Source organism: Brachyistius frenatus, unplaced genomic scaffold (genome assembly GCF_029030835.1).
Source record: "Brachyistius frenatus isolate BFR_SWC_R1_liver_20210118 unplaced genomic scaffold, ASM2903083v1 Contig_4, whole genome shotgun sequence".
Classification (NCBI taxonomy): Eukaryota; Metazoa; Chordata; class Actinopteri; family Embiotocidae; genus Brachyistius; species Brachyistius frenatus.
This window is the reverse complement of record NW_027210603.1, coordinates 836,997-899,555: the sequence shown is the minus strand read 5'-3', so window position 1 is coordinate 899,555 and position 62,559 is coordinate 836,997. Positions and strand designations below refer to the sequence as shown.

General features: G+C 43.7%; 4 protein-coding genes across 7 annotated transcripts; 2 read left to right on the top strand and 2 right to left on the bottom strand.

Annotated features, from left to right (window-relative positions):
* Window positions 1-2,304: 2,304 nt before the first annotated feature.
* Window positions 2,305-33,596, top strand: LOC138626528 (zinc finger protein 385A-like). Of its 3 annotated transcripts, XM_069708243.1 has the most exons (8): window positions 2,313-2,980; window positions 20,513-20,658; window positions 23,325-23,435; window positions 29,975-30,155; window positions 30,343-30,654; window positions 31,148-31,335; window positions 31,486-31,572; window positions 31,657-33,596. In XM_069708243.1, the coding sequence occupies exons 1-8, from the start codon at window positions 2,968-2,970 to the stop codon at window positions 31,897-31,899; spliced, it is 1,281 nt and encodes a 426-aa protein (XP_069564344.1). In that variant the 5' UTR covers window positions 2,313-2,967; the 3' UTR covers window positions 31,900-33,596. The 3 variants fall into 3 exon arrangements, with proteins under 3 accessions (XP_069564328.1, XP_069564344.1, XP_069564338.1); XM_069708227.1 differs by having other exon boundaries at window positions 2,305-2,980; window positions 31,486-33,596; XM_069708237.1 differs by lacking the exon at window positions 2,313-2,980 and adding an exon at window positions 6,151-8,501 and having other exon boundaries at window positions 31,486-33,596.
* A 1,969-nt stretch (window positions 33,597-35,565) lies between these two features.
* On the top strand, window positions 35,566-37,599 carry gpr84 (G protein-coupled receptor 84). The gene is made up of 2 exons (XM_069708215.1): window positions 35,566-35,744; window positions 36,276-37,599. Exon 2 carries the CDS (start codon window positions 36,277-36,279, stop codon window positions 37,462-37,464), a length of 1,188 nt encoding a protein of 395 aa, XP_069564316.1. The 5' UTR covers window positions 35,566-35,744; window position 36,276; the 3' UTR covers window positions 37,465-37,599.
* Window positions 37,600-40,748: 3,149 nt separating this feature from the next.
* Window positions 40,749-53,778, bottom strand: stat2 (signal transducer and activator of transcription 2). 2 transcript variants are annotated; one of them, XM_069708192.1, is made up of 24 exons: window positions 53,588-53,778; window positions 53,006-53,148; window positions 52,770-52,914; window positions 51,659-51,754; window positions 51,394-51,486; window positions 51,220-51,298; window positions 50,362-50,441; window positions 50,130-50,278; window positions 49,732-49,890; window positions 49,557-49,646; window positions 48,425-48,484; window positions 48,287-48,310; window positions 48,074-48,167; window positions 47,799-47,846; window positions 46,947-47,030; window positions 46,748-46,846; window positions 46,508-46,643; window positions 45,964-46,016; window positions 45,161-45,246; window positions 44,294-44,430; window positions 44,011-44,199; window positions 43,868-43,922; window positions 43,630-43,721; window positions 40,749-41,644 (listed from the first exon to the last, which is right to left on the bottom strand). In XM_069708192.1, the coding sequence occupies exons 2-24, from the start codon at window positions 53,134-53,136 to the stop codon at window positions 41,439-41,441; spliced, it is 2,385 nt and encodes a 794-aa protein (XP_069564293.1). In that variant the 5' UTR covers window positions 53,137-53,148; window positions 53,588-53,778; the 3' UTR covers window positions 40,749-41,438. The 2 variants fall into 2 exon arrangements, with proteins under 2 accessions (XP_069564293.1, XP_069564303.1); XM_069708202.1 differs by having other exon boundaries at window positions 48,287-48,307.
* A 5,063-nt stretch (window positions 53,779-58,841) lies between these two features.
* Window positions 58,842-61,601, bottom strand: apof (apolipoprotein F). The gene is made up of 2 exons (XM_069708180.1): window positions 61,308-61,601; window positions 58,842-60,838 (listed from the first exon to the last, which is right to left on the bottom strand). The coding sequence occupies exon 2, from the start codon at window positions 60,801-60,803 to the stop codon at window positions 59,538-59,540; it is 1,266 nt and encodes a 421-aa protein (XP_069564281.1). The 5' UTR covers window positions 60,804-60,838; window positions 61,308-61,601; the 3' UTR covers window positions 58,842-59,537.
* Window positions 61,602-62,559: the final 958 nt, after the last annotated feature.

Genomic DNA, 62,559 nt, shown 5'->3' with positions numbered 1-62,559 from the left:
TTGTAATGGAGAATTTTAAGGTATAAGTGAAGGCATATTGCTTCTATCAATAACATTTTGTATGTTTTTTATCAACAAGAAAAGAAGATCTGATGGGTGGCAGAGGAATTAAGATAAGTTTTATAAAACTAAAAAGACTCACAAAATAATAGCTTCCTTCTATAAAAAAAAAAACATCTTTTCTTGAGTTATTGTCATCCAGAGAACCTTCTGGTTTTTCCTCTTAGAGTACACTTCAGTATGTGAATGAGTCTCGTACGACCTCTGAGGACAGAAACAAGAATTTAAATGAAGTGTGGAGACGACTGCCAACAACAGAGTGAGAACAGCGAGCCTCGACTGCATCTCTGAGAGCAGCAGATTAGTGACATTAAAACGACTCCGCGACATCGATGAGCCATATATAGATCAGAGGAGGGGAACTACAACGTCCTGCATGACTCTACCGGATGTGATGCTGAGCGTTACTGTAAAGATTTCATGGCAGAGTGTCCACTGATTAACTCATGTTGTGAGAACAAAAAGAAACTTCCTATAAAATAAATCATTAGTATGAAGACGTGTGTGAGGTCAGGGTTGAACAGGCGGGGGTAATGGTGAGTGTAAGTCGATGTAATGTCCTCTGAAGTGATAGAAACATGACTTTGTGTGTGTGTGTGTGTGTGTGTGTGTGTGTGTGTGTGTGTGTGTGTGTGTGTGTGTGTGTGTGTGTGTGTGTGTGTGTGTGTGTGTGTGTGTGTAACTGGATCCTCTGATGAAATGTGCTTACTGCTCCAGTTTGCCGTCCTTCCTCACTGTCCCTTAACCTAACCCCTACATGGCACGTTGTCAGGAGTTGTTGTTGTTGGTGTGTGTGTGTGTGTGTGTGTGTGTGTTTGTGTTTGTGTGTGTTTGTGCATACTTGGTAAATGGGATAATAATTAAATAATCAAGGGGGGATTTGAGTGATTGGAGGTGGGACGCTGCCAATGCTGCTTTTACTGCTCACATTAAAGCCTCTCTGTGTTTTAAAGCAACGTCTCTCTTTTAAACTGGACGTCATTAAACCGTCCGTGTTGCTTTGATCAACTACTTTGAACCACACGTTTATCTCCGTTTATCTCCGTTTATCTCCCGTTTATCTCCCGTTTATCTCCCGTTTATCTCCCGTTTATCTCCGGTGTCCAGCGGAGCGGAGCTGCGGCCGTTTAGCGGAACAGAATTAGCGTGACATTTACTCGACATTGCGCCATGCGTCAGTCTCATCTCCTCCACCCAATACTCCGCTACCTCCTCCAAAATGAACCCCGCAAGCACATTTAGGACATCCGATCTGAATCCACACCTTCGCTGGCAGCCAGGTGGACCCGGCCGGCTCGCACACGGGACTCCCACAGTATCATGTTTGTCAAATGTGTTCATCTCACAGCCGCCCACATTTCAGTTTCATCATCTCAGCGCTTCACTTTGGGAGTTTCACTGGAAGACAAATTGAGCTGAAGGGTGAGTGAGAGGCTGTCAGTGGTTTAGATTTGCAGCGATCAGCGTTTTCATCTGCCAGTTTACACCAACGCAAAGACAGTGGACCGTCTCCACGGCAACGACCGTCCTGCTCCCGTTTTAAATGATGTCTTTTCAGGCTTTTTTGTAGCTGGAAGAAGCGTTTTGGAGTTTTGTTTGTAATTACTACTTTATGCTGTAATACCTTCAGTCGAGCTTCTGTTGACGTCATTTTTTTTTGCCTAAAAATGGTTTGAATTTGCGTTAATTAGATCACATGTTCCTGGAGAGACTCGTCTAAATCCCACTTTTTATCCACTTCAATATGTTTCTGACAGACAAGAAAACTGCAGATAAAATGCAGCAGAAACACTAACAAATAATTAAGGTCTCTTCTTCATGTTACTTTCATTTTGACCTCAATTCATCGATTACATAATTGATGTGTTTCTGGCTTTTAGCAGTTTAAGGACTGGAGGACTGATGAGCCGAGGGACGCGGGACGGAGGTGCTCACCAGCGTCCAGGAGTGTTTGAGCAACGGTTTGATGGTTATTATTTATTATATTCAACATCCATTAAACAGTCACGGACAGAAAGCAGTCGTCCCATTTCAAAGATCAAACACAACAAATACACAACATACCTGCCTGTAAACCATCTGCTTCCTCCACCAATCAGATTTCCCTCTGCTTCTCCATGTCAACATTTCCTTTCAAGTTTCAAGGACTCGCCCGCCACCCTCCTCCTCCTCCTCCTCCTCCTCAACAACACACACACACACACACACACACACACACACACACACACACACACACACACACACACACACACACACACACACACACACACACACACACACACACACACACACACACACTCTAGTCCTGACTTCCTCTGATCTGCCATCGGTCGCTGGGTCTTCTCTGCCCTGCCCCTCCTCTTTCTCCCTCTTCCTCCCTCCCTCCCTCCCTCTCTCTCTCTCTCTCTCTCTCTCTCTCTCTCTCTCTCTCTCTCTCTCTCTCTCTCTCTCTCTGCCTGTATCTCCCTTCCTTCCACAGTTGTCCTCAAATATTAGGTTCCCCGTCCTGAGAAGCAGAATTAGCCTCTGGAAACTCGTGCACTTGTTTCTTTCACTCCCGAGGAGGAGGTGACGGCATGAAGGGCCGCCGAGGAGAAAACACAGAGGGATTACAAGCAGAGGAGGAATAAAGGGAGATGAAGGAGGTGAACATCAAGGTGCTGGCTGTTTGATGCAGCCACGCGGTGGGCATGTGGCTGCCTGCACCGAGCGCTTCCTCCTCCACTGCTGCGGGTTCTCATGTCGCCGAGCGCTACTTCATTCATCTCTCCACGCTAACCTGAGAATATTTATCCGACCCAAAGAGGACGTGTGTTTACGGTACTTTATGCTGGCTGACGAGCCGGACTCTGGACGCTCTACTGGACACGGGATCACTTCAAGCATCGTGAGGAACAGACACCACCGATGTGGAGCTCAGGTAAGATCCCGACCGAGCTCCTTTGATCACCTTAAAAAGAAGTGAGAGGCTGGATGAGCCGGGATCCCCTCATTACTGCAATACTCTGAGCAGAAATAAAGAGCGAGTGACAGAGCTCGACCGGCTTTGAAGGCTTCTCTCGTTGATGAGAGTTCTTCTGCAAACATCAGCACTGAGTGTCAGATGAGACTCAGACCCGGTCTGACCTCCTCAACCTCTCACCTGCACCGTCGGGACGATGCAGGGGAGGAATGGGAGAAGAAGAGAGGGAGAGGAGGAGGAGGAGGAAGGGTGAGCTTCGGCTTCAATAGAGAAGGCATTGTCTGCATATTTCCTCACATTTTTGGCATCGCAGCAGGATAGAAAAGTTCATAAAGCCAGAAACACAGGAGAGAAAAATAATCATCAATATAACCGTAATAGGAGGAAGACATTTTACCTGAAGGCGACATATAGTTGGTTAAAGGGTCCAAAAATGAGAAGAGACTCGACGGATCGCCACAGTCTCCTCTATAAAGACCAACATTTGGATTACTTTAGGTTTCTTTAACAAGGGCAAACTTAACCTTCATATTCATAACCTGAAATGATTCAAAAGGGAAGAAGCAGTTTAATGTAGAGCAACTACAGTTATCTATGATCGAAAAAAGAATCCAAGAATCCATCAGATGTCATAATTAAGTCATGAGCTCTTCATCAGATCAGACAACAAAAAACTGCTTCTTCTGAACGAGTCTCGTGGAAACCTGCCACTTCGACCCAAAGACAAAAAACTGGTGCATTTGACAGAAAACAAAAAGATTGTTGGATTTTCCTGTTAAGCACTCTCATGGTCTCTCAGCTGATTCGACGTGAAGTATGAAACTTCATTCACATGTGCTCGTATATCAGGGCAGATTGTAAATGTATATTTCTTTCCCAATTAGCTTTAAGGTTAAAAAAAAAAAATCTCTTTGCTGATGTAGTTAAAAGCTCTAGAAAATGTGGAACTTTGAATTATTTAAATATATTTATTTATTTGTGATGATTTTAAGCCCAAATATAAATTTCCAACATACAAATTTGGATTAAATAGAGATGTTTTTTCTTCAATGACGTCGTGCAATTTTGAGGATTATACCCAACGTTTGTGATTATACGTAAAGACGTGTTTATGTGTCGGTAGCTGCTGCTCAGCTGTCTTAAACAATATGAGTTTTATCTGAGTGTCCGTTCCTCATCAGCTGTAATGAGCAGCAGAGTCTACGTCTACTGCACACAGGAGACGTGTGTTTGGTCAACCGTGTGTGTGTGTGTGTGTGTGTGTGTGTGTGTGTGTGTGTGTGTGTGTGTGTGTGTGTGTGTGTGTGTGTGTGTGTGTGTGTGTGTGTGTGTGTGTGTGTGTGTGTATTTATGTAGAGCGTACAGTGCTCATTCCTCGTCTTTATCCTCCCAGCACCTGTTTTAACCCCTGCGGTGCAGTAAACAGCCTTCTCCACCGCAGAAACACATCAAATAAATTTACAACCAAACACAGCTTCAGTTAGTGTGTTTGAAACCAAATGATCACACAACACAGTCAACAAACTACTAAAAAAAAACCAACAAAACAAACCTGAATGTTTGTTTCTTTAATCTGTGATTGTCTGAATGTGTTACACATCAAATGAAGGCTTCATTAAACCTTGGCAGGACTCCTCAGGACACACCGCTAACGGTCGAGGCTAAAATTAGAGTTTAACAAGCCTGTCGACACAGTTATGGCCTCCCGGGGCGGCGTGAGGGAATGATAGGATGGTAGAGGTCACATGCACACAATCACAATCACATTCTCACACTCTCTCACACACACACACACACACACACACACACACACACACACACACACACACACACACACACACACACACACACACACACACACACACACACACACACACACACACAGGATGCTACCGACAGTCACTCACTAAACCCTGATCCAAACTTTGATAATTGTACTTTTTGAAAATAAGTTTTAAACCAGAACAAATGTGTGGAAGTTTTCTGATTATTTCCAAGATGACGGATGAATCTTAAATCAGAAGTCGGCAGAAGTCAACAAATCTGACCTTCTAACAAACATGAGAAGCTGAAGATTTCCCTTTTAAAAACAAACACTCATTACAATTCCCGCCTTGCAGTTTTATGCCTCCACCAACCAGTTTAGATCCAAGTCAGTCAAGATAAAACTTTGAAGGAGTTTGTCTAATAAATCTGATACATCACAAAGCTGTTGCCATGACAGCAGATGATGCTTCAAAAATGGATGTTTCTTCATCTTCAACCCAACAACACAGAAGATCTTTACAAGCAGCACAGTTTCAAAGTGGAGACCCGTGATGAGAGTCAGACATTCAGTATCTGACCGGATGGTTTCGGTTTCCCAGTTATGGCTTCAGGATCACAAGAATGGGACAAACATGAGGTCACATGAGGTCACAGCGATATTTGACCGCCACAATTAATGTTTTGTGCCAAATTTAATGAAATTTACTCGAGGTGTTCCCCAGACAACGCACGGATGGACGGCCGGCTGAAGTTGCAGATAAGAATAAGTGAACCAAAGAATCAAAAAGATGAAAGAATCAAAGATTTCTTGCCAAATATGATTTCAAAAATGAACCTTGGCATGAAACTCCTGTTTAATGATTTAAATAAAATCTTTTTGAGTAAAGCTATTGAATACTATAAATAAAATGTTAACGTATGTGCAGTAAAAACCTTGTATCATGTAATAGAGTCATAATTAGGGCGGCACGGTGGTGCAGTGGTTAGCACTGTCGCCTCACAGCTAAAAGGTTCTGAGGTTCGAATCCGGTCCTGGGCCTTTCTGTGCGGAGTTTGCATGTTCTCCCTGTGCTTGCGTGGGTTCTCTCCGGGTTCTCCGGCTTCCTCCCATCATCCAAAAACATGCACCTCAGGTCAGGTTACCTGGCGCCACGCTAGTGGCAGCATGCTGCAGCAGCTCCCCCCTGAGAGCCCCCCTGCTGTAGTGAAGACATTTCCCTTCGGGGATTAATAGGGTACGATAAATAAAAAATAAATAATTATAATAAAATAAATAAATATATTATTTCCCTGACATAAAGTGACAGATAAAAACCAAAATTGCTTATTCATCATACAAAGCTTTATTCTACAAGAGTAGTTGAGACACTGCAGTCAAAACCACAAATGTAAACCACATGGTGGCGCTGCAGGGAAAGTCAGGGGATCATTAAAGTCAGACATCCTCTGGGAAACATGAATATCTGTACAAAAGTTCAAAACCTGGAGCAGCTGGAGTAGTGCATCAACAATCCTAAACTTATTAATCAATTTTACACTTCAAATTAATTCAAATAAGACCAAAAAAATAGTGAAAACATCAGCCTGCATCTTCACAGTCTGCAGCTCTGCTGCATGTTGAATAACCCACAGTTTCCTGCACATTCTCAATAAAGGCCGTTTATTATCTCTGCTGCTGCTCCAACACAAAGCCATGACATTTGCTTCTGCATATATTTGAATAATAAAACCTCAATCTTTTAAAGCCCATAATTAAGTCTACCGTATAATTTATCAACCTTGAAATAACATCTTTGAGTGTTTTTTTTAATTATTATTATTATTTCTGCGAGAAACAGCAAAGTGTTTTCATAAGTGAACAACTTAAAGCCTTACCATAAATCCCCAAGGACACACACACACACACACACACACACACACACACACACACACACACACACACACACACACACACACACACACACACACACACACACACACACACACACGGTTTGTCACACGAGCCCAGTGGTCCGGTTTCATTTTGCCGTGGTGACATCCATTAAAGTCATGCTGTGTCTGACCCTCCGCCCTCAGACAGCCACATTAGCACCTGCTCCATCGGACACAACAATACACCTGCCTGCATTATTCAGGCCGACTCTACTAATGAAGAAACCGTATCTCTCTCTCTCTCTCTCTCTCACACACACACACACACACACACAAACTTAAACACACACAGCATGAACACATTTATTTAGTGTTTTTATTTTGTTAAGTTCAGTAGAAATGGAGAACTTCCTGTTGCGTAGGCAACATTTTTGTGGAAGCAAAGTGAAACAAGACCTCAAATCTATGTTCTGTTTTTCAGAAAATGCTTCTTTGACAGCTGCTGTAAGTACATGAGAAATACAGAAGAGAGACAAAACTGTTAAAGTGTTTTATTTAAAATGAAACTAGTGTGAAAAAAACCCCGGGAATGCCTGGCTTCACTTGAAAACACCACTGGCTGCCTGAAGCCGGAGGTCATGTGACCGTCTGATCTCGTGCGAAAGTGTTTGTCGAAGCCTGAATGTCCGTTACGCATCATCCGTCTTTGACTCTGTTATTCTGGTAAACGTTGCGACGGCGACGTGCTACAGCGAGCTGAGTCAGCACTCTCCGCCTGTCAAACAGCTGCCAGCGTCCTCCTTCATCATCGTGCCGTTTCACCGAATCTTCCACGTTTCCTCACCTCCACACTTTCATCCTCAAGTCAGTCTGCATTAACCTCAATCTCCGCCCTCCTCCCCCTTCTTCCCCCCCACTCTCCCGCCGCGATGCTTCATCGAGTCTCTCAAGCTGTCAGTCTTCGCTGCACCTCTGTGTCTGCTTCTCTCTTCTTCTTTGTTTGTGGCGTGAACTCAGCATTTTTTTAAATACATCCCTGATCTTTGTGAAAACCAACTGACAGACAGGTGGAAGGGGGAGAACAGAGGAAATATGCAGCCTCACCCACGGGGGGGAGGAGGATATTGTCAGGGCAGAGATCAATGTGCCCCGAGACATATTTCAGATGCTGTCGATGAGAAGAGAGAGGCGGAGTACAGAGAGAGACAAGCAGAGACACGGGAGGAGAACAGAGATGGTCAATAGTAAACAGTGGAGAACGAGTGACGGAGAGGAAGGCAGAGCAGAATCGACAGCAGCATTATCACTCTGCCTCCTCATTCAAACACCCCGAGAAAAGGCTCGGCTGCCGACGCTCTCATTGGACCAGCCCGCGGGCCAATCACGGCTCGGGAGCGCAAGGTGCCTTTAGGTTATACCCAACCCCAAAAATGTGAGCGAGAGACGGAGAGCGAGGGGAAGAGAGTCGGTGTAGTGCAGAGGTTCCTCCATCTCTCCGCTGATCCTCCTGCTGGCCTGAATACAGAACAGAGAATACATTACAGCCGTCGTTGCAGCGCGTTGAGTGCTTGTTGTGTTGCGGTCGCTGCTGCTGCTGCGCTTCTCCTGTCGCAACAGCTGGCTGAGATCCGAAGGAGACGCAGCGTCTCCTGTTTGGACGAGGAGGGAAGGAGAGACGACACGAAGAGTGAAGGTTGTGATGCTGGATGTCTTTTCCACGCTGACTTCTGTGAGCCAGAGAGGCGGCTGCTTCAGATCCCAGTCAGCCCAGTAGGAGAGCAGCGAGAGTGGGAACATACGTGGGACGGAGAAGAAGTGGACGGACGCAGGATGATCTTGGGTAAGACCGCATGAGAAGGCTTTTCTCCTCCTCTTTGCTGTTATTGAGCTGATTGATTTGCTTTCTACAAATCCGACCGTCCTCCGTCCAGACCGTCACTCACGTCAGGCTTAAAACTTTTAGTCCAACTTAGATGTATCTGAGAGGATCTGTCTGACCGAAGGGTCGTCTATAGGATGATGTGAGCAGGAACTGTTTGGTTCTGGTTCCTGGAAGAATTTCACTCTCACAGTAATAATCATTTATATATTTAGTATTTGTTATAGTTCGCTCAAAGGGATATGTAGAAAAGATGTTGAAAAAAAAGAAAGAGAAAAGATGGAAAGAACAGGAGTATCCAATAAACAATGTCAACAAACACACACACACACACACACACACACACACACACACACACACACACACACACACACACACACACACACACACACACACACACACACTCCTTAAAACTCATCACAATAATTTAGACTCAGAAAAAAAAGCCAAATTTGTATGAAATATATCCAGAGAATATCTTATTTATTTATTTATTTATTTAAGTAGTCTAACCCGACCCTCGGTTGCCACCTCTTCATTTTAGTCTAACTTTGGTCCATCATGCTATCAGTCGTCTCAGTCGTAAATATGAAACTCAGCACCGACAGGACGAAGACTTGACGTCATTCATCGCTACAAATCCAAATACAACAAGTCGCGCTTCACCAACCGGAATAAGAAATATGAATATGAATAAGATAAGATAAGAACGAATTCAGAGACTTTCTTCAAACTTGGCAAAGACATTCACTTGATAGTGAGGAGGAAATGAGTCGCGTTTGTGGTGCAAAGGTCAAAGGTCAAGGTCACTGTGACCTCAATTCTACACATGCGCGTGAACATGATATCTCGCGAACGCCTGAATGGAATTTCTTCACGTGATGCAGTCGTTCACTCGGCCTCAGATGAACTGATTAGAGTTTGGTGGTCAAATGTCAAAGTTCAAGGTCACCTTGACCTTCATGTCCCTCTCATCCGTCTGTCCCGTTCTCGTCAACGCAATATCTCAAGAACACTTTGAGGGAATTTCTTTAAACCTGGCAAAAACATCACAGGTCAAGGTCATCGTCCTATCACACTGGCCTGTGCTTGTGGGCGCAATATTATAGTAACATCTTGAGGGACTTTCTGAAAATTGATCACAAATGTTAAATTTGACTCAGATGAACTGATACGATTTTGGTGGTCAGAGGTCAAAGGTCACGATAAATTCACATCCCCATATTTCAAGAACAATTTGAGGAAATCTCTACAAATGTAGCACAAACATGCGTGTACATGAACTGCATGTAAACTACAACCTTAACGGAGGCAGAAAACAGGCAGGCGGTAATTTGCAGCACTAAAAGAGGAACAAAGAGGTGAGAGGTTAAACAGCACTATGATTATACAGACCATAAAAATTCAAACGGAGTCCAAAGATTTTTTTTGTTTAAATGAAATAAAATTATGCAACAAAATTAACTTTGACTTGAAAGTAGAGCGATTGTAATTTATATGCATTTACCTGCAAATTAACTTCTAATTATGTTTTGTTTAATTACGCATCTAGTGTAATCAGTTTAATTAGACTGATGTTTAATATTCTGCAGAATAGCACAGATGCTGTTTACTGTCCGGTCCAATAATGTCCTTAACAGCATTTTATTATACGAAGGTGAATTTATTTTTATCCGTGTGACGCCATCGGATGCAGCAGATGTTTTTATCATGTCAGTTTACTGATATTAATGAGTCTAATTTGTTCAACCACGGTGGCACTTGTTCCATGTCAGTGCCCACTGACTAAATATTTGACTACTTTATTTTTGTTTGCGTGCTCTTACCGCTGCTGGAGTCTTCCTGTGATCTGAGTGTGAGCTGGAGCTTGTGGTAATCCTTCTCCCGGTGCGGAGGCTTTAACTCTGCGAGCATTAGACTCTAAACGTACTGACACATGATCACAACAACATGGGCTGATGGGATTTTAGAAACTGTACAAGTTTCCCTGCAGATACAGAAGTAGATCCAGATACTGAAATAGCGTCCATGAAAGGCAACGACAAAGATGGAGGGACGAACACGGAGTTGACCATCTCCAGCACCATCTCCTCTCTGTGGCCCTCCATCCACCACCGCCACCACCTTAGTACAGATCTTATGTCTTTTAATGAAAGGTGGAATTCAAACATGTCGACACAAGCAGCTGCGGAGGCTGAAAGAAATGTGCTAAAGCTGGCTCATCTCCCTCGGTGCAGAGCAGCGTGGAGCACAGTTTAGTAACTCTTGTGTGATTTTTATGATGAATATTTCAGACCCAGAGGCTTTTATTTATTTAAAAGTGAGCCAAGGCTTCCTCTAGTCTGATGCAAAGACCTCACTCAGCACTATATGAAAGTTCACAGCTTGCATCACTGTTCACTCACCCACACAGTGTGTGTGTGTGTGTGTGTGTGTGTGTGTGTGTGTGTGTGTGTGTGTGTGTGTGTGTGTGTGTGTGTGTGTGTGTGTGTGTGTGTGTGTGAGGTGAAATTTCTCCACTCATCATTGTCCTCCTAAAGAACCCCAGGTGCATGTTGAGCCTGATAAACAACATGACCTTTAAATGGAGGCGATGCAATGAAGGATGAAAAGTATTGACATTTAAAATGAAGAAATGTGTCGGTCACTCTGCATGTTTGACAAACTGAAACCCATTTTTATACGTCGAGGAAGCTCGGAAATATTGAGAAACCATGACGGGAGAGGAGCGAGAATCTGGAAGAAAACCGAAAGACTAAATACTTACTGTATATTATATAGAGTCTTGTCACTCAAGAAAAAGCAACGAAGCAAAACAAACAACATTTATCTCACAAAGATCTCAAGCAACCATGTTTCTTGACACTAAAACACAATTATTTACAACATAACATGTTGACCACAGACTGTAAATAAAAGTGGAAGTAACCCTCAGGTCTGAAAAATGGTTCTGATCCAGAAGTGTCTTCAGCTGCAATACCAGCGAGTGCCACTGGAGGTCGGCTCCAAAAAGCCTCCGGCTCCATAGACTCCCATTCAACTTCTCTCATCAAATCCAAAGTGAATCAAATGTGTCCATCAGTTATCTCGGTGTTGTTAGCTAAAGTCACTCCTTCTTCTTAGTTTTCTGGAGGTCCATCTGAAAATAATCCCTCATTCATAAAAAGAATTACCTCTTTAGGGGGGGCGTGTCTTGTTTGATTGACAGGCCTGTGGTGCCGTCAGGTTACAGCTGTCGGTGGGCGGGACGTAGTATCGTCAGGTTTCCAGTCAGATCGGTCAGATCCACCGCTGGCTCCTCCCCCAGCTCATCCAAATATGGTCACTTCCTGCTCCAAAGTAGCAAGATGGTGACGGACAGAATCTGAACTGGAGGCTTCATAACGTTCACAAACCAACCGGTGACGTCTGGGTAAACACCCTGTTTACAACCCAATAAAAACACGAGATGAGTGGTGGTGGGGCTTGTAAGGTGGAACCAGGAAGTTGGTCCCTGCGACCTCCTGTCCAATGAAGATGTGAAGAATTGAAAGCTGCGATTGGTCGGGGGTTCAGAGTAAAGGCCAGGTATCTTGCCCAAATTACAAAAATAATTTAAGATTATATTTTGTCTACTTTGACACACTGACCATCTGGAAATACATCGTGTAGTCCTGCTGATGTGGGTGTCAGATCATAAATTCTCAGATGTTGTTTTGCAAGGTAATGATATATTTGTTATTTAGTTTGGACATCTTGTTGACCATAATTATAAACCTAGAAGGACGTCTGCACCACTTACTGTATGTCGGTCATTCACTGGTTTCAAGGATGCCAAACATGGCAGGAGGGCACGGCCGAGCATAAAGTCACTGTGTTGTTTGTTGTTTATTGTTGTGAAGTTATGCAGACCACAGCTGAGCCACCAGCTCGACTCTTACCCTGTGCAACCCCTGCGTGTCGCTTCAAGACCTTAACCATAGCATGAAACCGCACCCTGCCCTTCAGACTCCAATCAGCTCCCAAAATATCGCCTGTAATTTCAGCCTCTGGAAAATAAAAAAAATAAAAAATGGAGTTCAGCTGCATAATCCTCTTTTCAAATTATGATTTTTTTTTTGTTGCCTTTCTGTGTTCTCTATTGTGTAAAATGATGATCCATCTGGCTGCTGGCCGTCTGATGCCATTGTTGTGCATCTGTGCTTTCTTTTGTGCACTCCTGTGTGTCCTGTGTACTTTACACTCTCGGGTTTCTGCAGCTCTGGATCTACAGTCGTGTCGCTGCACCTCCCAGCAGGTGTGTAAATGCTTTGAAAAAGGAATAATAATGTGGGGCAGGGTCATGTTGACACGGTGGATCCCTTAACGGCCATCGCTGCGCTCTGTGTGGGTTTGTGTGGAGCCGTGTGTTTACCTCTAACTGTGCAACATCATGTCGGTGACATAATGGAATAAACGATCCAACACCTGCTTAAAGAGCTGAAGGCTGAGTGGAGCTGCACAACAGGAAGATGCTCACCAGCCTCTTTATGAAGCAACGCATGTGAACGTGTACACAACTACGCTATGTTTTACGTATGTTATATTATGTTAACTGTAGTGTTGAAGTCAAATCTTTACTGCCAACTATTCTTTATGTGGCTTAAAGGGAAATTCCAGTATTTTCTGAGCAGGGCGTTGACCATCTTAGTTTAGTCTTTGGTCACCAGCTATGCTTTAGATATTTGGGAAACTTGGAGAAAGTGCTGATGATTTGAAGTTAAACTAAACTAACACCCGGATGTTTTTAGACAGAACATGAAGACAAAGTTAGACGTTGCATAATTACATCCAAAGCTAAAGAGAGGAAGAGAGTGGGCGTGAATAGACGAGAAGTTTCTCCGTACTGCCCGAACTGAGCCAAAGACATCATATATCAAACATTATTCGACTTAGTTAATGATAGGGGATCTTTGTCGTCATGGTTACCACAATAAACAGCAGTTAAGGTTACGTGATAAATTAAAAAAACAAGTCAGACTCCATATGGGGGCTTCGTTGCTCTATAACAATGTCACCTTCTGTTCGTCCTATCATCATTTTTATGGCCTGTTTTTGTCACTTTAATGCAAATACAAGTCATTTCGGGGACACTAGCTAAAACCACTAATGCTGGATTTTCCTCTTTGAGGGACAGTCTGCAAATTAAGAAAAAGAAATGTGTGCTTTATGGCTCAACTTCTTAAATGTATGGAACGTAGGATTAAAAGGAAGTAGAATAACCATTTACATGGATGCTAGACTCATATTATACACAGTGAAGACTTTGCTGATTGAGTTGCAGCCATGACAGCAGACAAGCCTTCAAATATGGATGTTGCTGAAGAGAGTATTAGTGTCTATTATTCAGTATCGGATCAAATGTTGAACGTTTCTGATTAATGGTGCTGAACGATGGCCAGAACATCATGATGTCAGAGTGACGTTGACCTTTGGGATATAAATTGTCACCACTTCACTATTTCATCGTATTAGACATTTGTGTGAAAATCTGGACTGAATTCTTAAAGTTGTGATGTCACAGTGACCTTTGACTTCCAAACCTTTAAATCCGAGTGAATATTTGAGCCGAATCTGAAGGAATTCCTTCGAGGTCCTTCTGAGATCTCACAGTCGGGAGACTTCAACGGACGGACGGACGGACGGACGACAACCCAAAAACATGATGAATGTGGCCGCCGTATAAAAAGGAAGGCCTTTAATGAAATACAGAAATGACTAGCGCTCCAGTTGGTGAGGAAGGGAAGCTCGCTAGCATGTGAATATCTGGCACATTAAAAATAACATTAATAACACATAACAGTGAAAACACAGATGGATCCACTCGTCCTGGGACGAGGGTGAAATGTTCATGGAAATATTCTCAGGTCATGAGGTGACAAATTTGCTGAAACGTTGTACGTAGAAAATCAATATTGACCGAGTGGAGGTGGAGGTGACGTGGTGGAGGTGACGTGGTGAAGGTGGAGGTGGAGGTGACGTGGTGGAGGTGGAGGTGGATGTGGGGGTGGGGGTGGGGGTGGAGGTGACGTGGTGGAGGTGACGTGGTGGAGGTGGAGGTGGGGGTGGGGGTGACGTGGTGGAGGTAGAGGTGGAGGTGGAGGTGCACCACACCGATTCCCAGTGGAGCTGACATCGGCTCGGCTCCAGCAGGACGTGGAGTCCGTCCAGGAGGAAGCCGGCAAAATAACACAAAACTGTTCATGTGTTCGACATTTAGCACGTGACAGCTGAAGGTGAACGCTTCGACGCAGCCGCACCGACTCGACCGCTTTCTCCACTTTGACCAGGCGGCCGTGATGTTTTGAACATGCGTGTGCTGAGCATGTTGGTGTCTGGCTGCAGGGACTTCAGTCACCAGCTGGCCTTTTGTTCTGGACATTAACCTGCAGGTTAACGGGCTCTTTACCTCCTCTGGTCACCTTGGACTCACCTCAAAACATGCGGCTCCCCCTCCCCCCTCATCTCCCCTCATCCCCGCTTCCTCCCCCCTTTCCCCTCCTCCCCAATGCCTTCCTTCTCTTTCCACCTCATCTCCCCTCCTCGTCCAGACCTCTTTTCCTCGCTCAATCGACTCGGTCCACTCAACCCGCTGTCATTATTTCTTACCAAGCTCCTCTTTGCCTGTCATTTCCAGTCCCTTGCTAATCAGCGGGTTTTTTTTTTTTTTTTAACCTCTTCAGGACAAAATGTGGGATTATTAGTTGGTCCAAAACAAAAGCGATGTCCTACTGTATCATTGCATAATGATTATATTTTAATGACAGCAGCATTAAAATCTGTAGGGAAAATCAAAACTCTTCATCAATTACAAATACTGCATAAAATGAGAGAGTGGAACGGCAGAAGAAGCAGCTAATCTCAAGAGTGCTGCATAAAAAAAAACTTTAAAAAAAAAACATGCACACATTTGCAGTGAAAGAGGACTTCTGAGAGTTGTCGGGTTTAATCCTGACCGCTGGGGCGCAAAGCATCTATCATTAAAACAAAGTGCAGACAGAAATCAAATGTGTTCTCCTTCCCTCACCGTCCGGGTCACTCAGCCCGCACCGACACAACATTCATCAGCATTGAGCCTCGAAGTTACTCTTTTCAGAGCATCATTCACTCACACTACAAAGGCGTGTGTGTGTGTGTGTGTGTGTGTGTGTGTGTGTGTGTGTGTGTGTGTGTGTGTGTGTGTGTGTGTGTGTGTGTGTGTGTGTGTGTGTGTGTGTGTGTATAGTGTCGTCCGTCCCCTGCTTAGGTTGAAATAGCTGCCTTTGACTTGAGGGTAAGCTGAGCTGCAGTAAATTGGATTTCATGCTCAGTCCTTCACAGTTGCAGCATGCGACACCAAGACAGAGGCGTCTTCCCGCTGCAATCACGGCGAAGTTGGCGCCGTGGTTCCTTAAAGGTTCCCGTCTCCACCACGGTTGCATTGCATCTACGCCACACACGGGAGAGCTGATGCAACAAATAATTTAGAGCTTTTATTTGTGCAGAGGGCTGGTTATAATGTGGCAGCAAATAGCTCAGCATTCCTGCCACTAAACTCCGAACAGGAGTCGTGAATCATAGACGTACTGACGGTGTCACACGCCAGGAGATGTTGGATCACGTCCCTCTCACATTGCTTCATGCACAAAACAACGAACGAAAGGCAGAGCGAAATGCGGTGGAGAGTGTTTTTCTGGTGAGGTGCTTCTCTCTGCTGCAGTGACAGCGGGCGGGTTTTCGTCGGAGGAGCCTCGCTAATCCACCGCAGACGCTCGTTTCAGAGTCATCTGTGCACAGCAGGCCATTTAGATGCAGATGTGGCGCGGCGTGCCGAGCCGGTCCTCTCCAGCGTGGAGCTGCCGGGGCCTGGAACTAAAGCCGGCTGCCGCTCCCTGATTATTTCTGTCTTTTGGCCGGTGGGACCCTGCAGTGTTTCTGCCGCTCATCACTCCTCATTCTGGCAGACAGCGTGTCACACAGCCTCCTGCACCCCCTCTTCCTCCCTGCCGGTCCCGTCGTGGAGCACAAAGATGGAGGCGGGCGGGGAATACAGAGAGGTTCCTGCGACGTCACTGACATTGACATTACCTCTGTGATCATTAAAGCTAAATTGGCTAAATGAATTGCCAATTTGAGAGGCCTTAGTCACAGCACGGCCGAGTGTGCACATGACGGGGTTCGTGAAATCTAAGGACGAGATTCTGTCTCTGGCTGTCTGTGTTTCTGTTTTTTCCCGTCTGCGTCTCTTCATTTCTGTCCAACTACCTCTCTCTCACACAGTCCACAGAAAAATTCAATAAGCCATTACACAGGCATTGATCCTTTTCTCACCCAAACATTTGCATTAGAAAAAAAAAAAAAAAAAAACTGGGGGAGGGGGGGTGCAGCGGGATGACGGCGCTGTCTGCTCATTTCAGTGGAGAGAAGGAGCTGTGGACGGTGGAGCCGGGATTTATGGGGTTTGGCAGCTCTTTAACACTTTAACGCTCCTCAGAATGTGTCCGATCAATGCTCTCCCTCCCCGCGAGGCTGCTGTCGAAGACTCGTAGCGTTCACTTATCTGATGTCATTGTAAATCACTCAGGAGGAGGGTAGGTCAGGGGAGGATTGCTGCCGCACCGAGCAGCTGTGGGGATGCTGCAGAATATGTCGCCCGAAACATCGCGCGGCAACTTTATGTACGTTCGACGTGTCGGCGCTGTAAACAGAGATTTATTACAGGAGACACGCTTTGACCTTTAAGTCGTAACGTAGCGTAAAATGAGCAGCGGGTTTATCAGAAGCATGTCGGGAATACGCTCAACCCGTCCGCACAGCTGAGGCTTCGTTGAGCCGCTAATCGCTTCGTCAGACGCACGTTTAATTGCGTTAAAGACACTTTTCCATCTATTTACACTTTCCAAGAAACAGATGTACCAACAGATGATGGCCAACAGATGTACATGGACAATGAATTTCAGGAAGGTTGAAGGTTTTTTCTGATTGAACAGTGAACTGATCCTTCACACAGGTGTAATTTATGTTCTGTTCTTCTGTCCAAAAAACAATTAAAACAAACAAACACGTGATCGGCATTTGAAGCGGAAATACTGTTTGATATTTGCTGGGAACCCTCGACTTCGGTAAAAACTGATGAGAAACGCGTCTTCGGTTATCATCTGTGAGATGAGGGCCGCTGTTTGTAACATCAAACTTACTTTGTCTGACTGCAAAGCGAGTCATTGATCTGTGGACGGACTTTCTGCTCGGAGCTCCGCTATAAAAAGACTGCAGAGTTGGTGTATGATGTGCCAGCTTCACCTGCAGAGTTAAAGAACTTTTTGATTGGTGTGTTTGTCTTTCAATGGTTCTGCTGTTGTTGCATCCAACGTCAGAGCTCCACGTAGAGGACTGGTAGTAACTAAGCAGAAGGAAGTGACCATATTTGGATGAGCTGGGGGAGGAGCCAGCGGTGGATCTGACCAATCTGATTGGAAACTATGACGATACTAAGTCCCGCCCACCGATAGCTGTAACCTGACTGCACCACAGGCCTGTCAATCAAACAGACACGCCCCCAAAAACAGGTCTTCTTGAATCTTCTTTTCTAATGAATGAGGGATTATTTTCAGATGGACCTCCAGAAAACTAAGAAGAAGGAGTGACTTTAGCTAACAACACCGAGATAACTGATGGACACATTTTATTCACTTTGGATTTGATGAGAGAAGTTGAATGGGAGTCTATGGAGCCGGAGGCTTTTTGGAGACGACCTCTAGTGGCACTTGGTGGTATTGCAGCTGAAGGCACTTCTGCATCGTATTAAAATACGGATTAAATGGCTGTTAGCTTGTGTCAGAACTTCCTCCCCCTTTAATTTGTTTGTTTTAAAGGAATAAAATTTACACCCAAATTTTTCCTGATCATCTGATAAACTTGTTTTTATCTTGCTCATGCTCATTCCCTCACGACATCTGATGTTGAGCGCTCTGTCATTCCTCCATGTTGGTATGCCGGTGTGAACTAAGATGTAACATTATTGCAGGTTTTTCGCTGCGGTTGGATTAGAGAGGCGATAATGGCCGCCACGTGAGCTGAGGGATTCACGGCATGTCCGAAGGACATTTAAACTGTGACCTCCAGGTTCATATCATATTTCTTTCTCCTTCCGTCTGGACACCCCCGACCTGATGCAGCACATGCAAGAGAATGCACACACCAATGACAATATCTACAGCTGAGCTTCAGCTGCCACGAGGACGGAGACTTCCCCCTGCATCTGTTTCTCAGCCTGACAACACATTCTTCACGTCAGTGAAAGGAGCCTCCTCTGCTCACAACCAAAATAGCTGCTTCTTTCCCTCGTTCTGACAAGTGACCAGTTTTTCTTTTCAAATTTAACAAAACTGTTAAGCGGTCATCACAAAGCGGGCAGTAATACAAGAGCGACGACTGCATATAATCTCAGGAGAAAAGATTATACAAATTCTCAGTGCGTAGCCAGATCGGGCCTGAAGCACCCTGCTGGTTTCACACCGGAGAGAAGAATAACTACAGGAAACACAAGTAGAATGGAGAGCAGCGAAAACAGAAAGAGGATGATGAACAAAAACAGCTGGAAGTACCGGTGATGGGGTGAAGAGAGGTACAGAGGAATAAGGGACCATGAAATGGGGATAGAGAGAGAGACAGAGAGAGAGACAGAGAGACAGAGACAGACAGAGAGATAGAGAGAGAGACAGACAGACAGAGACAGAGAGAGAGAGAGAGAGATGGAGAAAAGACGGATATCTGCAGCATCCCAGCTGCGAGGCTTAAGGAGCTTAGCCCTCCTGCCCATCACAGAAGACTCCTCAAGTGCAGACATTCACCACCGCTGAGCTACTACAGAGGGAAAAGTGAGCGAGGGGAGGGGAGGGGAGGTGTGTGTGTGTTGGGGGGGGGGGGCTCAGCACAGCAAAATGACGCAGAGGATGAAGGTCTGGATTTAGAAAACAGGGAGCCGTAGACTTCTCCAAGGAAAAAAAATAAGACGTGTGATATGCAACCTGTTTTAAATCAAATGCGTGTTTTTATGTCGAGCTTGAGGTTAAAGAAACTGTTTTCACCTTCTGGGAAATATGTTTACAGCTGAATGACAGATTAGAAGATTAATACCTCCTTCATATATCAGTCCCTCGAGGAAATCCTGATCATACGATCGCAATAATGGACGCAAATTTAAGCAATCTCCACAATATTTGCAATTTTGATGTCGTCAACAGAAGCTCTGCGCAAAGTATTACGGCATATTAATACAAAATTAGTCTTTCCAAACTAAACTGGCTTTATTAAAAAAAAATTCCCTCCACTTGAAATTTTTCCTGATTTTTTCAATTTACTGCAAAAAAATACAAAAATAACAAATAAATCAACATTTTTGATAACAACAATCACAAAACAAACATCTGTCCTACATACGTCCTTCACTGCTGTATGGTAAATATGATGCTATCACTAGCAGCCAGTTAGCTCAGCTGAACATAAAGAGAGGAAAGAGAAAACCTGGCTCTGTCCAAAGGAAACTAAATCTGCCTACAAACAGCTCCAACACTCATTTATTAACATTATGAAAGCTTTCTTGAATCTGTTAAGAAGTGTAAAAACAAGGCGTGACCTATGGAGGGTTACAGCTTCCTGTCACTTCAGATGTTGTTCAGATGAAATAAAAAAATATAAGATTAGAGAATCTTAGTGAATCTGGTTTTGTTGTGCGTGTTGGTTACCTGTGGACAGAAACAGACCAGCTGAGCGCAGCTTCCTGTTTATTACAGAAATCATCAGAGGGATTTAAACAGGTTTATTCTCAATCATCTCTTGTTTCCATCATGTGTGAGTTTTAAGTTTGTGCTTCAGCCCCAACAACACTTTATTAGACGTATTATTTATAGGGGATTCTGCTCTTTCTTTTTTTTCTCCATTAATCTCTAATTACCCCGTTTGTGCATCCACCACAGGAAGTGTAAACCGACCGGGGCCGGTCCCTGCCTTCCTCCGGAGCCCGCCCGTCATCCCTCCCCCACTGGACATGAAGCCCTTCCTCCAGTTTCCCCTGGAACCTCCTCACCCGGCCGGCATCGGCCTCTTCCACAACTTCAACACGGTGAGCGCTCGCCGTCACACCGTCATGTGTCTGCACACGGCGTCTGGGATTTGTTATCATTTTGTTTCTCCTAACAGGAGACAGAGTCGGTATTCGGCCGTGGCTTTGGCGCGTTGCCTCACGAGCGAGAACGAGTGATAAAGCGAAAACGATTTATACTGTATAATCCAAAATGATAAGCCGACAGCTGTTTGCTTTTCATTCAGCACAGTGGGTTTCAGCATAATTGAGAAAATGCCCATGCGAGAGGTTTACTATGATAAAATGAGTTACAGCTAATCAATTGTATGAGAGGCACACAGGCTGCGTTCTCCACAGTCAGCATTTTCTGTGGCTCCTTCTCATTTCTAGATTGGGTTTCATGTGAAGGTCAACATGGTGGCAAACAGGGATGCACGTGCACCCCCCCCCCCCCGCACACACACACACACACACACACACACACACACACACACACACACACCATCTGCATGCGCTCAGACCAAATGACCCTCCTCCAAGTTTATGATCCATCCTTTTCCATCGAGGACATTGAGTGCGGCCACTAATGTCACAGCACTTTAATTCAAATCACTCTCCGTCTGCAGACACAAGTCTACAACACGGTGTCGGCTGGTGACGGACAGCCGCAGCTCCACGTGAACCGTTATTTAAAACGGGATGATGACGCTCAGCTTCGTCTCTGGAGGCTGCAGAGACTGAAAGGACGGCGCGAAGGGCAAACTGCAACAAGAATCACAGTAATCAAGCGATTACAAACACAGTTATGATCCTGTTTGGGGACCAACTTTTCTGTGGAGTGAGCAGTTCCAGGAGTTATCTAACGATCTCTTATTAGGTCTGTCTCCGGGTTTACTGCTACTTCATTACAACGTCTGCTAGTTTTCCTGCGAGGTGCATGCAGTTCTCAGACCTCACCTCAATACTGAACATAAAAACAATCAAATTTAGTCTCTCATCTTCTTTTATCAAACACAACCTTTCAGTATTTTTCTGTGCATTTTCTTTTTCTTTGTTTCCGTCTCTCGCTCGGTTTATTTTCTTCACTGCCAGTTTCTGCTGCTCTGCATCACGTAGTGTAACGACGCGTCCTTATTGGTTTAAGTGCAGAGCAGGAGCGCTCGTTTTGATGCGGATGATGTCACGAACGAATTTCGAAATGAGATGGTGTAGAGGCATGAATCCAAATCGCGAATTCAACAAGATTAATCGTGCGGCCCTGTAACTGTGTATAATAAAAAGAATATGAACTATACAGAAGTGTGTACATACAGGGTGGCAGAGGGTCAATTACCGGTGCAACAAAAGCTCCTTTGTTTGAGAGGAGAGGGAGTGTGAGAGGAGACAAAGAGAGGACTGATAGGTTAATGAGGTCGTAACAGGAGGGACAGACGAGAACAGGTGGTCAAAGAAAGGCAGCGAAACGCACACATGGATGCGAGAGGAGGGAAATCTGCAACAGAGAGCACAGCGAGACGGAGGTTCTCGTCTTCACCTACCGCAGACACACATCCGTACGAAGATAATAACGACGTCGGACATGCAGCAAAGAAACAAACGCACAAACAGATTTAGAGGCGTTACCGGCCGTCACGTGAAAAACACAAAACCAGAGATAGGTGAGCCGGGAGAGACGAGCAAAAAAACTAAAATTAGGCTAAACTCTATAAATATTTCCAGCGATGGAGTTTTTAGGTTTTCAGACCAATTATACCATTTCCCCGGGTGCCTGCAGCTTCGTAGTGTAAACAGTCTCTCATTTGGCGACGTACGTTCAGTCTGAGCAGGAGATGAGAGGCTGAGTAAAACCGCAGTGTGCTGCTGGCTGTTTAATTAGGGCAACACCCAGCGCTGTGGCTTCTGAACCCGGCCAGCGGGTCACAGAGCTCACACGAGTCCACTGTGGGTTGTCGGCTCACAAACGGAGGTAGTAAAAGTGAGTGACGTGGCATGTTTGTGGGCTCGATCTGGAAATGAAAAGCCGAGTTGTTTATTTTTAAAGTCGCAGGCGAAGGTTTTTAATTTGGCATTTAAAATGAAAGATACCTCTATAACTATGGTTTTCATATTTCATCTTTTGGTTTCCCCATGACTCTGTTTCCACATTCTTTTACATTTATAATGCAAAAAAATCACAAGACTGAATCTTACCCGAAATACATTTTTATCTCTTATCAAAGCTACACAATATATACAATAAAGTATATACCTACCTACCTACCTACACAGATAAATCTTTGTGTCGTGTCATACGAAGATATGAAAAGAGGAAGGTTTTGCCGAACACTGCGACGGAGACATTCTTGGCGATGGGGAGTCTGTAATTAGGCCCCTCTAACCCGAGCATGAATTAAAGCGTTTGAACGGCACCCAAGAACTCCGGCACAGACAGCCGCACCAGCTGCTGCTGAGAAAACATACACCTTCCTGTCCACATCAATCACCTCTTCAATTCACTCTTCTCCACTCCCTTTCTTTTTTTTTTATCTCACAGCTTTCTCTCCCCCACCCCCCCCCCCCCCTTCAGCAGCTCCCCCTGTCAGTCACCTGCACCTTCCTCTCTTATCACTCCGTTGAACCTCTCGACGCTCAGGAGAAACGTCGCCCTCTGAATTCCTCCCGTGTTGCTGAATCTTTGATGTGACCGCTGGGTTGTGTCTCCTCAGATGGACCCGGTCCAGAAGGCGGTGATGACGCACACCTTCGGGCCGCCTCTGGTGAAGACGAAGCGGCCAATCATCTCCTGCAACGTCTGTCAAATACGCTTCAACTCAGAGGTATGAAAGCTCAAACAGCTGAAATCAAAGGTTTGCTTTCGTGGACATTTCTGACTAATTAAACTCTTGCTAAACTCCACACCTCAAACAGAAATTGCATAGCTTTGCTTGCATGAAGCTGCAGAATGAGTGACACTCAATATTTGGAGTGCAACTATTAAAATGACCTGCAAACTAGTCCACCGCAGTAAAATAACACACTACAAGCACTTTAATAATGGTTCTTCTTCAATCTGCTACCTGCACACGTCAGTATAACATGCTCGCTTCAGCTGTCTAGCGAGCATCTGTGACTCCAGTCTTGACTCTACAGATGGTTAGAGGTCACATAAAGAAAAGCCCTGTTCAGAATTAACACATCCACTGTGTTGAGTTTTCCCCCGACAGCCCTCCCCTAAAGCACGGCTCAAAAAAATGGCTGCGCAAGAAGGTTTTTACATTTCATTTATCTGACGCTTTTATCCAAAGCGACTTACAATAAGTGCATTTCAACCATGAGGGTACAAAACCAGAACAACAAGAATCAAGAAAATACCATTTCTTCAAGAAAGCCAAACTACAAAGTGCTATCAGTAAGTGTCATTTTAAGTGCTACTAAAGTTCTACTGTTCAAGGTCAAGAATATGACCCATATGTACATTCCTTGTGACCTCTAGTGGCCGTAGTAATTACGACAGGAGCAGAGTAGGAAGTCGGTTTACGTAGAATAAAGAGTAAAAAAACATTACGTTTGAAGGAGAATGCATCAAACACGAGACCCGTCACCGAGGAGACCGCCGCTTACGTCTCCTGTGAAAACAAAAGTCGAAAGTGACACATTTTGTTCAACAAAAATTTCAAACTTACGCAAGACAACTTTACACAAGTAACTAACATATTTATACAAATACAAAAGGTCGTTACAGATCGGTCAGCGGGTCGATTAAAGCACGTTAAGGAAATCCATGTAGCTGAAGAACATGTGATTGGTATTCCTCGGGGCCGGGGTACCGGCACTTTACACATTAAATCATGAGCGATCAGGTTATTCGTCTGGACTCAGCAGGTTGGTGATTGACTGCACAGCTGGAGTGAAAACAAGCTCCACTTTCAGCTCGTCCAGAGAGAAGAGTGGAAATCCCTGCTCGCTTCATTTACACTGCGACGGTCTGGCTGACTGTTTCGTGCACTTCTACACGTCAGCATCACAGTTTGGAAGGAAAGTTGTGTCAGAAAAGTTCCCATCAGGAAAAATAATGAAGACGGACAGCGAGCCAACCTCTAAAAAATGTGTTGGTGTATTTTTAGTTTGTGTGCACAGACGTTTTGTTGGGTGTCAGGATTTGTAAACATGTCTTGGGTGTTGATGGTGAGCCTGCGAGTATAACGAACACGGTCTTTAAGAGCCCTCGGATGAGGTTTTAATGGACGTGTGAGGGTTAGTGTGAAGCAGGAGGATGAACCGCAGCTAGTGCTTAAAGCTACCTTAACGCTGATCCAGCACATTTTCTGCATTTCATTCTTGACAGGCGGCACCGTGCCATCGCGAGGCCGAGCGACGGAAATAAAAGAGGCCAGCAGTGATGAAACTTAAGAGGAACGATTAAAGAGGCAGCAGTGTTAACTGAAGTCCAAAAGCAAATAACTCATAATGTGGGCATCCAAAACGCAGCTACTGGATGACATGATTGACGTGTTGGGAGTCTGGTACCGGGCCTGTTCATGTGTGTGTGTGGTCTTGGTGGGCCACAACATTTCTGTTCAAGCTTCTACTCTACATTTATTAAAAAAAAATATATATATATATATATGTATATATATATATATATAGCTTTCAAATCAACCTACAAGAAAACAGCTCACTACTTTCTAGTCAATTGAGGACACAAATATACTGAGCGGAAGTTGAGCCGAGTTTTTTTGTGATCTTTGCGATCAAACATGTTTGATTTTGCGGTGGACTTTCTCAAAAATTGTGATGTTATTTTTGGAGTTTTAAATTTGTTTTTTGTGGTAAAATTGCAGAAATAAAAAAATAGAGTAGAGGAAAAACAATTGCAATTTTTTTTTTTTAAACTACCCGAGAATCACTTTCTGTGATAATAAACCTGCTGCAACTCGCATACTTATTTTAGTTCTGATCTTTTTTTGAATGTATTTATTGAATTTGGAGAACCATCACGGGGCTCAAAGTGATATAAAGAGTGTAAAAGTGACGAATCTTTCCAGAACAGACCGTCTGTGACTGAAATATAGAAACAAAGAAAACATCTGCTGTCAGAATAAGAGATTTACATGATGTTTACTTCATATTAATTTAACACAGACTGTATGCACAAAAACAAAGTTCAGTCTTACAGCTGGAAGTGTGTAGAAACCTAATTTAACGCACAGTTTTCCTCATTAAGGAGAAGACCACATTTCCCAGAAACCCCGTCACTTCTGATTTTCTCCAGTGCAGTTTGTTTTGCTGAGAGCAGAGTCCTGCTGATTGTAAACGAGGAGTCATTTCTGTTAATAAAGTCAGTTCTGTTTGCAGAAGATACTTAATGCCAAAATACTGTCAGCAGAGTTTCTGTTGATGAAAAATCACGGGAACTTTGCAAGCTCCCACAAATATTAAAGAGAATGCTTGAATTTCATTGGGATTTCCTGGAAGGACTGAATCAATAAACATAGATGTTGCATTTGTAATCAATATCCTCCGTATTAAAGAAGCTTCTGCAGATGGAAACATCCTGGCGTTTATTGCCTTCCACTGTAACCTAAACACGAGCAGAAACCAAACAAAAGCCTGATACTCGAGCTCGGCTGAAAAGACGAGTGCATTCCAGCGATGAAGTGTGAAACACTCGTACTCTAAATGCAGCGGTGTGTAAAGGACACATGCAGGGAGGGAGTCATCTGAAACTTGTGTAACGCTGCTTTGTCCTCTGTGAGGAGCCACTTAATTATATCTCCCCTGCACAGACCCGCATGTTCTCACATGGTCGACATGAGCGGGGAGCGCTTTCCTTTACGTCGGCATGCTCATATTTACATACAAACACCTGCGAGCTCACTGAACGAGCATGTGGGCGTCTCCGGTTTGTTTGGTGCCCGTGTTGTGTGGCCGGATCTTCAATCCCGAGCCACCTGTTCGTCAAGGGTGCCGTTTTACTGGCCGTGCATCTGCAGCTCTCACGCCACTTTCCACAGTAACCCGAGAGACCGGCAGCTTAAAGCACACGGTGGACATTCTTTAATAATGAAGGAATACTCTGCTTACAGTGCGCTGCCCGGCTCACTCATCGTGTTCAAAGGCAGACAAACGCTCAGTCTTCTGCAGGTCATTAAAGTATATTAATAATACCAGCATTGTCTTTCATGTTTCTGTCTGGTGCATTGGAAGGGGAGTCCTTTAATACAAAGTGAAACAGGCAGATGGGTTGATAGCGGTCATTGAGAAGCAGGTGCTTCCCACTGCTACGGCTCTGGACTCCCACATGTTGTAATTATAACACTGCAATTCATTTGAAGCCACAGAGGACAGATTAGCCTGCCAGTGTTCAGCTCGGCTCTGCTGCAAGGCTGACGTCACACCGTGCTGCATTAACCACCGTCACCGCTGCTGTACCGGACCGGACACCCCTCTCGCTTCTCCTTCCCCTCAGGCGCAAACACAAACCGTGTTTCATTACTATCTCCCGTCTGTTTGGCAACTTTTCCCCTTTTTCCTCATCAGTTTTTGTGTTTCCGCTTCATTCCTCTGTGGAGGTTTTACTGTAGACCATCTCCAACCTCTCCACCCCCCCCCCCCTGTCACTGCCGCCCATTCTCCGTGCAGTAGATTTGGCTGCTCTATCAGCTTTCTGTGCCTTTGTGTCGCTTTACAGATAAAACATCAAAGCACATCCTGCTTAGAGAGAAAAGGGATTTTAGAGACATTCACTTGCTCTCATTTTCTCCTTAAATCCAATTTCTACCTCACAATTGATCTCCAGTAAATCTCCCTTTGAATATATAGGCTCAGTGGTAGCTTCTCGCGCTTTATTTCACCTAACATGCAGAACATCATTTATGTTCTATCATATTTTATTTGTATTATTTACGTTGACTTGAATCGCTCCTGACTCTACTGTCTGCGCTGCTCCTGCGATCCTGTAAAGCTTTTCTATGCTTGAATTGGTGGCAGACCTTCATCGATTTCTTCCGACCTGACACTGAAGGTCATCAGGACGGGGAAAGTATCAAAGCTCAAGCGGACATAAAACAACTGGTTTGCAGGAAGGGATAGAAAAATGAAACGCCGCACAACGGCAACACGGAGCGTCGGGTATTTCTCCCGTTTTCGAGCTCTCCGCTGTGATTTGTTTGTGGACTTGCAGGCCTTCATCTCCTTGTCTAATTGCAGCGCTTTGGGGAGCAGCAGCCTGAGGAGTACAGTTACACAACCTGAGCTATATCTGCCTTTCTGTCATCACCAATCAGGATGAGGGCTATATGGGTGACTATCATTGGCAGTTAATACCTCGGCTTACAGAGGCATCCTGGATGTGTCCCAGCCGTCCCTTCGCCTCTGAGCCCCCCAACATGTACCCGTCACATGCCTTCAGAGGGTCCCTCTTATTGACATAATGAGATCTAATTCCACAGGATGTTTGCTTATGCATGCACATACACTCACACACTCGGTCTGGTAATACTATAGTCATAAGGAGTTTACAGGAACTTTATCTGTGTCCCAACACCTCATTCTCTGTCCTTTGATTTCATCTGATGGTGACATAAACATGTTTATCTGCACTTGGACAGTAACACTGATTTCACAGTCCTGTGACTCTGGGAAGTATTTTCATGTTGAGGAGTTCTGCACCTCATGATTTACATCCAGTGTGCCAATGAGCAGTGAGGCAGAAAGTGAGGGTGTGGAGTCATTTGTAAGTGTAACCAAAATCTTTTCACAAATCTTAACGCCGTTTTTTTTTGTTGCATATCTGAACAATATTTTATTTTCCATTTAGTAAACTTTTTTGCCAAAACCATAAGCATATTGTCATGTGTAGAAATCGTAGAAAGTGTTGTCGAATTTTTGGGTATTCTAAGTTTTCTGTGACGGCTTCACAATAAAAGCAACTGTGCTAGTTTAATGCTTTTAATTTGAAGGAGCAGCAGGGGGACATATTCAGTTTGTAAGAAGTACCTTAATGCAGCTCTGATATGGCTGCAGGAGGACAAACAGTAACGGGGAAGCTGTAAACAATCTGTAATCAAAAAGAGGAAGTTTGGATTAAATCGATGGATTGTCCAGCGGGGGAATGAGAAAACTCCAGCACTAATAAAAGGTGTAACTGCAGAGTACAAATTCACAGAAGTCCCAGCCGTTAACGTTAAAACATCAAAAATGGAGTTTGATTTATGATAAAAACAAGAACCAACCTCGACCCCCCCACAGAAATGATTCAAACGTCTTCATGCTTCAGTTCCTGACTTTTGAACTGATCCTCTTAAGTGCTCACGGACACAAACTTTTCCCTCAGCAGCTGACTGTCAGCGGTCGCCGGGCGGCCCGCAGCCCTTCGGCCTGTTTTAGATAATCCCACCACTCAATAACCATCATCAGCTCAGCGGGCCACTTCGGTGATTACACCAGCGGTGAAGGGACGCGAGAATATTCCGGAGGCTAATCTCCGCTGACAACCTCATCAGCACATCCTGCTGCAAACCGTCAGCTCAACAGTAACACACCGAAAACACACGGTGCTGCAATTCATGTCAGATTTCAGGGGTAATTAGTTATATTTTTAATTGTTGAGTTCTTCCTGTTCACCCTGCAGTCCTTCACTCTCAGCCGAGCTCCACCAGACTATTATTCACAGTTTACGGTTTCTTGGATTATAGTCTGGAAACGGTTCACGTTAATGTTCGCGCAGCCAGTCTGGGCGACGGATCAATCAGTGCTCGGTGTCCATGGTTACACGTGATGATGTTGAAGTCTGGTGGTTTTTTTCTAGATGTAGTTGCAGTAGAGTTTTGGGTAGTTTCAGCAAAGTCTGCACCCAGTAGGATCCATGGACATCCGAGCTTCCCAGACCCGTAAATTCTTGCAGTACATTTTCATTTTCTCTCACTGATCCAGGAATTTCAGATGAATTTGAGAATTTCTGAAAGTAATGAACATCTGATATTTTTTAGCTTCCAAATGCTTTTGTCTATTTAGATCAGGGTTTTTTATTCTCCGAGAGCTCCTCATGTTTAGTAACATTTATTCACATAGCTGAGCTCCACCATAATCACCAAAAGAAACGCATCGAAGTATAAACCCAGTATATCGTTGGAGCGCGTGGTTCTCCCTCAAACTGGTTGAAAAATAAATCAATAAGAAATGCTGAAATTGATTGCCAAATACACCAGGGCATCCTGGTGGTTCACGTGCTTCGGGTTGGAGACCCCTGATTTACGTAAAGATAAGAGTAAAAGGAAATATAAAGCTGATGAGCTTTTATGACACCATAATAAATAAAAGAGAAACATCAACTCCTATATTTCATGTGAACCTGTGATGCGTCTTGTTTTGCCAGAGCCAGGCAGAGGCCCACTACAAAGGGAACCGCCACGCTCGAAGGGTGAAGGGCATCGAGACGTCCAAGACAACTCGTCTCCAAGATGGCGACAAGCAGCACCCTCCTCCTGCTGCTTCGCCCCCCCCGCCCGGCCCCCTGCCCTCCAGCCCCGAGCCCGATCCCAGTCACAACAAGCAGGGTGAGCATCACCTGTGAAACACGACGTTACACACAAACCCAGTCTGAGAGCAGAGAGCTGCTGCTGCTAAAACCACATCATTAATTACACACTTCATGATCCGGGGCGTCGGCGGGTTAATGATCTGGTTCATGTTTGGTTTTCAGACAAATAATTCACTGCCTAAAAACCTTTGTGCCGTTTACAGACGACCTTCAACCCTGTTCCAACTCCAAAGAGTCACCTTTGACCCGCAGCCCCCTCCCGACACCCACACTGAGCTCCGCGGACACCGAGTGCCCCCTCCTGCCTTCTCTCAGCACGCCCCTGCCCTCCTCCCCCGCAGCCCTCAGCACCCCCCCTGCAGACCCAGCAGCCGCCGGTCTCCCCGACACCCCGTCCCCGGCACCCAGCCCGTCCTCCGGGGAGTCGGAGGAAGAGAAAGCCAAGAAGCTCCTCTACTGCTCTCTGTGCAAAGTGGCTGTTAATTCGCTCTCACAGCTGGAGGCGCACAACAAAGGTTGGTCCAGTGCAGCGTTGTGACGTCACCAGAGAGAAATACATCTCTACAAATTATGCAAAATTAAAAAAAACATCTCTTCAGAGAGGATTCCTCACCTAAGAAGCTAAAGCAGGTTCACTACTGCCACCTAGTGGTGAGAACAGCAGGTCAAACCAAACATGGTTTAACTAGGAGTAAACGGATGGCGATAAAAACCTCATCATCATAATCACTGCAGATTATCTCACTCAACCGATGCAATGACAGAAAAAACTATTTATAACATCCAGCGCTTCAGTTTTTAAACAACCGTTTTCCAGTTAGTACCCGTTCTGGACATTTTAATCATGCCACATGATGCTCATCAAGTTTGTGTGAGTGAAACAGAAATACAGATGTTCAAATTTACATGAAAAACATTCACATGAGCAGACTTTGGTATTTACAACATGCATCACAACATAACATGGCCTCACTTTTACCTGTAGAAACCGTCTCCTGTTGTTGCCAGGTACCAAACACAAAACTATCCTGGAGGCTCGAAGTGGACTGGGACCCATTAAAGCATACCCACGCCTGGGTCCTAAACTGAGCCCTGAGCAGGGAGGGGATCTGTCCACTGACCCCAACACTCAGGAACGCACCTTCCACTGTGAGATCTGCAACGTCAGGGTCAACTCCGAGCTGCAGCTCAAACAGGTGAGAAACCCACAAAAAAAGAAAGAAAGAAAGAAAGAAAGAAAGAAAGAAAGAAAGAAAGAAAGAAAGAAAGAAAGAAAGAAAGAAAGAAAGAAGCCGAGAGGATTATTTTACAGACAATCTGAATATTTGTCTCATTTTATGCTCCAGCATATATCAAGCCGGAGGCATCGGGATGGAGTCGCAGGGAAACCTAATCCTCTTCTCAGTCGGCACAAGAAGCGCACAGACTTTATGGTATTTATTCTCCTTCATCAAATCATCATTAAGATTTATTCCTTAAAGTTGTTTCACTTTTATCTTCTCGATTTTCCCTCAAAGGAACTTCCAAAAACTCTGGGGGCCGGACTTTTACCAAATCCTCTGGCTGTTGCTGCGGTGATGGCAGCGGCAGCTTCCTCCAATCAGCTGGCACTACGTGCTTCGACCCAGCATCATCACCCGCACCATCACCCCCACCACCCCCACCACCACCTCCTGCAGGGAACACCGCTCAGCCTGCTGAGGCCGGCCCCCGGACCCATCCGCACCGCCCACGGGCCGATCCTCTTCACGCCGTACTAACGGCGGACGGACGAGGATGAATCAGGAAGAAGAAGCACACTGTGAATCGGAGGACACGTGCCGTCGAGAGAACAAAAACAGTGAACGTAAATATGACTCTTCACGGTGCATTGTGTAGAGATGTTTGTTTTCATCCTCTCCCGTTTCCCTTCATCACTTTACTATCTGTCACCGGGCGGACTGACTGAGCAGATAGTCCGACGAGGAACTTTAAAATCAAGCACGGACTTCCTGCATCCTGCAAACTGCAACTGACTAAATATCTTCAACCCTCTTATGATCCACTGCATCGGACTCAAAACCCTACCTCTCTTATGTTTTGAATGTTCCTCTGTGCAGGAATAACCCATCACCTATCCAAAGCATTAGTATAAACAAACTGGGGGTTAGATTTAGTAGCTGCCTCTCATGTTAGCTGGTGTCATACCGTAGCTGTCACAGCAGAGTGGACTGATCCACTGTAGGTTCTGCTTTTGTGGCCCATGAGGAGAGAAAAAAAAATTTAAAAAAAAAAAAAAAAAAGGTTCCTGCAACTTCCATATATCATTCACACTTCTCTGTGCTGTATGTCGACATTATCGCAGCTGGTCTTTAAGGTCTCTATTTACCTCGGTGGGAGAGAAACAGGAAGTCAGAGCAGGAATTTATACTACGTCTTAAAACTGAAGTGATGCGCTCATCAGACGCATTTATGTTTTGGGCAAATGTGGGTTTGTTATCGTGAGGAAGTGATCGGCTTGTGATGCGCTGTGTAGCCGTCGGTGTTCGTTCTCAATCTGTGGAAGATGCAGTCAGGTTGGAGGAAATAATAACAAGAGGGAAACCTCAAGTTAGATTTTAGTGGGTAAGGATGATTCCCTGAATTACAGCCGATAGCAACCACGTCGATAAACGTCTCGCAAAGCACAGAAGTAAAAGTAGGAGGTAAGAAGTCATGTAAATGTCCTCAAATACATTTAAATTAATCATATTTTCATCTGCATCACTGTGCAAAACAGAAAGATTTCTGTGTCTTAATGGAATCATTTTAACACTGTGAACGGTTGATTTGTGACTTCAGCAGCAGGTTAATTGCAATATGCGCGCGCGCGCACACACACACACACACACACACACACACACACACACACACACACACACACACACACACACACACACACACACACACACACACCTTCAGCACTATGCCATAGACGGACAGCGGCGCCGGTAGGATGTGAAGACACCAGCATTATGCTATCAAAGGAAGAGAAGAGGACCACATACACAGACGAGTAGTTGTATGCAAAAAATAAAACAACACATTTTGGTAGTATTATAGGCCTGTGTTGGGATTAAAAAATGTTTAGTTTGTCAGCTCTGCCTCCTGTACTTCAACCCTCCCCCTCCCCCCGACCTCCCCTCGACCCCCCTAAAGTATCCCAGTGAAAACCGTCACAATGGCTCGTCAAACATTAGTGGCAAGCTTTAGGAAATGGAATCTGTAGCAATACTTTGAGCACTCCTACAAACTGTTCTTGTCAACTGCAATAAAAAGAAAATGTCTACAAATGTAATAAATGTTATTTAGGAGAAGTGTATTGAAACATAACTGTAAATGTAGATCATTAAAAATATGAGAAATGGTTCACGTCGGGGCTTCCTAATTGTTAAATTTAAATGAAATTATATATTAAATCATTAAACTGACTTTATGGTTGTAAGAAATGGTGAGTGGTGATTTTTTTTTCCCCAGTTTAATTATTTTCAGATTTAATGATATATAATAACATGAAATCATGAATTAATTTTGTTGTAGAAGTTTTTGACTTCCTACATTTTTATGAAGTAGATTCCTTGTAATAAGTGACTAACAAACAGAACTGATATACGAAAGCATATCCACATTTCGGCTCTGAAGTTTGAGTTTTTACAGGTTAGAGCAGCAGACAATTATTTATTTATTTCTTAAATCACGAGGAGAAAATCAGAATGTAACAGAATTTTTTGGGGGGGATTATGCTTTTCTGGGACGAGGTAACAACATATACAAAGAGGACTGGAGGTCATCTAAAATTCATATTACTGGATAATTGTGATTCAATTTAAAGTGACAGAGGACGTAAATGCTGAATCAGGGTTTTATAACTGCTGGTCAGAACAAACAACATCACTGTGGCCGTTTAGCACGTTTACTTTCCACCAAATGTTAAATTAGTTTATATGAAAAAAAGAGAGATTGATAAAGACATAACAATAAAAATAATAATAATCTTTAGCCAGGTGTGCCTTAAATAACCTATTAGTATTATTACCAGTACTTTAGTAGAGACCTTCTTTCTAAATGAGAAGATTCAGACGTCGTCTAATTTGTGACCTTTAATACTGATCACAGCTTCTACAATTTGTATTGTTTGTAGAAAGACGCCAGACGAGACTTCATTCTTCCATTTTAGTTATTTTAAATCTTAACTGAACAACTGGAGCACCTGATGATGATGATGATGATGATGATGAAGAAGAAGCTGCTTGCTCCGAGACTCGTGTTATTTCACTGATGACAACAAGGTTTATAATCTGAGGAACTCAAAAAAAAATTAAAAAAAAAAAACCTGCCACCAAGCTGGACGGTGCAGCTGACACTGAAACATTTGAAGAGGTGACGGACAACGTCTCGTCTGTGGAAGCACTTTGTTGACGTGTCTTCTGACTCCTGTTACGTGACAGGAAGCTGATGAACCAAACAAACCGAGCGGAGGACGATCTTCCTGCTGCTGAACGAAGCCGGCAAACACAACTCTGCCCCGCAGGTGCTGCACACGCTGCCTGCGAACCTCACAGCTGCACAGCTGATCCACCCCGTGACGCCGCTGTCATAATGCGACGGTTTGGACCGGCCTGCTGCGAGCTGCTGCAACCGTCACCTGCGACTTTCATTCAACCGCTATCGACCTTTATGAGGAAAATTTGTGTTGCCTTTTAAAATGATCATCTTCACTGGTGTAAAATTAGAAACCACAGATATAAATATAAATAAGATACTTGTGATAAATTGCATGACAGCAAGACGCACCATCAGCAGTGCATGCAGACATTTGACTACAAACAAATACTCAAGCATATTTTCATATTTGAGTAGCTTAGTGTCTCTGGAGAGAACGCCTCGGTGTCGATGGAAAACACAGTAAGTGTGCTACATTCATTTAAGAAAATGTTGTCTTTTTAAATGGTTTCTTCTGCTCAGGTGTGACTGCTGGCAGTCGGAAAAAAATGTTGGACTCCCGAGATTATTTATATACTGTCTATATAAAAATGTTTAAAAAGTTTATATTTGCTCACCCGAGACACGGTATTGTATTCGTAACTGTGTGACTACAGCTGCAAGTATTTTGAATATGTGCCGTTTTATTTATACTAAACGAGCCACGTAAAGCATTCGGTCCTTAACTATCAGCACTAAAACACGAGGATTCAAAATGGCAGTTGTATCATGAAAAGGATGAACGGGGCTATAAACACACATTTAAATAAATCACATTAAATCATCAAATCACATTAATGAAAGTTTCACTTTCAAGTTTCACTTTCATTAATGTGTGCACAAAAGCACATTTTGATCATGTGAACATTATTATAAACACAAACGCTGTTGGCAAAGAGCCTGTTCAATCTCTGAAATCACAAACTAAAAACCAATGACATCCTCTTCCTGTCTTTAAACACAAAATGGAAAAACCAGTCTTCACACCATGTCACCATGTAGAGAACTGAAGCAACACAGAAGATGCACACGAGCAGAAATATCAACAGGAAGAGAAACACAACTCAGAATAACGCCGGCACACCGAGTAAAACCGACACTTCAGGTGAGAACGTCACGACTGGAATATTTTAAAACAGCAAATCTTATTGACCAACAAATTAAACTGTAAGTAAAAATGATGTGTAGTTTTATCTTGGTTTAGTTAAAGCTGTATTAAATATCTTCTTTTTTTTTTTACTAATTGAGAGTCATGATCTATAAAATGAAGTTTTAAAGTTTCAGTTTAAAAAAACAATTGACAAATACATAATTTTTTGTAACTTACATAAAAAGCAGTTTGTTTGAGATCTTACTGTCTACAAAGCCTGTTTCTACTTTGTTCATGAGAACAGTGAGGACATTTTTAAGCTGTGTAATTCAGAAAACCAAAAAAATATAATATATTATCCCAAAACTGCAAAAACTATGCTCACAAAAATAACATTAAGCCAACAAACACTCCGGTCCCTTTTTGCAAAAACAGAAGTAGTGAAGCGGTGACTTCCTGTTTCACCGCTGCCACTGATGAGTTTAAATCTGGAAATGAGCACATTACAAAGAAGTTACTGTAATTTCTGTTTCTGGTCCCTGACAGGATGCCGATGAACCAAACACACCAAACGCAGGACGACCTCTTCTCCTGCTACAGTCCTTCTGTCGTTGGCTACCGCTACGTCGCTGTGCTCTGGGGATGTGCCGTGACCGTCACCGGCACGGCGGGGAACCTGATGACCGTTCTGGCCTTCCTCTCGGACGCCCGTCTCAGGACCCGCTTCAACGTGCTCATCGTCAACCTGGCCGCGGCCGATCTCCTGTACTGCGTCGTCCTGCAGCCCATCTCGGTCGATTCCTATCTGCACCTCCGATGGCGCAGCGGTCAGCTCTGGTGCCGCGTCTTCGGCATGCTCCTCTTCCTCTCCAACTCGGTTTCCATCATCACCCTCTGCCTGCTGGCGGTGAGCAGATATCTCCTGGTTTCCAAGCGCTCCGTGTTTGACCGTGTGTTTTCCAACCGCGGCCTCGTTCTACTCCTGATCTCGACGTGGGCGCTCGGCCTGGCCAGCTTCGGCCCGCTCTGGCCGGTCTACGTGTTCGTGCCGCAGGTGTGCACGTGCAGCTTCCATCGCACCAGAGGTCGCCCCTACACCACCATCCTGCTGGTTCTTTACTTCTTCGTCGGCCTCGGCTGCGTCGCGGCTTTCTACCTGCTCATCTACAGACGTGTGCGGATTGCATCACGGGCTCTGCTCCGCTACCGGCTCAGCCGCCGGTCGTCGAGGAGGAAACCGGCGCCCTCGGCTCACGGAACCGACGACAGCGGCGTCGGAAGGACGAGCAGCTGTGAGCTGAGCAGCCAGGCAGAACCGGCCCGAAGTACGGACGAGATCACCTGGGAGAAGCCGTCCACGTCCGCTCAGAGCTTCGCAACAGCCAACGAGCTGACCGCCGATATCGTCCGTTCACCGTCTTCGGCGACACCCGTCGCCTCCTCCCACTCCACAACCTCAGGAGACGACGTCGAGTTTAAACGCGTCACCCGCATGTGCTTCACCGTGTTCCTGTGTTTTGTGTTCTGCTTCGTCCCCTTCCTGCTGCTGAACATCGCCGACAAACGGAACCGCGCCCCGCAGGTGCTGCACATGTTCTGTGCAAACCTCACCTGGCTCAACAGCTGCATCAACCCGGTGCTCTACGCCGTCATGAACCAGCAGTTCCAACAGGCCTACCGCATGCTGCTCAGCAGGGCTGCCGCGCCCTTCACCCGCCTCTGCAGCCTCCTCTGAAGCCTCCTCTGAAGCCTCCTCTGCAGCCTCCCCTGCAGCCTCCTCTGAAGCCTCCCCTGCAGCCTCCTCTGCAGCCTCCTCTGAAGCCTCCTCTGAAGCCTCCTCTGCAGCCTCCCCTGCAGCCTCCTCTGAAGCCTCCCCTGCAGCCTCCCCTGCAGCCTCCTCTGAAGCCTCCCCTGCAGCCTCCTCTGCAGCCTCCTCTGAAGCCTCCCCTGCAGCCTCCCCTGCAGCCTCCTCTGAAGCCTCCCCTGAAGCCTCCTCTGCAGCCTCCTCTGAAGCCTCCTCTGAAGCCTCCTCTGCAGCCTCCCCTGCAGCCTCCTCTGCAGCCTCCCCTGCAGCCTCCTCTGCAGCCTCCTCTGAAGCCTCCCCTGCAGCCTCCCCTGCAGCCTCCTCTGAAGCCTCCCCTGCAGCCTCCTCTGCAGCCTCCTCTGAAGCCTCCTCTGAAGCCTCCCCTGCAGCCTCCTCTGAAGCCTCCTCTGCAGCCTCCCCTGCAGCCTCCTCTGAAGCCTCCTCTGCAGCCTCCTCTGAAGCCTCCTCTGAAGCCTCCCCTGCAGCCTCCCCTGCAGCCTCCTCTGAAGCCTCACCTGCAGCCTCCTCTGCAGCCTCCTCTGAAGCCTCCTCTGAAGCCTCCTCTGCAGCCTCCCCTGCAGCCTCCTCTGAAGCCTCCCCTGCAGCCTCCTCTGAAGCCTCCTCTGAAGCCTCCCCTGCATTTAAAGGGATGTTTTATAGCTGCTTGCTTTTATAATATTTACTCTGTCTGCCCAGGATTTCATCACGTGTTCATTCTATGTAATAAATTCTATTTTGTGACACATCTTTCACAGCTGCACAGATTTTTTTTTGTGTGTGTGAAACAACAGTCTGCACGTTTTAACATCACATGAAAAAAAAAAAAAAAAAAAAGTTACAAAATCAGAAGAGGATATTTCAGTCCAACACAACGAGCCTCATTTCAGTGATTCAGGAACTGATGACTGCAATGTGTCTCAACTCTGCGCTGCTTCTGCTGATAGTGCATGACTAATGATAGAGAGGGATTCAGGTGATCTCGCACTCGGTGTGACGTGTGTGTGTGTGTGTGTGTGTGTGTGTGTGTGTGTGTGTGTGTGTGTGTGTGTGTGTGTGTGTGTGTCCATATGCATGTTTGAATTGTGTGGAGGAATTTATCTACTGAGGGTTGAGGCCGTAATACTCATTACAACACTTCTCTTCCACACGAGACATTGAAGTCAGAGACACTCGTGTCGTCATCAAATTTTAACACTTCGTCTTCTGTCTTTAAAAACGTCTGAAACAGTCAATTAACTGAATAGATGATCAATCTGTAGCTGTTTCAATTAAAACTGCTAGAAAAACAAACCAACCTCAAATGCCAATGTACAGCTAGTCTTTGTTTCATGTCATGGTAAACTGAATATTCTGGGATGTTTGACTGTTGGACTAGAAAACAAATACATCTGAAGACTTCCCTCAGACTCTGGGAAACTGAGAAATCCTTCTATATATGTGCAATCAATAAAATCACAGCTATCTGGGAGACGACCTGAAGCGATGGCTCAAAGACGAACGCACCGTCTTAAAATCATCACACAGGGCGACAAGATGTTGAGGATAGAAAGATGGTGAACAACAGCGCTTACCTGGAGCCCGGCGCATGTTGGTGACGTGGACGCGCTGCACTTCGCCTCCGGCAGTCGCATTGGAAGAAAGAGACGATTTTTACTTTAACTCCTGTTTCAGGAGTATTTTGGGACACGTCGGAGTGCAGGCGCCAATCATGAGAATACAATTATCTGGCTTGTAAACAAATATCTCTGTTTATGTTTTGCTTGCATATTGTAATTATGGATTAGGAGTTCTTAGCTGTATGTATGTATGTAATGTATGTATGTATGTATGTATGTATGTATGTGTGTGTATATATATAAATAGACACATATGTGTGTGTGTGTGTGTGTGTGTGTGTGTGTGTGTGTGTGTGTGTGTGTGTGTGTGTGTGTGTGTGTGTGTGTGTGTGTGTGTGTGTGTGTGTGTGTGTGTATATATATACACATACATACATACATATACACACACACACATATATGTGTCTATGTTTTATGTCTATTTATGTCTGTCTGTTTTTGTTTTGTTTGCACAGAGAGAGAGAAGCTACAACAATGTGTCCCGGCCCATAAAGCTGATTCTGGTTGTTATACCTGCATAAAAAAAAACAACACAAAAAATAACTTCATAGCATTTTAAACTGTAAACAGACCTTTACTAAGTGGTTCAGTTCATTCACTAAACACATTCTTACTTTTACAGTTGTTTACAACCCTATTTTCCATCCTAACTTTTAATAGTATAATAGTGTATAATGTTTAGCATATTAGCAAATCTATGAGGATAACTTTATTGTGGCATGTGCACGTTTCCAAAGTCAGTTTTCACCTTAACTTTTGTCCACAACTTGAGCTGAATTAATCCAAACTTCTTTGTGATATGTCACCGCACTGACTTGATAAAGATCTTCACTCTGCTCAAAATAAAACGTGTAACTTATTCTCTCTTATTCTCTAAGAACAGTGGAAGTCAAATGAAGCTGTTGATATATTTAATAAAACAAATAAATGACATAATGTTGGCCACGACGGCGATATAACATTGAAAAGGAGGAAAGATGTGAAAAACGTTACTCACGCAGCCAGACGGCTCAAAAAAATATATCAGCTGACGAAAATAAGTAAAGTACACACTGACCTTCATTTTCTTTTGTCTTGTGTCCGTTCCGCAACAAACTATGTCTTTATTAACTTAATTAATGCTTCCTGTACAACACGTTGTGCCGTATTGAGACGCCTCTGCCGTAAAAACAAAAGCACCCCGTCGTCAAGTCTATTTATTCGCATATTCTCTTTATCTCAATATTTTATTTGAATGCCTCAATGGTCGTATAAACTGTACTCTCAGAATGATTTGATGTTGGGATGAACAGAAAGTTGCTTTTATTTTTCATTGAATATAAACTCTTCAATTGAAGACAGGTCGTCACGTGGCACGACACCTGTTGCTGCAAACAGCTGCTGCAGATGAGGATAAATTAAAAAACTTCAGCTGTAACGTGCTTTCATATACAGCCTGTATATGAATAGCAACTTAAATCAACGTAAATCTGCATGTTATTTGAAAGCAGAAAATGCATAATTCAACTTTTATCTCCGTTTTTAACAACTTTGATTAAGGCAGGTTTAGTGCAGCAAACTACTGTCATCATGATGTAAAAAAAAAAAATACATCCCTAATTGGTAATTCACAATTTTTTTATTCATGAACAGAATATAAATAACTCCTTTCCTCTTTTATTGGTGATAATATGTCACATTTATTTCAATGAGCAGGTTGATAAAACCATAAAACTTGAACAGAGGAAGTGGCATGTTTAAGTAGAATTTATGACAAGTAGTAGGGGGCGACATTAAAACAAACTCAAAAGAATTCACAGCTAACATTGAAACAATAAATTATGTGCAGTCGACGCAATGTGCTCCACAGTCCTGCATACAAACGTACATGGTCAATTTTCTAGCACTTTATATACGTCTGGGCAAGAAAATGCTAAATCTGGAGTGGATACGAGTCCAGCTCATTCAATTATCTCTGTTTTGTGTCTTCAAATAGTACTAATAATATTCAACATGATAAAAAGAGATGGTGCTAGTGATCAGATGGGCGGTGAAGGATCTCAGAAGTAAAAGCAGACTAATATATTAACGCTGGATTTTCTGTGAACTCCGCAGTTTGACGTTGATGCTGCGATGTCAGTAACGAAGAGTAAAGCTGATGAGGAGTTATACACAGTGGTTCGGTTGGACACACACACACACACACACACACACACACACACACACACACACACACACACACACACACACACACACACACACACACACACACACACACACACACACACACACACACACACTCACACAGGCCTACTGGAAAATGCTTCCACAGGACTGTGGCGGCAGGCAGTTAAATCCCTGAAAACAGAAGTCAGGCTCATCCTGCTGGATGTCACAGATGTTCTGGTTGAGACAGGTAATAAAATCCTCCATAGCGGGTTCAACAGAACCACTCAGCATGGGATCAGGGTGAGTTTCCAGAGGGCACTGCAGATGAAGAAGATCCACATCTTGTTCTGAGGGAAAAGAGAAAGAGAAAGTTGTTTCTGGTGTCATGGCTGTGTGGTTTATTTGTGGAAATGCTTTCACGGGTAAATAAGAGTGACAAAAATGGAAGCCAAAAAAAAGAAAAAGTAAAGAGGGATGCTGTAAGGAGCTTCATGCAAAACATTCATGAACTGCTTATCACTTTCTTCAGTCATTTCAGTTTAACTCTTTTTAATATCGCAGTTCAAACTGTACCCAAGTTACATACATGTTTAATTCTTAAAGGAACAGTTTAACACAACTCTTATATGGTGCCCTTGATAACTAAAATTACACTGAGCAGCTGTTTAGCTTGACTTCACATAAAGACTGCAGTACGAGGCTGAACGGCTACCCTGGCTCTATTAGATGGTCAAAAATCTGCCAAAAAGTGCTTTTAAAAGCTCTAATAAACAACTTTTTGGGGGATCTGACAAGTCTCAAGAATCAAAAGACTCATGACCGATAAATAATCACATAACCCTTTGTAAAACAGCAAGTTCTTGTTTTTACACTGTGATTTTTGTATAGATTCAACCAACAAAGTATAACTCAAAGGTATATTTTAGATAGTGCCGACCTCCACCAAGCTGCAGTAGATGTCCACATGTCCCCAGTTTGTTGAAGCAAGCAGCTGCACCGGCAGGGAAGTTAAGTCATGCACATGTTTTAGCTACCTCAAAAAAGTACCAATATTTACCATATTTTCACTGCTTTACTTTGCTGTTGGAAAAGAACAGTTATATCCATCTCCACTCTCTTCGAAGCCACCACTGTCCTTTGACCGAAATAGTCATTTTACCTGGCAGAACGTGGGAGTTGCTGGTCGACCGCTGCCTCAAACGCTTAGTTTGCGTGTGTTGTCGTGTGACTCTGGCGGTATTTTAACATTTTAGATCGAACTGCTGTTTACCAGCAATAAACCAGTTCTACGTTGTAAAATGACTGTTTATGACAGTGGAGTCTGGTGGCTTTGAAGACAGCTGGATAAGCTAAAAACGGCATCCTGTTAACCGGTGTTGATTTTTTTTTTTTTAGGTGGCTGAAACACATTTTGATGTCGACACTGACCGCAGCATTACATAACTCAGCTTTTGTTCCAGTACAACTGCCTGATTCTCCAAACTGGAGACATGCTGACTTCCATGTACTGCAGGGAATAGTGACTATGAACAAACAGCTCAAACAACCTTAAGCAATCCAAACTATCCCTTGAATCAGTTATTCACTTTTAGAGGTTAAAGTAGATTTGTCACCTGCCTTCATGCCAAGAAAAGTGTTTAAATGTAAAAGCATCAGAAAGAAGATTAAAAAGGATGTAAAATCAAATCAATGACTTTCGACAGTCCCTTCAGGATTTCAGTTCATTTTTCTGATTGTTTTGATTGTTTTATTTTGTGCCAGATTTTCAACAACAACAAAAAAATGTTGACATCAACTGGTAAAGACTGGTATGTAATCACTTCCTGTGAGAATAATCCTGCAGCACATCACAGATATATTTTAGTTCTCATCTTTTTTTTGTTTGTATTTATTGAACTTAGAGAGCCATGGCAGGGCTCAAAGTGATAAAGTGTCTTTTATATCCAAACTGAAAATCACAGCGAATTTTGTAAAATTGCTTGAGATTGCTTGAATTTAATCGTTGCGATCGCAGGAAGAATTTCCTGGAGGGACTTGTCAGTAATAGTTTCCACCCAAACACCTGCACACCTTTTAGATTGTATGTTTAGTGCAGCAGACTGAAGTCCACGTGCATGCAGCAGAAGCAGCCAACACCCTCATCACACTTCAGTTAATTCAACAATAGCTGTCGCCTGACAACTTCTACTGAATGTTGACATCAAGTTCCTCCTGATTTCATACACCGCAGGACCGAAACAGAGCTGGTGACAGAGCTGTCTGACGAAGGGGAGCGTGATTTGCCTGACAAGGATTTTAGCTGGATTGGACAGCAAGGAGAGCCATGACTCACCAGCTGCCTCTCCATACAGAGGCCCGACTGGCTCCAGGCCTTCACCCTGTGCCATGTCAGAGGGCATTGGTGACTTAGCCTCCAGTGTGTTCCTACATGACCAATGACAAACAGTCATTAACGGGTATAGGCACCGTGCATCCTGGATGAAATGCGTTTTTAGCCTGTTGAATTTAAGGGAGTAGTTTTGTGTTATAATTCGAATAAGCCAGACGCTGTGAATCCGACTCATACTCACTCCTTTGAAATAAACATCAGCTTGGTTCTGATGTACACAATGTAGGGGCTGTCATCTGAAAGAGAAGGAGTTCACATGTGATTTCAAATGTCTTGTATTTTGTAGTAATAATACGTATCTGCAGTGCTGTATGGAGTCCTTACCTCCGATCTTGTCTACGTAGTATTTTCCAAACGCCTCGTCTTTAGGGGTGTTAGGATACAAGTACAGGAGAGGATTTTCTGGGACATTTTCAGCCTCGAAGATCTGGAAGTTCCTGATGATTTCATGGAAGGGGATCTGGGAAAGGTCGACTTTGGTGAAGGGCTGGACCGTCTTTACGTAAGGCTCACCTGAAACACAGAGTGGAGGATAGATAGAAAGTGTAATGAGGCAGGCAGCTTGTTTGTATTTCTGTGTACAAGTTAACAGTTTAAGACGTCCCACCGATGAAGGTGGTCTCCACCCAGGAGAAGGTGATTCCGCCGATGACGCTCTCACTGAAGCGCAGCAGGAATGTTCCTCTCTGTTTCTTCTTCAGGATGGATTTCTCTTTGCCTTTGTTCACAAACCCCATGATGAGGCTGCAGCACACAAAAAAAGATTTTACTCCGACAGGAAACTCTCATTTCACAGGAGCTGAACTGAGACCTGTCCTTCTGAGTAAAATGTTGGATTCATTTTTTAAAACCTGGTTAAAAACAAATCCTTCAGCCCGATCGGCTGCAGGTGGATTAACAACTACCTGCATCGTGGCCAACAGGTTTTAGGGTGAACACCAGATATGACCTCATTTTTAAACAGGAACATCTGTCTATCACTGTCATCTATTACAGTTATTACACTTTAATTTTAGCATGAAAAATAAACAGCAAAATAAAAGTTTATACAGTAAAAAGTCTCAGATAAATGTGAAAAAAAAAAAGATATAAAGTCTGTAACTGGGAAACAATTAGTCACTTGAACTTTAACAAACTACTTGATTAACTGTGAATTCTGTGCTAAAAACATGATCATGCAATTAAAGCAGCTCCTTAATAGATTTTAGTGAGCTTTCCTTTTTCAAAACACACTGAAAAGTCTATTTCACATCCATTTAACTACCAATTATGCACCCAGCATTACTATGTAGTCTGTCCACCGCATACGTTGGTAATAAGAAATAAAATCAAAACTGTTAAAAGGTGATTTAAGTGCAAACATCAAAGATTTAGTGTTGAATTCCTGATTTTATCCTGATTGCACCGTGTTAGCCTGAATTAGCTCTGCCTCACTTAAAGAACAGGACCCTGACTGAATGTGGAGGAAACGTACCCTTCCCTCCACAGGTCCTCCAGGTATGTTTTCACCATCACCAAGATACCGTCGAACCACACCCAGAAAGTGTCGGGAGTGTTTTCCTGAAACAGAACAGGTGGAAAATATCATCAATACAAAGTGTATTCACAAACAATGAAGATGTCTTGTTTCAGACCTATGCAGTTGTCTTTTTTCTTTTTTTTTCAGTTAGCAGGAGCCAACCTCTGGTGGCGCTCAGTGGTACTGCAACACACAAATACTCTGCTTAAAACACACAGATGTGCAACAGTGCAAAACCATGCAAAGGAATTCAAAATAAAACGATTATAATATTTCCGATTATTGCTACGTGCATCAACCTGCTCAGATCCGTTTCCTCTGCAGAGAAGCATTCTTAACTACAACCTGGCAAACCTGCTGTTAGAAGCTACGAACATACCTGTTTTTCAAAGGGAACACTGATTGCTTTATTTCGTGTTACGACCAAAACTCACCTTTGTCTAATTAGGCCATTGAGTACGACAACTCTGAAGCCTGCAGCTCACTCTGGCGTCAGATTATCTACCATTAAAGTAGCTAAAGTGGATTTGGACACACCATCAATCAATAAAATATATCCTTAAGAATCTGCATTCAGGCCAGCAGCTCAGCAACGGCTGTAATCTTCATAGTAAAGAGAACCAAGCGGTACGATGGAGAGAAGCTGAGCTCAGCAGGGGTTTTTTGGTTGTTTTTTTTAAATCAGAGATATTTCGGGTCGAGCGGTTGAGTTCTCGTTAATCCGTCGAGCCACACTGAAAAACATTTCATATTCTTACCTTGCTAAATTTTGACCACGATACTTTGCAGCTATTGTAGTTCGGCTGCTTCCCTGGCAAGATAAAAAAAACAACAACATGTAAAACATAATGTGGAATAAAACAAGCCGACAAATAATGAGTGAATTTATGTTGAGCAAATATCATCATAATCAGATGAGGATTCTCATTATCACACTTTTCTATGGCAGAAAGACAACAGTGAAGGATGTAAATTATACAGCAGTCATGAACACACTTTAGCTCGACAATAACGCGTCTTCCTTCACATCCAGTCGATCTACGGTCGGCCTCATTCTTATGAGAACAGTCGAACAGTAAACAACCATCGATCGATACAGGATTTATTTTGGTTAATCAGAGACAGATGAATCTGCAGCGCGGTTCAAAGTTTAGAGGTGCTGCTATCTATCAATTTCAGCTTCCTGTCACGCCGAGTTGTTTCCTGGGATCATCTTCTGACTCACACATGAACAAATTTATCCCAAAAACATAAATCGACCACAGACGAGCAGCTGAAGCTGAAAATGGTGAAAGAATTTACCGAAGAGCCGGTGTGCAATCATTTCCAGCTGAGCTTCATCCAGACCGCGTTTGGTGGCAGAGAGAAACTGCCAACTCAGCATCTCTCCAAACTGCTGCCAAGTGGCTGCAGGAGAGTTGGCGAAGAACATGACATCCTGGAAAACCAGAACGAGGGATTGTTGTTGTTTTTTTAATAGAGTAGTTCAGAGCAGATTTTGAATGGTGATTTAGAAACTCGTCCCTGATGGCGATGTCTCACCTTGGGATCCTGACAGACCATGTTGAACCAGAGGACCGACGCCCAGGCGCTCTGCTGCTGGCTGGAGTTGGAGATGATGACCACGGGGAGGGAGGAGGCCTGGGTTCACACGTGGAAGCATTATTATCATTATTATTTCTTTACACCTAATAACTAATGACAGTTTTTACAAAGTCTGAACAAGAAGAAGAAACTCCACCTGCAACTCCACCGACAAGCCTTTCAGCTCAAACACAGTGTCGAAGTAGATGATGTGCAGCTCCTCTGTGACGCTCAGAGAAATCTGTTCACACAGATCACACACCAAACACACACCGAACACACACATCACACACCAAACACACACCGAACACACACCAAACACACAGATCACACACCGAACACACACCAAACACACACCGAACACACACCAAACACACAGAACACACACCAAACACACACCAAACACACACACACACCGAACACACACCAAACACACAGATCACACACCAAACACACACCGAACACACACCAAACACACCAAACACACACCGAACACACACCAAACACACACAGAACACACACACACAGATCACACAACACACACCAAACACACCAAACACACCAAACACACACCGAACACACACCAAACACACAGATCACACACCAAACACACACCGAACACACACCAAACACACCAAACACACACCAAACACACAGATCACACACCAAACACACACAGAACACACACCAAACACACACACAAACACACACCAAACACACAGATCACACACCAAACACACACAGATCACACACACACACAGATCACACACCAAACACACAGATCACACACCAAACACACACCGAACACACACCAAACACACAGATCACACACCGAACACACACCGAACACACACCAAACACACAGATCACACACCGAACACACACCAAACACACACAGATCACACACCGAACACACACCAAACACACACAGATCACACACAATTCAATAAACTTGAATTATTAGCATTAGCAGCGATGCTATCTTCCGGGTTTGCACAAGTCAACTCACATCACTGAATCCTTTACTGCCACCTCCAGACTTCTGCTCCTTCAGAGTCTGCAGACAAAATATTTATACATCAACATCACAATATTCAAGGGAGGTTCCTGCAAAACACTTTAGTCTTTTAATTACTTGAGTTTAGCTGCTGGAGACTGGTTTATAATAAACATGGGACAGGATTTATCCTTCGAATAATTCAAAGCTTTTATGTTTAATTGTTGCCGAGCGTTTCCTCTGCAGCTTTTGAAGAATTTTTCTCCTTTCAAGCCGTTATCACTCACTAGATGTCTGAAGTCGGCCACCATGCCTCCACTCTGGCTCTCAGCCATGTTCAAGGCCTTGGTTTTAGTTCCCAGGACGTTAAAACGACGGTATCTACACAGAGCAGGTTGAGTGAAGACACATTCACATTAAATGTGAAGGTTAAAGGCAGCTCCTCTAAAAAATATATCACGTAAGATGGGAGAAGTTATTTACAAACAAAAAAAACTCACCCTTTGATCTGAGGAGCCTCCCTACTTTCAAGAGTGAGACAAACAGAGCAGAGACCACAAGAGAGCAATAAAACGTCAACCGCTATTGTTTGAAGTGAAGAACTGAAGGTTTATTCTGTGAAGGGAAAAACATCTCACCTGTCCATGGACACATCCACCTTCATGGAGTTGTTCAGTTCAAGAAACTTCACAAGGAGTCTGAAAGTATCAAGTCGATGTTACAACTTAATGAGAAAAACAGGAAACCGGGAGCGCGTCAAGGTTACAGTACGAAACAAAAGTCTGACTGTCCTGAGTCATGAGAACAAGATAACACAAGGGTTTGGAAAAAAATGCATGAAATCATCTTTGTTCTCCTTCTTATCCTCATGTTATTTAAGAACTGCAGTGATGTTTACCAGAGTGATTGTTTTGATCAAAAAATTTTCATTTTGTAGTAGATTTTCTCAAAAATTTGCGACGTAATTTGTGGAGTTTTAAGTGACTTTTTTTCCGTTCAAATTGCATAATCTTTTTTAAAAAATTTATATATATTTTTTTTTTTTTTAAAGCGCAACCTGAGAAAGATGAATATGTAACAACTTCCTGTGATAAAAATCCTGCTGCACATTACAGAAATATTCCAGTTCTCATCATTTTTTATGTATTTATTGAACTTAGAGAACCATCACAGGGCTCAAAGTAATAAAAAGACTGTGCACAAAAACAAAGTTCAGTCTCTTACAGCTGCAAGTGTGTAGAAAACGAATTGAACGTGCAGCATTCCTCATTTTAGCCGAGAACACCACATTTCCCACAAACCCCGTCACTTCTGTTTTTTTCGCTTGTTCCTGTTTTCTCGGGGTCAGAGTTTGTTGTGATGGTGAGAGGAGAAGGGGGCGGAGCCTTGCTGATTGCAAACAAGGAGTTATTTCTTTTTATAAAGTCAGTTTTGTTTGGGAAGACGACTTTATGCTGTAATACTTTCAGCAGAGTTTCTGTTGACTAAATTTTTTGCACCAAAACAAAACTTCAAAACTTTTGCGAAATTTCTTGAATTTGTGTAAATTATTGTGATCGCAAGATGGTTAATTTAATGAACTACAATAAATCACAGCATATCATATCTTAGTTGGTTTTCCTCAGTGGTCTAACATGCACAATTATTATAATAACTACTACATATTTAATCATTAAAACTCACACAACACATCACAATCAGTGCATTGGTCAGAAATGTCTCATTATGGCGGTATGTGCAGATCACGTGACCAACGAGTGCAACGCTCACCTGGTCTTCACGGAGAACTGAACGTTGGTGCGGAGAACCATCTGTCCTTTTCCCTGAGGCATCGACGGCTGAGTCTCAACCACAAAGGAACTTCAGGGAACAGTGAAACAACGATGTCAGTAAATTCCACTAAGAAATCCTGACAGTGAGACAGCATGTGAAACAGAGGACAGACCTATTGAGCAGAGCTCTCAGAAGAGTGTCCGTTCTCCTCTGCAGCGCCGGTTTCTGGGCCTTCACGGGGTCGTTCTCGTACGACACTTTCCCCACCAGCTCCTCCAGCTTAACGAGAAACTCTCGCACGTGGAACAGACACACGGCCACGCAGGTGAACCTGCAGAACGAGAGGAGGAGAGCAGAGGGAATAACTTTCACAGATCTGAGAAAAAGGAAAAGGCAGATGGTGAACACTAACATAGGAACTGGTGATAACTGTGGTGGCGGGATCAGGGACGTCATTATCACAATAATGACTGGTTTTCTACGTGCACTGACGAGAGAGGTTATTTATTGAAGTGTTGTCATAAATGCCAAACATCAGAACTGATGTGGAGCCGGTGGACTTGAACCCACCACTTCTCCAGCTGGTCCAGGCAGACGTTGTCCGGAGCGCCGATGCAGGCTTTCTGCTGCCTTCTCTGCCACTCCTGCAGCTCCTTCACCAGCAGCTCGATCAGACCCTCCGCCCGCTCCAGAAGCTTATTCAGGTCGGACAGGGTGCTCTAAGAAGTCAAAAGAAAGGAAAAAGAAGTGAGGAAAACTGAAGCGCCAAAGGTGATATTTGAGAATATCTTCGGCTCCTCACCTTTCTGCAGTCGTTCAGTTTGTTGACGAGCAACTGAAGAACTTTCATCTGTTCGTTCCTCACGGCTTCGTCTGCCACAGCTGATCAACAGTTTCCACAGAAGACGAGAGAGAACACGAAGCTGTGATTCAGTCATTCTCAGAAAACACTATCAGAACCTGCAAATATCCGTCCCGCCAGGATTTTGGAAGTTTTAAAAAAAATGTGCACATTTTTCAGCACTACCTGCTAAAGAGTAATATGAAAGGACTTTGCGTGATAAATAATCCTGTTGCACATCACAGAAATATTTTAATCTTTCTTTATATATTTATTGAACTTAGAGAACCATCACGGGGCTCAAAGTGATAAAAAGACTCTAAAGTTATGAATCTTTCCAGAACAAACCGTCTGTGACTGAAATATAGAAACAAAGAACACATCTGCTGTCAGAATAAGAGATTTACATGATGTTTACTTCATATTAAGACTGTATCCACCCAAACAAAGTGCAGTCTCTTACAGCTGGAAGTGTGTATAAAACTAATTTAACATACAGTATTCTTCATTTTAATATTAAGACCACAAACCCCGTCACTTCCTGTTTCCTCCGGTACACAGTTTGTTTTGCTGCTGAGAGCAGACGGAGCAGAGTCGTGCTGATTGTAAATCAGGAGTATTTTTGTTAATAAAGTGAGTTTTGTTTGGAAAGGCCACTTCATGTCGTAATACTCAGCAGAGCTTCTGTCAACGGCATTTTTTTGCAGAAAAATCATGAGAATTTTGCAAAATTGCAAGCTCCCCCCAAATATTGCAGAGATTGGTTGAATTTGCAAAATCACAACTGAAATATAAAACCAAACGTTTTAACCTGCTCACCTTCCATCTTGTGTGTTTGATATTTAAAATCAAACTCGTCTTGCTGCTCCTCCAGACATATGATTGTATGCTCCATGCACTATACCCCCCCCCCCAAAAGAAGAATGAATTACAAAATTCTTATGTTCTATCGACACAGCACAACGTAAAAACACAGAGCAACGTGATCTGCACCTGCACGTCGTTCCTGAGGCCGGCCAACTGACGTTCAAGGTCCTGCTGGCTGCTCGTCTCCATGGCTTCCTGCTCGACATGCAACAGCTGGACCTGAGACGAATGCAAAAACAGCAGAGAAAGTTTCTTCTTTCAGATGTGGTCCTGGGTATTGATGACTCAGCGAGTGAAAGTTTGTACTCAGTACATGTGCATCTCTCTCAGTCACTAAAATAATGAGCTGTGACGTGTAGATGGCGATTCCTTAACGAGTTGTCGCACCGACCTGTTCAGCCAGATCAGCACTCGCCAGGATCTCCTTCTCTTTCTCCAAAAACCACAGGACCGTGCTTGCCAGAGCACACGGTTCATCCAAATACCTCTGTCAGAGAGAGACGCATCACAACCACATCAGAGGCAAAGTAAGTTAGTCAAATTTGCACTGCACACAGTATAATTGCAGAAAAAACAAGTCCAACCCTGCAAAGTACAAATACACAGTTCAGGACCGATACAGGAGATCATTCCTGCCTATTATTATTGTATATATTGTGCATTGTTACATTTAATATTTTTCTATGTTATCTTTATTGCTTTACCCCGTATAAATGCTGCTGTAGCAGAAGAAATTTCCCGTTGTGGGATTAATGAAGTAATTATCTATCCATCTAGTTTGTTTGACAAGCCAACATACTGACAGGGAGTTCATTTTCCAGTCCCTCCGGGGAATAGTGAATGCAAATTCAGGCAATCTCCCTCATATTTGCAGGAGTTTGCAATTTTGCAAAATTCACACAACTTTTCAAGTTTTTCAAAATAAATTCAGAAAGGCTCTGCTCCCGCTCATCTCCCCGTCAAAATAAACTTCATGCTCACAAACTGGAACAACAGGAAGTGAATTTTAAGGAAATGTGGTCTTATCATTGACATGAGGAATATGTAAAAATAGTTTTCTACACACTTCCAGCCGCAAGAGACTGCACTTTCTTTGTGTGCATACAATCAGCGTTGAATTAATAAGAAGTAAACATCATGTTCTTCTTCTTCATCTTATTCTGACAGCAGATGTTTTCTTTTTTTCCAAGATTTGCAACTTTTGCGAGTTCCCTCACTTTTACAGAAAAAAAAACTCATTCAAAACTCCACAAATTACGTCGCAATTTTGGAGAAAATCGGCTGTAAAATCAACAATTTTTTTATCACAACAATCACAAAAAAAAACAAAAACCACTCAGTGAAATCTTGGAAGGACGGATTATCTTTTCTTTTTCTCAAGCAACATGCAAATGGTGATTCAATACTCATGTAAAACACTGTGAAGGGAGCTGGTTCTGTTCACAGAGGATAATTGAAATGCATATATAGATGTGACGGAGGTACGGTTTAGTTTTGCAAACCTGAAAGTTTTGTTTTGAACGTCTGATGTTGTGCTGCAGTAAGAAGTTCTCCTCCTGGAAGAAGCGGCTGTGTTGGATGTCCAGGTTCTCCAGCAGGACCTGGAACAGCACCGCGGCCAGGTCGTGGTCCCGGGCTGCTCTTTCCCTGACGAACAACAGCGGGAGAGAAACAGGTTCCTCTACATTAATCCTGGACTGAGGTGTGTCGACTGATGTCAGAGACGCTGCTGCCTTACCACTCCTGCTTCTCTATCCACCCCGACAGGTAGTGCCGGACGTCCATGGGCAAAGCATCCCTGTCGTAGAGCTCGTGCAGCTGCTGTCCGTACACAGCAGGAAGCTGCCTCAGTCTCTCCCACTGGGCCATCCTGAGCACGATCTGGGACACACACCAACATGGATGTACAAATACAGAAAACAGCAATTGTTCTAACGCAGCTGTTCCGTTAAAAGTAATAGCAGGTTTATGAAGCACCTTTCAAAATAAAGCTGCAAAGATAGTCGCCGTAAATATGATCCAAAACTTCACATATGAACCAGATTAAACCATTTAAGTGAAAACGTCTCCGGGTGCCATACAACAGATTGTATGATGCCATACTGGTCCTGCTATGTCAAACATGTCTGTAAACAACCGCTGAGGGGACAAAGTGCAAACTGTCGACGAACCATAAACTCACTGTCACGACTGAAAACTGGTTTTATTGATCAAAGAGGATCAAGTCGAGAATACTTTCTGCAGATTAGCAAGATCTTGAAAAGATTATGTAAACATGACGACCGTCGCCCGACCCGTCGGTGACAACACGTTTACTCACCTTATCTGAAGTTGTCAAAGCGAGTCCACTGAGAAGTATTTGAAGTCAATCTTAATTTCGGCGCATTGCCAGCTCTCGTTACCGGAGGTACAAGCTGCAGCTACGGTCGCTGTTAATTGTCGGTGAAACAAAACTGCCCGTGAGGAGTCCGCAGGCGTGTGAATGTTATTTCCTCCGTATTTCCACCTCATTGGATATCGTCTTAACCTCCCTATGGCCTTCTTGACGTCGAACTCCGGGCGCCATTTTGGCTCTGAAGCCACTGCTGTTAACGGCTTTAAAAGAGCCGAAATGTCGCGTGCAGTCAGACAGTTTCCTCGCGAGGTCAGAGCTAAGCACCTGATTGGCGGATCCGATGAAAAAAGCGCACAATGCCATTGGTGCGTTTTTATGTCCCTCCGCGGTAAAGCGGAGTGTTCAGCAGAATAGAAACTTACGGCCGGTTTACCGTGAACGTTTCCCAGAAATGACGTTGTGAAAGCGGTGAACCGGAAGTGAGCACGTGATTCACCAAAACTCAAAAAAACAAACCCCCCAAAAACGGTTGTGTTTTTCTCTGCTGCGATGGAAAGTGATTAATATCATCACTTTTGGAGATAATTGTACTTTACTTGAGGATTTCCGCTTTCAAACAAGTAAATAAATACTACTGCCACGTCCAATAACAAAAGCTACCGACTTATATTGTATGTGTTTGTGATGAGGGGTTGACAGCGATGGGACCGTAATCGGAGCTGGTTGGGGGCTGTGACCACAGAGGGAGATGTTGGTATTACAATCTTCTTTATTGGATATTAGTGTGGGTGTGTAATAATGTGTAATAATGTGTAATAACGTGTAATAATGTGTAATAATGTGTAATAACGTGTAATAACGTGTAATAATGTGTAATAACGTGTAATAATGTGTAATAATGTGTAATAATGTGGAATAACGTGTAATAATGTGTAATAATGTGTAATAATGTGTAATGACGTGTAATAATGTGTAATAATGTGTAATAATGTGTAATAACGTGTAATAATGTGTAATAACGTGTAATAATGTGTAATAATGTGTAATAACGTGTAATAACGTGTAATAATATGTAATAATGTGTAATAACGTGTAATAATGTGTAATAATGTGTAATAATGTGTAATAACGTGTAATAATGTGTAATAACGTGTAATAATGTGTAATGACGTGTAATAATGTGGAATAATGTGGAATAACGTGTAATAATGTGTAATAACATGTAATAATGTGTAATATCGTGTAATAATGTGTAATAACGTGTAATAATGTGTAATAATGTGTAATAACGTGTAATAATGTGTAATAACGTGTAATAATGTGGAATAACGTGTAATAATGTGTAATAATGTGGAATAATGTGGAATAATGTGGAATAACGTGTAATAATGTGGAATAACGTGTAATAATGTGGAATAATGTGTAATAATGTGGAATAACGTGTAATAATGTGGAATAATGTGGAATAATGTGTAATAATGTGGAATAATGTGGAATAATGTGTGGTTGTGGGTGTGTAAGTCTGTCTGTGAATAACAGTGTACACCTGTGTGAGTGTTTTCCATTAGGTGTGGTTGTACTGATCTCTGAATGCACACACCTGATCACGGAAACTCTGGTGACACTCTCTCTCTCTCTCTCTCTCTCTCTCTCTCTCTCTCTCACCCACCTACCGACTCTCTCTCTCTCTCTCTCTCTCTCTCTCTCTCTCTCTCTCTCTCTCTCTCTCTCTCTCTCTCTCTCTCTCTCTCTCTCTCTCTCTCTCTCTTCTCTCTCTCTCTCTCTCTCTCTCTCTCTCTCTCTCTCTCTCTCTCTCTCTCACTCTCTCTCTCTCTCTCTCTCTCTCTCTCACTCTACCGACTCTCTCTCTCTCGCTCTCTCTCTCTCTCTCTCTCTCTCACTCTCTCTCTCTCTCTCACGACTCTCTCTCTCTCTCTCTCTCTCTCTCTCTCTCACCTACCGACTCTCTCTCTCTCTCTCTCTCTCTTACTCTCTCTCACTCTCTCTCTCTCTCTCTCTCTCTCTCTCTCTCTCTCACTCTCTCTCTCTCTCTCTCTCTCACTCTCTCTCTCTCTCTCTCTCTCTCTCTCTCTCTCACTCTCTCTCTCTCTCTCTCTCTCTCTCTCTCTCACTCTCTCTCTCTCTCTCTCTCTCTCTCTCTCTCTCTCTCTCTCTCTCTCACTCTCTCTCTCTCTCTCTCTCTCTCTCTCTCTCTCTCTCTCTCTCTCTCTCTCTCTCTCTCTCTCTCTCTCTCTCTCTCTCTCTCTCTCTCTCTCTCTCTAACTCTCTCTCTCTCACCTACCGACTCTCTCTCTCACTCTCTCTCACTCTCTCTCTCTCTCTCTCTCTCTCTCTCTCTCTCTCTCTCTCTCTCTCTCTCTCACCTACCGACTCTCTCTCTCCTGCTCTCTCTCTCACTCTCTCTCTCTCTCACTCTCTCTCTCTCTCACCTACCGACTCTCTCACTTTCTCTCACTATCTCTCTCACTATCTCTCTCACTCTCTCTCTCTCTCCTACCGACTCTCTCTCTCACTCTCTCTCACTCACTCACTCTCTCTCTTTCTCTCTCTCTCTCTCTCACCTACCAACTCTCTCACTCTCTCTCTCTGTGTCTCTCTCTCACTCACTCTCTCTCTCTCTCTCTCTCTCACTCTCTCTCTCTCTCTCACTCTCTCTCTCTCTCACCTACCGTCTCTCTCTCTCTCTCTCTCTCTCTCTCACCCTCACTCACTCTCTCTCTCACTCTCTCTCATTCTCTCTCTCACTCTCTCTCTCTCTCACTCTCTCTCTCTCACTCTCTCACTCTCTCTCTCTCTCTCTCTCTCTCTCTCTCTCTCTCTCTCTCACTCTCTCTCTCTCTCTCTCTCTCTCTCTCTCTCTCACTCTCTCACTCTCTCTCTCTCTCTCTCTCTCTCTCTCTCTCTCTCTCACTCTCTCTCTCTCTCTCTCTCTCTCTCTCTCTCTCACCTACCGACTCAGCAACAACGAGCACATGCGTTACAGGGATGCCCACAAGGGCTCTGATTGGCTGATTCTTTCAGTCCGTATAACGACTAGTAAAGTCTTTTAATAGTTAGTGTTGTGTTTTATTGATGTTTTACATTTAATTAATACTTCCGTATTAAAGCTGCTCAATCTAACCACACTAATAGGCATCAGGCAAACTTCCTCTTTATTTTTAAAATCCTCAAAAGGGGCTTTTGCAAATCAATTATGTGACATTTTGCACAATCAATTGATTGTTTTTAAGTTTCAGTCAGGATTACGAGTACATCATGGCACAGAAACAGCACTGGTGAAACTTACCAAAGATCTTCTCAGTGCTTCAGACAGAGAACTCCCGACACTGCTCCTGCTAGATCTTGGAGCTGCACTTTATTTGTGTCTTTACAATGAATAACTGGTGGTTCTTCTTTAAAATCAAAAAAAGATAAATAGTTGCTTTTATCTACCGGGAGCTGTTGGACTATCTTTAAAACAGCAAACCTGGCAGTGTTATTTTCTTCCACCTTTGTGCATTTTATTAAAGTAATATCACATTCACTGTATTCAGTTCCTCAGTTTCCACTCTCACCACCAGATGTCACACTTGACACATGGCAGGAATGAGGAGGCATTTAAAAAAAAAAAAAAAGAACATAATATAAATGTGTCATGCAGAAACTCATTATCTTGGAGTAGAAAGCACTGAAGGGTCCTGATTTCATATTCGCACATCATTACCTCTTTAAAACATGTTTTTGAATTGAATCAAATCCCTTTTTCTCACATTAACAGGCTGTTTGTTCTGTACTACATTTATCTGATGAGACAACACCACTCTTGGTCCTTATCTTTTCCCAGTAGATTTACAGAGCTAACGTTGTATTGTATATTTTATTGGTAGCTCTGGATCTGGATTCGTCCAGCTGATCAATCTACTGAGAAAGTATTAAAGTGGGTTGTGTACCCTCATGGTTGAAATGCACTTATTGTAAGTCACTTCGGATAAAAGCGTCATCTAAATGAAATTTAATGTAATGTAATATTAGTTGTTATCTTAAGTTGAGAAGTGTAGATCGATCAGTTTGGAACAGAGAGCAGAGTTCACAGGACTGTACTCAGGATGAGTCCTCCAGTGATCACACTGCAGATCATCTTTTAGACGGACATGTTACTAATCTGCATCCATAAATAACATTCTCTGGAAAATTATCAGTCCATACCAGATCATCTTGTTCAGGTTGTACAAATAAACAAGAAGCAGGAACTTGACGAGACATGTCACCGGTCTGTCACAGAGTCAACACGCACACAGAAAGAGAAAACAAACACACTGTGTTCACATGACTTGCATATCTTGGCTTGCACACAATAGACTCGGAGCTAAAACTAAAACCGCAGTGAAAAGAGAGATCAAATATTCCAATTCCAGATGTCTCAGACAACCGATTGAAACAGGCCTCGGCTGTTTTATACTGAAACACTCAAAACTCAAAGTACTGCACTTAAGTACAGTTTTGAGGTACTTGTACTTTACTTGAGTATTTCCACTTGATGCTACTTTATAATATCATTAAATATTCTACTATCTACTGTACTATATTATTATCTGACAGCTTTTGTTACCTTTAAGATAAAGATCTATATTTTCAAATTAATACTCATTTTTAAAGATTAAACCAGTGTTTTCCAAACTTGTTAGCTTCTTACAAAAATCAGTGCATTATCGGTGTCACATTTAGATATGTATAAATTGTTAACAGCGCCACCTAGTGGTAATTCTTCCCTCTAAACTTCTAAAACTTCAGTTTTCATAATTGAATGATGTCATATATAATCAGATCTCTGTCAGAGGACCAGTACTTTTACGTTAAAACTTTAAGAACATTTCGCTGCTAAAATTGATGTACTCTTGCTTAAATGTGATTTTTCATGCAGGTAGAAACTTTACTCACGCAAAAAAATAAGTTTAGTCATATTGCCCATAAGAATAACTTAGAATAATTGTATTTTGCACAAATCATTTATACCGTATAGCCTTTATTTAACCTTTTTTTTTTTACCTGGCCAACTGTTTTCTTTATTAATGTGTATAAACCACACGATGCCGTAGCCTAAAGTGAAAATATAATTCAATGTGATTTAATGCACATTAAACATCATTTTCTTGAGACTTTTCAGTCGCCCACACTTTGATAACAAACAGTCTGTTAATACACTGGACTCCCACACTGACAGTCACTATATGCACACAAATCTGATAAACAATTTATTAACATTTTGAGAAAAACAACAACATATAGAACAACAACATTTTTCATGCCAGTCTACCGTCCCTGCAATGATTACACCAGAGCTGAAAATGTGACTCTGACCTGATAAAAGGTTTTGATGGGAGGAAGAGGAAAAAGGAGATAACAGATGAAGTGATGACGGGTTGAAGGTGGAACTTCCTGAGACCAGTTTTTCAATGATGCTGATAATATGATCAACTGTTCTACTTCATCAATGACACACAAAAATAAATGATCTCTAAACTATCAATGGAAGCTTACTTTTAGAGTTTACAGATTATTGAGACTGTTTACTATCAATAAAATAAAGTTAATGTTTTACTCTGACTGAATTATAATTTCTTTGTTAGCTAAGTTTTCTGTGTCTCTCTCAAAAAAGAAAACAATCCTCTGAAATTCTTCTTTATCTTATTCATAAAGAACAATGAGAAAAGTTTTTGTCAATTTGTGTAAAATCACAAAAACAAAAGCTTTTTTTTTTTTTCCCCCCACAAATTGAGATGTGTAAATGTTTAATCCAGTTTTCCAAATAATCTAGATTATAAAACATTTAGCATTTTTTCTTTGTTATATTTACGATAACAGACACGGATCCTCTCTCTTGAAGAATAAATCTAGAGATGTGAGTATTTATTGTCTGATTTCTGGGTCCCTCTCTCTACTGGACGGTGATGACGCCGTCCTCCCAGCTGAACTGGTTCACCAGCACGTCGTCTTCCTCCTTCATGGAGTTGAGCAGGTACCTGACGCCGGCCTTCACACCCGTCTTCACACCTGCCCCCAGGGCGTAGCCGGCCACCCCGGCGGTGCCGCCCGTGGCCACCATGAGGGCGTCTGTTCCCAGGTCCACGACGGTGAGGAGGGCTCTCTCCTTGGCCATTTCTGAGCAGTTGACGGAGGCGTAGTAGACAGCTGTGCCGAGGTTGTAGAAGGTGCTGACCCCAGGGATCCACTCCACCACGTTGTACACGCGCTCCTCGCTCCTGTTGGTGCAGCTCCTCTGAGCGCTGCGCTTCACCCGATGACCTGGAGCGTCTTCTGGGGCGCCGCACTGACGGATCCAGCACTCTGACTCCGAGGACTCCGACGGCAGGATGTGGCTTCCTTTCTTCAACACTGCCCGGTACAGACCGGCAGTGAGAGGCCCGCCGCTGGTCACACCGGCACACAGGACTCCCAGCTTCTCACAGCCGCTCACAGCATCCTCCAGTCCTCCGCTGGCTCCTTCCACAGCCGCTCCCACCAGCAGGGTCCCATTCACCCGGGTCCAGCCCTCACAGTGTCCCTCCGGCTCCGAGGTGCCGTCTCCCGCCGCAGCCAGCTGCTGGATGTTGAACATCACAGCCTCTATGTGCCGCCATGCTGGATCTCTCTCCGGAGGCGGCGCCGCAGGTGTAGGTTTAGGTGCCGACTTGCTCGTCCTCCTCTCTATCATCCCCTCCACCTCCATCAGGAGCTCGTCTGTGTCAGCCACTCCCAGCAGGCCGTACAGCTTCAGCACCAGGGTTTGGGCCTCCTGTGGGCAGCCTGCCACCACCAACACGGGCACCAAAGAGAGACCGAGCAGCTCCTGGGGGAACCCGGAGGACAACGGGTCATCCATACTGCTGGCAGACAGCAGCTCCTCACAGCTGACGTTCCCCCGAATGTGGAGACGGTCTTGGATGCGGCCCTGAAGCTTCGCCCCGAGGACGGAGGTCACCCGTCGAGCATATCGGAGTCTCTCTGAATGGGACCTTTCTGCAGATGGGAGACCAGTCTGGGCAGAGAGAAGGTCCTGTCGGGCCTCCTCCTCCTCTCCGTGGACGTCAGGTCCTGGAAGCAGAGTGTCTCTCTGTGCCAGAGGAGGTGGAGCCCTGCAGAGCGCCTGTTCATTCAACAGGAGCTGGATCACAAGCAGCCACTTCAACTTGGAGAACATCATCCCACACTGAAGAGATCTCTTTAACAACACTGAAACTAGGAGTGTAAGAAGACAACAACGTAAGAAATTATTCATCCTGGTCCTGAAAAAACAAAGTCTGATTACAATCTTGCAGAACAGCATGCTTATATTCCAGTGCAGAGGTCAACGGGCTTTTGTCCAAAAGTTTTGTGGTTGCTCCTGTTTCTCTGCATAAATATTTACCAGTAGGTAACCTTAAAATTATTATTATCACAAACAAGAGCCTCAATAAATCTCTGTCACTAATAAAAACAGATTGTCACATCAGGAGTGAGGATGCCTGTACACAAATACAAAATAATCAACATTTTTAAATGTTCTTTTGCAAGAACGAGGAATGCATTCTAACATGGAGCCTAAACTGAAGCCTTCGTACTCGACCTCTTTTTCTCTGCTGACTCCAACTAAAAATAGAAACAGTGTTCCACCCACAACTTAATATTGAAGTGCATCTTTTGATCCTGTCTCAGCTCTTCGTCTTACCTCAACGACAGTCCGGTCTGGTTTCCTGCAGTCCACAGCGTGTCAGTGCGACCGAGAAGGCTGCGACATGCAGGATGCTTTCTTTTTTTGCTTTCCCCCTTTTCTTAAAACACACATAGCGCTCGTCTTTCTCTCTCTGTGCCTCCAATGAGCGTCTCCTTCTTTACACATGACATCCCACAGCCCTCCCTCTGTATCATCTGTCTCCCTGCTCCCTCTTGTCTGTGGCCTCATTGCTCAATGGGGAGATCTGGGCCTGAATGTTGATTCATGTGAAGAAAGTCCATGTGTTCAAAAGCAGTTTTGTTTGTCTGCCCTTATATCCTCTCATCACCCCCTCCCTCTCTCGCCCCCCTCCACGCTTCCTCCTCCTCCTCCTCTTCGTCCCTCTGCTCGCTGGCAGGTTTTTGTTTTTGACCCAAATACTTGAAAGAAATCTCCCCCTCATGCCGTGAGCGAATTTATCTCTCGCAGGCAGGAAGGGAAGAGATGGAAAACAGGGCTGTGAGGTGAAGACGTGGCTCAGCCACACAATCAAACAAAAAACACACCGAAATTCAGATTATTTTAGTGTCTGACAACCTCTATAATTAATTTGAGGTCATTTAAGAAAAATCCTCTGAGACTCTTATAACACACGATATAAGAAAGTCCACTAAAGTTTTAATGTGACTTCACTTCACAGTGATGATGGATTGTCTTTAGTCTCAATCAGATTTTAGATGTAAACCTATTAATGGGAACTTTTATTGATTTTAGGTGGAAACAATAAACTAAAATGACCAAGTATGCTATAAGAAAAGAATAAAATATGTTCTCCAGTCATATATTGTGTTTGTATTTACTCTGTGACCAACATTTAATACAAAACGCCTCTCAAAGAATTTAGCCTTGTTCCATTCCCACTTTTACAATACCTCCCTCTCCCTTTCACGACCCTCTTTCCTTTTGCCCTTTCGCACACTTACACACACACTTGCACACACACACACACACACACACACACACGCACACGCACACACACACGCACACACACGGCTTCACTCCATGAGAGTACGCCACAGTTTTTTTCCCTCCCCTCACTACAGTGAGAACAAAGGTTTTTCAAGAACAAATAGTCGACAGCAGCCATAAAAACCTCCAAACATTCACTGATTAAGAGGCTCAAAAAAGTTAATTTAGTCTAATTCTTGTATCATCTGTGTGCTTTAATTTCCTTCATTTTAAAAGTAATTATTCAAGGTTTACTCAA

Bases quoted from the DNA above. Each gene is read 5' to 3' on its own strand.
- stat2 (XM_069708192.1), bottom strand. From the start codon at position 53,136: ATGGCCCAGTGGGAGAGACTGAGGCAGCTTCCTGCTGTGTACGGACAG. The intron at 50,279-50,361 runs GTGAGGAGCCGA...TTGACTTCTTAG, and splicing joins AACTGAACGACTGCAGAAAG to AGCACCCTGTCCGACCTGAA. The intron at 44,431-45,160 runs GTACGTTTCCTC...TGTGTGCTGCAG, and splicing joins GAGGACCTGTGGAGGGAAGG to CCTCATCATGGGGTTTGTGA.
- LOC138626528 (XM_069708227.1), top strand. The intron at 30,655-31,147 runs GTTGGTCCAGTG...TGTTGTTGCCAG, and splicing joins GCTGGAGGCGCACAACAAAG to GTACCAAACACAAAACTATC. The intron at 31,336-31,485 runs GTGAGAAACCCA...TTTATGCTCCAG, and splicing joins CCGAGCTGCAGCTCAAACAG to CATATATCAAGCCGGAGGCA.
- gpr84 (XM_069708215.1), top strand. From the start codon at position 36,277: ATGCCGATGAACCAAACACACCAAACGCAGGACGACCTCTTCTCCTGC.
- apof (XM_069708180.1), bottom strand. From the start codon at position 60,803: ATGATGTTCTCCAAGTTGAAGTGGCTGCTTGTGATCCAGCTCCTGTTG.